At 35.5% G+C, this 72,089-nt stretch overlaps 1 long non-coding RNA gene across 2 annotated transcripts; it reads right to left on the bottom strand.

The window, feature by feature from the left end:
- Positions 1–20,895: 20,895 nt before the first annotated feature.
- On the bottom strand, positions 20,896–45,387 carry LOC105035189 (uncharacterized). 2 transcript variants are annotated; one of them, XR_012137076.1, is made up of 5 exons: positions 45,163–45,387; positions 44,092–44,190; positions 21,925–22,011; positions 21,224–21,366; positions 20,896–21,116 (listed from the first exon to the last, which is right to left on the bottom strand). It is a non-coding gene; the product is annotated as an uncharacterized lncRNA (long non-coding RNA). The 2 variants fall into 2 exon arrangements; XR_012137075.1 differs by lacking the exon at positions 21,925–22,011 and having other exon boundaries at positions 45,163–45,379.
- Positions 45,388–72,089: the final 26,702 nt, after the last annotated feature.

Genomic DNA, 72,089 nt, shown 5'->3' with positions numbered 1-72,089 from the left:
AATTAATTTATACTTTTAATTTAATTCTTATGATTCTATTTCTTTTTAATCCTTCTACAATCAATTCTCTTTTATTTCTTCTTTAAAAAAAATGATCTCTACTCACCCTATCTATATAGTTTGAGTTGATTTTTATTCTTGATCACCTACGACAGCGATCAAATTTTGATGCCGTTGTCAGAGATCTAGGCATGATTATTTAAAAAAAAAAAGTCTTAGTTTTTTTCTAACTTGCTTAGTTCCTTAGTCAAACTTACTTTCTTAAAAAAAAATCTCTACATTGACACCTCTTAATCTACTTAAAAAATTAGATACTTAATCACAAAATCTAAAAAATAAAATAAATCAATTTACTCTTAACGAACTATCAAATCTGGTCACCTTTTCTTTTTGCATTGCATAATTTCATAAAACATCTTAAGGGAACAAACCTTAAACAAGATAACGTAGGAATTTCATCACCCTTCCATAGCCCAAAAATGATCATTCTGCATATTGCATTGATCTAAATCTTAACTTAAAATCAATTAGATATTTGCCCCTAAGGACTTTCAAGCTCAATAAGATAAGAGATCCTAAGAGTAAGACCGGGTTAGGGTTAGTCAGTTTGACTGGTGTCTAGGAAAGTGGTTCAGGGACTACGTCTTGAAGGAAGGTGGTTATGTAATTAGTTTCGTTCACTTACCTGACCAACTTAGTTGGTGTCTAAAGAAAGCAATGGGCGGACCCTGACCAACCTTACACTTATCTAACCAGTTGAGTGGCTAGTTTTTTATCTGGAGTGCTCAAAAGCAATCTTGGTAGTTAGGAGCTGTCTAGATTTAGGGTTATCCTTAGCTAGGATTAATTGCATAATGTGATTACTAACCTACAAACTTTAACCCTAATTAAAACACTCTTCTCTAACGTCTCTAGATTTAGGACTCCTTAGGACTCTCATCTCTAAAACTCTTCTTCTTCTCCTCTTATTCTCTCATATATTAAAATTAAAAAAATTAAAAAATTAAAAAATTAAAAAAAAAATTACTGGGACAAAATGAAAATTGCCAGACACAATCTAAAACCTACAAGCCTATAAGGTTACTGAGGAAGAAATGGATTCCAATAGACAACCTAGAACTCTGCTGGACCTGTGTTATTCGATTAGCTTTATCCAACCGTCTAGAATTAGATCCTCGACTAATAATTTTATAATTGATTCTCAAATGATTAACATGCATCCTACATTCACTGAAATTGAAAATGCATACATTTATTCAAAGGAGTTTAAAGATACTAGAGTTGTAACTTTGACCAATAGAATTGAAGTCTTAGAATTCAAAAGATATATCTAATTTAATCAAGTGCTAGCACCCATGTGCATTGGATGTGATGCAGTAGATCACATTATGGAGGAGTGTCCTTATTTGATGAACCCAACCCAAACTGAGCTCATACAGGAGAGTGCATTCAATGAAAGTTACATAAATGAACCTTATGCACCAATCTTTAACTCAGGGTCCGAAAGTCATCCCAATTTCATATGGTCACAAGATACCACATTAGGAGCCCATAATTTTTATCAACTCTATCTATGGCCCAACCAAATACTGAATGATCAACCAGGTTTAGATCTTAAGAAAGGAGTCAACACATTAGAGAAGAGTCTAGATATCTTAGTGCAATCAACCTCAAACATTAAAAATACCCTCAATAATTTCATGCAAACTACTGACTAATTAATTAAACAATTGGGCTAATCAACTATAGCGGTTAGTAAACTAGAAGAGGATAAATTATCAAGCCAACTAGAGGATGACCCTAGAGCTCAGAATGGTCTAGAACTTAAAGACCAGTTCAATCAGTTGAGAACATTCAGGTCTGAGGAAGTAGAGGAGATACCCAAAGTTGATAATAATGAGAAATCCACACCTAGTGACCATTACACTCAGCTAAACCCAAAATTAATTATTGAACCCCTTATGACATTGATTGAACCTCTGCTTAAAAAAAAAGATGCAACAATAGGAGATCTAGAAATACTTCTTCAGCACATCGAGTATATAGATCTAGATCTCTTAAATTTCCAACTAGTACTTAAGTTATATCTAGATCTAAATATAAAGAAAGAATTGTTAGTTATCAGGAGAATGAGTCATATAATAGTCTCAAGTAGAAAATATCTTGAGGAAGAGCCTGAATCACATAGAGAATTACAGACTCATGTTAAGATTCAGACAGGAATAGGATAGACACTCTTTTAGCATCTGACTGAAGACGTTAAACTTAGCACTTTTTGGGAGGCAACCCAAATTTTTTTTTCTAAATGATCTTCATTTTTTTTAGGAATAAAGGATCGCTCTGAATGGAAGAACCTGTCAATAATTTGGTCTAGCTGAAGATAATAAACTTAGTACTTTTTGAGAGGCAACCCAGTTCCAGCTTTTGCTTTTACTTTCTTTTGTATTTTGTTTAGGTTAATCGATTCTTGCTTTGTGGAGATTTGAAGATAATATTGGCTAAGTTGGAAGGAGAACTAATTTTGAAAAGACTTCTGGATCAGGTGACATCTCTCCTTTTCTTTCTCTTTTTATGTCCCCTTTATTTTTTTTACTTCATTGAGGACAATGTTGATTAAGTTGGAGGGAAAAAATAATAAAATTTTTTGAATTTCTTAAGTCCTCAAGTAAGTTAGTATTTAGTATTTAAACACCTGATTACACTTAAGAATCGAGTTAAACTAAGCATTTTAAAAGAAAATTGATGTATAAATTAGAGAGTTTGTGAGATATTGAGGGATCAAGTATTAAAAAAACTCAATAAAGAGTTAAGAACTTAAATAATTTTCTTTGAGTATTTCTAAAATTTCCTACCAACATCGAAGAAGAGTTTACTTCTTATAAGCTTGTGTACAATAACTATATATTTTTTCATATATTTAATATTAAAAAAAAAAGAGTTTTCAAGTACTTCATGCTGAGTAATCGGGCCTCTTTGTCTAAGCAAGCATTGAGTTTTACGTCAAAAGGTATAAAGGGTAAAGAAGCTTTATTGTAAAGCTAGTTTTAACTCGTAGTCTGTTTGATTCGAGCAAGTAGGTTCGAGGGGTATTCTATATCTAGTACCCTAAAGTCATCTGGTTTGGGAGTCATTGGCTGAAAACTCGCTACATGGGTCAAACAGAAAGCTTAAGGGGTTAAGACACTCAATAACAGTACAATGTTAAAAAAAAAAATCAATAAATGAAGGATGGAAGTAACAATATACTTATCCATATGATGTTAATGATTTAGAGATAAAAGTAGAAATAATTTAGAAAAAGTTCAGAGAATATTTAGTGATCTTAGCTTAACTCCTACATTGATTAGTATTAATACTTCAATGACATATCTCATTCACGCTCTACTGAACATCAGTGGCTATTTTGAAAATTATTTGATGAAATTCAAAATTTTAAGTTAAAAAATATTTAATTCTAAATTCTTTCTTTTCTCAAAGACGAGCAAAGTTTAAGTTGGGAGGTGTGATAAATGGTATATTTTTATACTTATTAAAAGTATTTTTGATAATTTATGTTGGAACCAGATCTAGGGTTTCAGGGTTAGATCTTGAAACTTTTTCAAGATCATACAGCGGAAGACTAAAATAAATTAAAATTTATTTTTTAAAACCAGAGAATCCCTAGATCTAAGATCCTATTACATGATTATTACATAGCATTAAATCAAAAATTAAAATATATAAATATAGCATAAACTACATGTTGATCATATCAACATGTTTCTATACTCATCTAATGTATGTATTAAACAATAGATCAGATCTATTACCTTGCAAGTTAGATGCTCTAACCTCGCTGATCCGGGCTTAAAGATGATGTTGCAAGCCGCACACGCGTCCGGCCTCTAGGAGTCGTCCACACGAGCCCACGAATCTCGATCAGAAGTCCTACTTTAGGAAATCAGCACAGTATGCTAGTACTGCGCTGATCCTTCTTTGATGGTTGATCAGGTGCCTCCTTCTTCTTGATTTAGACTCTTCCAAAGATAGAAAGTAAAAGGAGGAGTTTCAGATCTGAGATGCTCTCAGAAAACTTAAGATGGAGGGAGGAAAGATATGAAAACAAAAAACCCTAGAAGAAGACCCTCTTCTTCTTCACATTTTTCTCTCTAGACACCCTAACTTGCATCTTTTATATCTCCACGACCCAAAGGTATTTATCTCTAATTTTTGGATGATACAAAGGTCTCTCAAATCTCTATCTTCTCCTAAAATTTCATAAAGAAACTCATTTTATACAGAGAGATATGATAGAGTCCTTGTCTAGGTCAAATACCTAGTCAAGGCTTATCCAAACATAGCAAGTTAAGGGGCGCCCAACTCTTGAGCACCTCCTCCATATTTTCATGCATGGATCATCAGAAAAGGGTACACAATGTGTACCCTAAAAGCCATAAAAATTCCAAAAAAGATTTGGATAAATTTGGTGCAAAGTTGAAAGAGTTTTGGATTTCTAAAACTCTATCTCATAGAATTCGAAATCCAAACTTATTCCTTTTTATTTGATCCAAATCACCTTTCATGTAAGAAAGAAGAGAGGAGACCTTTTGTGAATGTGGGAGAGACCTGGGAGAGGGCTTTTGTCGCACAAAATAAGTGGAGATTGGCATTGAATAAGAGAGAGGGCGTGGGGAAGGCTTATGTGGCGCAAGGTGGAATCCTAGTCTTATTAGGATTCTATCTTATGACTTGTTTTAATTTGGTTTTTCAAACCAAATCAAACCAAAATTAGATCAACCTAATTAAAATAGATCTTAACCTAATTAAGAACCTAATTTAATCAGATTAAATTAGATTTAAATCTGATTTAATTTTCTAATCAAATTAGAAATTAGATTGATCCAAGTCCTAGTTGAACTAGGACTAGTTTTTTCTTGCACTTGGCTTATCCAATAAACCATTTAGACTTGATCCAATCAAGTTCAAAATAAATCTAATTAAATTATATTTAATTAAACTTAATCTCAGTCCATTGGCTTAATCAAATTAAGCCAATTAGCAATCGAATTGCTAATCGATCCTCCTGCAATACTTGCACTGGGTTAAATGTCAATCGTATTGATCATTTAACCCTAGAACGATTCTTAATCGTTGATCAACCATCCGATCGGATCATGAACTCTAATGTGTGTGACCTCATAGGTCCGAACCTAAGTCTGTATCACAGGAACAAATTTTTGTACCAATCGAAGTGACCATCTAGCAATGGTACCCGACGACCGGATAGGTCGAATGTGTAGAACAACATCCTTAGAACCCATGCGGATATAGTTTTCATATAATTCATCTCCTTGACCAAAATGATCATAGGACACCCCAGAGTTCAACTGTCAACTATGATCAGGTTGTCCACATTGTATTTCAAAATATCAAATCCATCTGATGGATTACCCTAGCCAAGATTTTGCTAAATTAAAATACAGCGACTCATTCTTCTCCAACTCTTGGAGTGGTCAATCCCATCTCGATCACACTCTGACTTTGCAAGTACTTGACTGTGCCCAGAAGCCTTCTGTCCCTGAATTAGAAATTCAGTTAGTCCAGTACCAAAGCACAGTGAGTTGCTTGCAAGTCACTGAGGCGATCTCAGGTCTAAGGGACACTTATACCTATATCCCATCAGAGACATTCTCGACAGCAGAATACTCTGGAGTTGGTCATGTTCAATGATGATGTACCCTTATATCTCACCTGTATACCATACCAGTGCTCCACACTCCTTGGTTAAGAGGACAACCAACCCATATGGCCTACAGCGACCTATGCTTGATAGAAGCTGTCGTCCTTATTAACAGCCTATCATTTGATCGTGAATAGTTTTAAGGACTAATCGATAAATCCTCTCTTTATCGAATCTAAATAGTCCTAAGGACTTCATCATAACAATGGAGTTCATTAGAAGATGAAAGCTTATGATGAAAATGTCAAATATATTTTATTTATTAACAAATCAATTACAATACTTGGTTGCTCAACCGTCAACAGCTTGACGATTGGCTTTTTGGGACACATTTCCCAATAACTCCCACTTGTCCTAAAGCCACTCGGCATAGTATCTAATACCCATCTTTAACTTGTGGTTGTCGAACTCCTTTATCGCCAGGGCTTTAGTGAAGGGGTCGGCTAGGTTCTCCTTTTCGTCGATCTTCTGAAGGTCGACGTCACCTCGATCCACGATCTGTCGGATCAGGTGGAAGCGATGCAAGATGTGCTTCATTCGCTGATGTGCTTTGGGTTCCTTCGCCTGAGCTATGGCACCAGTGCTGTCGTAGTAGAGCAGGATTGGACCATCGAGGGAGGGTGCTACTCCGAGCTCGTTGATGAATTTTCTCAGCCACACAGCTTCCTTCGCGGCATTCGATGCTGCGATGTACTCTACTTCACAAATAGAGTCTGTCACAGTATGCTGCTTGGAACTCTTCCAGCAGATGGCTCCACATTCAGAGTAAAGATATAACCCGACACGCTCCTGCTGTCATCATGGTCAGATTGGAAGCTGGAGTCTGTGAACCCCACAAGTTTCAGATCTGACTCTCCATAAACCAACCATTGATCCTTAGTATTTCTCAAATACTTAAGGATGGCTTTAACCACTTTCCAGTGATTTTCTCCAGGATCAGATTGGTATCTACTCACTACTCCTAGTGAGTATGCCACATCTGGTCTTGTACATGTCATGACGTACATGATAGATCCCACGGCTGAAGCATATGGGACTCTACTCATACGCTCTCTCTCTTCAAGAGTTGTCGGACAATCCTTCTTAGAGAGAGAAATTCCATGGCCTATCAGTAGATAGCCCTTCTTGAAATTCTCCATGCTGAAACTCTTCAGCACAGTGTCTATGTACATGGACTGGGATAACCCAAGCATCCTTTTAGATCTATCCCTATAGATCTTCATCCCTAGAATGTAGGATGCTTCACCCAAGTCCTTCATGGAGAACTGTGTTGACAACCAAACTTTTATTCCCTGTAGTGCGGGGATGTCATTCCCAATTAAGAGAATGTCATCCACGTACAAGACTAGGAATACCACAACTGGACCATTTGCCCATTTATAAATGCAGGGCTCATCTCCATTCTTAATGAAGCCATACGTTTTGATCACCTTATCAAAATGCATGTTCCAACTTCGAGAAGCTTGCTTCAATCCATAAATGGATCTCTGAAGCTTGCACACCTTGGACTCATCTGTGGATGTAAACCCCTCATGTTGTATCATATACACCTCTTTGGTCAGCTCTCCATTCAGGAAAGCTGTCTTTACATCCATCTGCCAGATCTCATAATCCAGATGGGCAGCTATTGCAAGCATTATCCGAATAGATTTGAGCATTGCCACAGGAGAAAAATCTCATCATAGTCAATACCATAACGTTGACGATACCCCTTGGCGACCAGATGGGCTTTATAGGTCTCCACCTTTCCGTCTGCGCCCCTCTTCCTTTTGAAGACCCATTTACACCCAATGGGTTTAACCCCTTCAGGTGGGTCAACCAATGTCCATACATCGTTGACCTTCATGGACTCCATTTTGAATTTCATGGCTTCAAGCCATTTCTCGGAATCAGGTCTCTGCATTGCATCCATATAGGTGATCGGATCTTCATTATTCTCATCAAGTTCGATGGGATCACCATTCCGAACCAAGAAATTATAGTATCTGTCCGACTGACGCGGTACTCTACCAGATCGCCTTAATGGTGCAGTTACATTGGACTCCGGATATGATCTAATCATATCCGACTCAGGTTCAGCTATTGGTGTCGGTCCTTCTACCTGTTGAACTTCATCAAGTTCAACCTTAGAGGCAACGGTTCCTTCACCAAGGAACTCCTTTTCTAAAAAGATTGCCTTAAGGCTGACGAACACCTTTTGTTCATCAGCATGGTAGAAAAAATATCCTTTTGTCTCTTTGGGGTACCCTATGAATGAGCATTTGTCAGACCTAGGTCCAAGTTTATCTGTGACTAATCGTTTGACATAGGTCGGGCACCTCCAGACCCTAAGGTGTGAAAGTGCTGGCTTACGTCCCGTCCATATCTCATATGGAGTCTTAATTACGGACTTACTTGAAACCCTATTTAATAGATAACTGGCCGATTCGAGTGCATATCCCCAGAAGGATATCGGCAAGCTAGCAAAACCCATCATGGATCGGACCATGTCTAACAAAGTCCGATTCCTCCTTTCAGACACACCATTATGCTGTGGTGTTCCTGGAAGAGTCCATTAGAAGAGAATCCCATTCTCTCCTAGATATGTGAGAAACTCACTAGAAAGGTATTCTCCTCGATCAGATCGAAGAGTTTTAATACTCTTTCCAGTTTGTTTTTCTACTTCACTTCGGAATCATTTGAACATTTCAAATGAATCCGACTTATGTTTCATCAGATAGACATATCCATATCAGGATAGGTCATCCGTGAAAGTTATGAAGTAGAAATATCCACCTCTAGCACTGGTGCTCATGGGCCCGCATACATCAGTATGTACTAGGCCCAAGAGCTCAGTAGCTCTCTCACCTTTTCCAGTAAAAGGTGACTTGGTCATTTTACCAAGAAGACAGGGCTCACAGGTTAGAAGTGATTCACAATCACTGACTTCGAGGATTCCCTCTTGAGTCAACCTGTTTATTCTGTTCTTGTTTATATGACCTAGCCTATAGCGCCAAAAGTAGATATCTGACACACTATCTAATCTAGGGTGCTTGCCAGTAGAATAGACTCTTATCAGGTTTGATCTTTTTGGTCTGGCTCTGCACAGATGTCTCAGCCTGAACTTGCACCTTCTTGACTTTCTTCTTCTTGTTCTTCTTCCCTTTCTCAAAGGGTCGAGAACCAGAAGACGATCCTCCCACTAAGTTCACCGACTCCTTGAGGAGTTGGTGATCCTTCTCAAAGTTCTGAAGCAACCTCAGTAACCTATGGTAGTTTACTTCAGGCTTTATCATTCTATAATGAGTGAGGAATGGGAGATAAGATTTGGGCAGCGAGTTCAGTATTGCATCTTTCCCAAGCTGCTCATGCAAGGAAAAGCCGAGCTTGCTCAATCGTTCCATCAGCTCGATCATGTACAATACATGATCAGTGAAGAGGCACCATCCCGCATTTTGGCGTTGAAGATGGCACAACTAGTCTTGTGCCTCTTCACGTCATCGGGTGTGCCAAAGGCATCCTTCAACACTTGAAGCATGTCTTTTGGCTGAACCGTTTCGAATCTGCGACTGAACTCGTCGCTCATAATAGCCAGCATGATACAGCGCACCGTGGTCCGATCACTGAGCCACTTCTGGTAAGTGTCTCTGACTGTTTCACGTGCATTGGCAGTTGGCTCCTCAAGTGCAGGATCCATTATCACATATAGGATCCGTTTATGCTCCAGGACTATCTTCAACTTTCGGTATCAGCTACCGAAGTTGGATCCCACCAACTTATCATTGTCCAACAATGATCGGAGCGATAGGGAAGTGGCCATATTTGTACAAAGGAGAACCATAACCTAATTAGTAATTGATTCATTAAACCTAAAGATTTGGACTTTAATCAAAAGATTTCTCCCATTATTTTATTCGAATTGGTAGCCTCTACCTCCAACTCGAGGAATTACCCTAATTTCTTAGCGGGTACTAGAATCCACTTAGACTGCACACAAGCCCAACTTTGGTTGGTCAACCCATGTACATCTAAGGATAGGTTCATAACCAATTGTTTCTCTAAATAATTTCTAGTAATTTTAATTTTACTCCAGAAACCTAATCAGTAGGCTTTGGCCTCCACTGTAAGGATCCGGTTAGGTCCAACCATTAACATGATCATACTTGGTGTATCTAACCAACGAATGATTAAGCCCAACTTTGGTTGGCTCACCTAACCACCATTAGAGAGATACTTCCAAGTCGTCATATGATGAGTGATAATTCCATTAGTCAACAAGCACCAGGCCTTTGGGTCTGCAATGATTATTGAGTTAATGGACTCATTATCAAACACCTTAATGGGAGGCTATGACTCAGTTATCTCCATAACTTTATCATTTTAAGGACCTAATAATTTTAGAGGATTTAAATAATTTAGAGGATGAGGTCAGATGAACCAGCTTATCATGATCCTCCCACTGGCTTCACCAAGTCAGCTTAAGAGAGACCATTAAAAAGGCTGGTCTAGGAGCACCTAAATCAGTCACACTGATTTACCTAGCTGACATGGGTCAGCTCGAATAGTCAAGTGATCCGATCAAAACATAATTTCACCAAGAGGCCAGGTAAGTTCGATCAGTGGGAGGGTCTGCCAAAGCTTGCCTTAGACACCATCAGAAATGGCCAAATAAGCGGGCTCCCAATTAAAAACCACCGGTCTGGTTTACCTAAGACACCAACTGGTTTAATTAGTTTCGATTAGATCAACCTAACAGTTCGTGCTAGACCGCTTAGCCAAGAATCAAGTCCATTTGGTTCTCGTTAAAGACATGGACTTGACCAACTACAACTATTGTAATTGATCTAGAGAATCCTTGACCTAATCTAAGACAATAATTGATTAGATTTAGTCAATTCTCTAATTAAGTCCATCTTTAATCTAACCATAGGTCTAACCCAATTAATGGACCTAATTTCCACTAACCCATTAACCCAATGTGTTATGATTTGTGTCTTAGGTTCTTCAATTCATAATCTTAGAACCTAATCAAACAACTTCTTAATTCTTAATTAAGTTTTGGGCTGAGAGTTGGGTTCGGCTTTTCAAAAAATAATTTTTATATTTATAAAATAATTTTATAATATGATTCTACCAACCATATTGCATGTTTGATTCATAATCAAGATACAAGTGAATTAAACATGAAACTACTTTAGATCTAATCTAAACAGGTTCATGTAATTGAAACAATTTCAACTTTAAACAATTTCTTTGCACAAAAATTATTAACAAAGAGATTTTATTTCAGATTTAAATATCTTTTAAATCTAGTAAATCATAAATTTAATCTAGATCATATCTAATAAATTTATGATTAAAGATAGATCTACACAAACTAGGACAACCTTTGCACTGTAAGGGGTAAACCTTACAGCAGGACAACCTTGCAGTTTGTGATTGATCTAAAATTTTAATTTTAGATTTAATAATCAGATTATAAAATAGATCTAATCTAAGAAATAATCTAAGAATGTATAAATAATCATATAATAAAGAATCTAGGCTCTGATACCAATTGTTGGAACCAGATCTAGGGTTTCAGGGTTAGATCTTGAAATTTTTTCAAGATCATACAGCGGAAGACTAAAATAAATCAAAATTTATTTTCTAAAACTAGAGAATTTCTAGATCTAAGATCCTATTACATGATTATTACATAGCATTAAATCAAAAATTAAAATATATAAATATAGCATAAACTACATGTTGATCATATCAACAGGTTTCTATACACATCTAATGTATGTATTAAACAATAGATCAGATCTATTACCTTGCAAGTTAGATGCTCTAACCTCGCTGATCTGGGATTAAGGATGATGTTGCAAGCCGCACATGCGTCCGGCCTCTAGGAGTCATCCACACGAGCCCACGAATCTCGATCAGAAGTCCTGCTTCAGGAAATCAGCACAGTATGCTAGTATTGTGCTGATCCTTCTTTGATGGTTGATCAGGTGCCTCCTTCTTGATTTAGACTCTTCTAAAGATGGAAAGTAAAAGGAGGAGTTTCAGATCTGAGACGCTCTCAGAAAACTCAAGATGGAGGGAGGAAAGATATAAAAACAAAAAACCTTAGAAGAAGACCCTCTTCTTCTTTACGTTTTTCTCTCTAGACACCCTAACTTGCATCTTTTATATCTCCATGACCCAAAGGTCTTTCTCTCTGATTTTTGGATGATACAAAGGTCTCTCAAATCTCTATCTTCTCCTAAAATTTTACAAAGAAACTCATTTTATACAGAGAGATATGATAGAGTCCTTATCTAGGTCAAATACCTAGTCAAGGCTTATCCAAACATGGCAAGTTAAGGGGCGCCCAACTCTTGAGCACCTCCTCCATATTTTTATGCATGGATCACCAGCAAAGGGTGCACAATGTATACCCTAAAAGCCATAAAAATTTTAAAAAAGATTTGGATAAATTCGGTGCAAAATTGAAAGAGTTTTGAATTTCTAAAACTCTATCTCATAGAATTCGAAATCCAAACTTATTCCTTTTTGATTTGATCCAAATCACCTTCCATGTAAGAAAGAAGAGAAGAGACCTTTTGTGAACATGGGAGAGACCTGGGAGAGGGCTTTTATCGCATAAAATAAGTGGAGATTGGCATTGAATAAGAGAGAGGGCATGGGGAAGGCTTATGTGGCGCAAGGTGGAATCCTAGTCTTACTAGGATTCTATCTTTTGACTTGTTTTAATTTGGTTTTCCAAAACAAATCAAACTAAAATTAGATCAACCTAATTAAAATAGGTCTTAACCCAATTAAAAACCTAATTTAATCAGATTAAATTAGATTTAAATCTAATTTAATTTTCTATTCAAATTAGAAATTAGATTGATCCAAGTCCTAGTTGAACTAGGACTAGTTTTTTCTTGCACTTGGCTTATCCAATAAACCATTTGGACTTGATCCAATCAAGTTTAAAATAAATTTAATTAAATTATATTTAATTAAACTTAATCTCAGCCCATTGATTTAATCAAATTAAGCCAATTAGCAATCGAATTGCTAATCGATCCTCCTGCAATACTTGCACTGGGTTAAATATCAATCGTATTGATCATTTAACCCTAGAACGATTCTTAATCGTTGATCAACCATCCGATCGGATCATGAACTCTAATGTGTGTGACCTCATAGGTCCAAACCTAAGTCGGTAGCACAGGAATAAATTTCTGTACTAATCGAAGTGACCATCTAGCAATGGTACCCGACGATCGGATAGGTCGAATGTGTAGAACAACATCCTTAGAACCCATGCGGATATAGTTTTCATATAATTCATCCCCTTGACCAAAATGATCATAGGATACCCCAGAGTTCAACTGTCAACTCTGATCAGGTTGTCCATATTGTGTTTCAAAATATCAAATCCATCTGATGGATTACCCTGGCCAAGATTTTGCTAAATTGAAATACAGCGACTCATTCTTCTCCAACTCTTGGAGTGGTCAATCCCATCTCGATCACACTCTGACTTTGCAAGTACTTGGCTGTGCCCAGAAGCCTTCCGTCCCTGAATTAGAAATTCAGTTAGTCCAGTACCAAAGCACAGTGAGTTGCTTGCAAGTCACTGAGGCGATCTCAGGTCTAAGGGACACTTATACCTATATCCCATCAAAGACATTCTCGACGGCAGAATATTCTAGAGTTGGTCACGTTCAATGATGATGTACCCTTACATCTCACCTGTATGCCATACCAGTGTCTCCACACTCCTTGGTTAAGAGGACAACCAACCCATATGGCCTACAGCGACCTATGCTTGATAGAAGCTGTCGTCCTTATTAACAGCCTATCATTTGGTCGTGAACAGTTTTAAGGACTAATCAATAAATCTTCTCTTTATCGAATCTAAATAGTCCTAAGGACTTCATCATAACAATGGAGTTCATTAGAAGATGAAAGCTTATGATGAAAATGCCAAATATATTTTATTTATTAACAAATCAATTACAATACTTGGTAGCTCAACCGTCAACAGCTTGACGATTGGCTTTTTGGGATACATTTTCCAACAATTTATAGTGCTAACATCTTCTTAAAAATCTAATTTCATGAATAAATTAATTTTTCTTACAAAAATAAATAATTTTTAAAAAATATAAAATTAGATCATATTTATGAAAAATAGATATTGATTTAATTGAGTAATTTAAGCACTAAAATGATGAAAAATTTTTAAAAAATTTAATGCATATTTTTTTTTAATTTTTCAGATAAAAATCGAGCCAAAATATCCTTAAAAATAATTTTTATTACCTCTGGTGCATGGTGGACCGGCTAGTCGGTCCACAAAATCAGGGTGCAGTCCATAGGAACAGTTACGCGATCTATAGGCATGGTTCACAGCGGCGAAGGATTCTGGGTGCGATCCAACGGCTGACATTCATCCCATCCCAGATCCGACAGTCCACGTTTGCTATCGATTTATAGGAGGAGGTTTTGTGTGATCCGATGGCCGAAAACCCATCCATCATCAGATCCAACAGTCCAAACGTATTGCCAACTTTGAATAGGACTCTTCTGCACAATCCGACGGCCCATAAGCGGTTTATCACATGATCGGATGGCTGAGGATGCTCCCGACTGTGTTAAGGAAACCTTTTGCGTGATCGAATGGCTATTATTGAATCTGACTTTGATGAGGATTAAAATAGTAGATTTTGAGCAGATCTAGGCAGTCCAAGCTCCATCCGACAGTCAAAAAAATTCTTAAGTATTTAATACATTTTCTAAGGGTTTTAGAACTCCTTTTTCTATAAAAAAATATAAAAAAATCATCTATAAATAAGAGATTCAGGAATAAGTGTAGGAAGAAGAAAAAATCAGAGAAAAAGCAAAAAAAAAATAGAGAAAAAAAATCAAAAAGCTTTAGGGATCAAATATTGAGAGATTATGGAGCAAGAGAGCTTGATGCATGGCTAAATCTCTTCAAATCTAGGAATACGATGAAGCCTGTAAATAGATTTCTATTTTTTTATATTTAATTTTTATGTAATAAAATTATATTTTTATTTTATATCTTTTTATTTTTTTTTTGAGATATTAATCCAGCCTACACGATCTATACCCTCTATTGACGTACCGTGATCTCTAGATACGGTACGTGCTTTGAAGAGATAGATCGTAGTATGTGAGATTAAACCTTAGATCTTGTAATTAAATTTAGATAGTTTATATCCCAACAGGATGAGCTGTGATCTACTGATACAGTCCGTATTCCTTAGAGATAAGCTATGCTAATATCTTAATCATAAGAATTAATATTATAATATAAAAAAAAATAAATCTAATTTGCATGATGGATTCAAAATTTTTGGATTATTTTTTTGAATTATTTTTTTTATAAATTAATTTATATTTTTAATTTAATTCTTGCTATTCTATTTCTTTTTAATCCTTCTACAATCAATTCTCTTTTATTTCTTCTTAAAAAAAAATAATCATCCTAAATCTCCGTGAAAATGATCTCTACTCATCCTATCTATATAGTTTGAGTTGATTTTTATTCTTGACTGCCTGCAATAGCGATCATCAGGTCTATGAGAACTCACCTGCAAGAGTTGTATGGTGAGTAAAGCTGTACTACATGCTTCAAAGGGTTTAAAAGATTCTTCAATTTGAAGATATGCAAAGGGCAGTCTGTTCATGAGCACTGTATAACAGTGATCAAGGATATTGAGGAGCTTGAAAAGCTCAGACTGAATATGCAAAAGAAATTGCAAATAGATCTGATCCTTCAATCCCTTACGAGTTCATATAGTCAATTTATTATAAATTTTTATATGAACAAACTCGATTGCACTATATCCGAACTGGTCTACATGTTGGTCACTACAAAAAGAACCTTGAAAAGTTCAAGAGGTACTGTTCTCACTGTGGAGCAGACTTCTTCTAAGAGAAAGTCTACTAGAAAAAAGAAGGCAAAATCCACTAAGAAATAGAAATAGGAGAACAAACCAAAGAAGAAAGTTTCTAAGAAGGCTGAGGCAAAGAAAAAATATTTTCATTGTGATGCTGAAGGCCACTAGAGGAGGAACTGTCCACTATACCTGGAGAGCCTAAAGACCAAAAAGATAATAAATCTTTCGAAGGTATGCTCGTACTTAAATCTAACCTCACAGTTTCTTCTACTTCTAGTTAGGTATTAGATTCTAGCTTGAGTGCTCATATATGTACCTTAATATAGGGTCTAATAGAAAGTAGGAGGTTGAGAAAAGGTGATATGATCTTTCAAATCGACAATGGAGCAAAAATTACTGTAGAGGCCCTTGGCACTTATCCTCTTCGATTACCGTCTGATTTTAAATTAGATTTAAAAGACTGTTATTATGTTCCTATAGCTATCGAAATTTGATTTTCATGTCTATGCTAGCACAAGAAGGTTTTAAAATTAATTTCAATAAAGATTTTTATTCCATTTATTTACGAAATAAATTGGTTGCATGAGGTCTTTTAATTAACAGTCTATATCACTTGCATGTTGATGCGAATGTGAATTTAAACGAGCAAATAGTGAGTACCGTAGGATAAAAGAGATCCAGAGATGATATTAACCAGAAGTACTTGTGGCATCATAGACTAGGCCATATTGGAGAGGACAGGATAAACAAACTAGAGAAGGATGGGATCCCTAGCTCTCTTAACCCAAAGTCATATCCAACTGGTGAATCTTGTCTTCAAAAAAAATGGCCAAGTTACCTTTTGCAGAACATGAAAAAAGGGCCACTAAGTTACTTGTCTTGATACACACCGATGTGTGTGGGCTATTTGATGTGCAGATCAAGGGTGGTTATGCCTACTTCGTTACCTTTATCGATGATTTGTTTAAGTATGGGTATGTGTATCTGATGAAACATAAGTCCGAAGTCTTTAAAAAATTTAAATAATTCAGACATGAAGTAGAAAAAGAAACAAACAAACTCATTAAGGTTCTTCAATCTGATCGAGAAAAATATCTTAGTGAAGAATTTTTTAGGTATCTCAAAGACAACGGCATAGTCTCTTAATGGACTCCTTCTAGAATACCTCATCTCAACGGGGTATCTGAAAGGAGGAATAGGATCCTATTGGATATGGTCAGGTCCATGATGAGCTTCACTGATCTACCCTTATATCTTTGGAGACATGCCTTATTAACTGTCATTCATCTGTTGAATAGGGTTTCATCAAAGTTCGTTCCTACCACGCCGTATGAGATATGGTTCAGGAATATATCGAGTCTAGATTATCATAAGACCTGGGGATGTCTGACCTATGTCAGGAGATAGATGGCGGATAAATTAGAATATAGATCTATTATAGCTCATTTTATAGGGTGTCCTAAAAAATCCATGGGATACTACTTTTACTTTTCATAAGACCACAATGTTATTGTCAGTGAAAACATCATATTCCTAAAAAAATAGTTTATCCAGGATGGTGGCAGTAGGAGGTTAGTTGAGCTCGAAGAGAAGGCCTCTGAAGAGCAAAGAGCTATAGATCCTCAAGAACTCGTTATTCATGAGCCAATAGTTGACATTTCTCTACCACCTCATAGATCTAGTAGGATCTCTCGACCTCCTGAAAGGGACATGGATATGCTTACAGAGAAAGCAAAGAAATGTTCCTTATGAGAGATAAAGTCATAGTGATGATCCTAATACCTTTGACAAGGCAATATCTAACATCGATTCTGAGAAATGGTTAGATGCAATGAAGTCAAAAATTGACTCGATGCACTAAAATCAAGTATGGACCTTAGTGGATCCACCTGAGGGTATTGTACCCATTGGGGATAAATAGATCTACAAAAAGAAAATAGATACCAAGAGTAAGGTAGAGACCGATAAAGCTAGGCTTTTGGCTAAAGGTTATAGTCAACATGAGAGCATTGACTATCAGAAAATTTTCTCATCGTAGCCATACTAAAATCCATCCGCACTCTACTTACTGTTGCAGCTTACTATGATTATGAAATCCGACAGATGGATGTGAAAACTACTTTTCTGAATGAATATCTTGAGGAAGATATCTATATGGAGTAGCCTATGGGTTTCATGTATGGTGATAGTGATTATAGAGTCTATAAGCTGCAAAGGTCCATATACGGATTAAAGCAAGCTTCTCAGAGTTGGAATCATTATTTTGATGAAGCGATCAAATCGTTTGTTTCATCAAAAATGAAGTGGAGCCATGTGTATATAAAAAGATCAGTGAGAGCATAATAACATTCTTTGTACTATACGTAGATGATATTCTCCTTATTGAGAATGATATTCTCATGCTGACTACAGTCAAAAGATGATTGTCCAAGAAATTCTTCATAAAAAATCTAGGGAAAGCATCCTATATTCTTGGAATAAAAGTCTATAGGGATAGACCTAAACGGATGCTAGGTCTGTCACAAAAGCTGTACATAGAGAAGGTGCTGAAGAGGTTCAGCATAAAAAACTCTAAAAGAGGACTTTTACCTCTTAGATATGATATTAATCTTTTCAAGATGATGTGTCCGACCACATCTGAGGAAGTTCAGCACATGAGTAGGATTCCTTATGTCTCGACTATAAGGAGCCTCATGTATGCCATGCTGTATACTCAACCTGATATTGCCCTTACTGTGAGTGTCACAAGCAGGTATCAGTCGAATCCAGACGAGGAGCACTAAATAGCTATGAAGAACATCCTTAAGTACCTAAAAATGACTAAGGATCTGTTCTTGATCTTTGGAGGAGATTCTAAGTTGCTAGTCGAGGGCTATACTGACTCAAACTTCATGTCTGATCCTGATAATAGAAAGTCTACGTCAGGATATGTATTCATTTGCAATGGTGGCATAGTTAGCTGAAAGAGTTTCAAGCAACCCATTATAGCGGATTCGACCACAGATATTGAGTATGTCACTGCTTTGGATGCTGCAAAGGAAGGCTTCTGGTTTAAGAAGTTTGTCGCGAAACTTGAGATTATGACATCAGATGCCATACTACTTTACTGCGAAAATAGTGGAGCCATAGCATTTGCTAAGGAGTTGAGGTCTCATCAAAAATCAAAGCACATCGAGTGACAGTATCATATCATACACGATGAATATATAAATTTGGGTCTCAATGAGCCCTTATAGTAGATGTTGGCGATAGTTGGTCCACTGTAGGAGTAAGATGCACATCAAGATGGGATCTATCGATCTTGATAGAGAGAAGTAGTCCTATGAAATTTGAGAGGCTAAGTCCGAGAGTCTGTGGCCATAGCAATGTGATTGATAGAAAAGAGTTTTCATAAAAGTCACAATTGGACTTGAGCTAATCGAATCTATCATATGTCTGATGTTGAGGTTTGACGATTTATCCATGATCTGCAATCTAATCGAAACTCACGATAGAGGGACTGAATCACACATTAACTATACCTAGAGGTTCATTTCAATTCTACTGGGTTACCACTACATACTGCTAGGTATCACTGGTGGATTGTGAGAGCTCACTAAGGTTGTTCTAGATCGACAATCCTTGATGAGTTAGAATGAAATTGTTCTGATCTATTGAAAAGAATTTCAATGATACTTTGATAGAGATCATTGCATATCTTACTACCAGATAGAATTGAATCTATTGGATCACACAACAAAGAGATTAGGCCTGGAATAAGCAATTGAGCTTATGAAGTATCAATTGGGCTTAGAGAAATCTAATTGGGTTCAAGGTAATGTTGCTAGCACATAGTTGGATCTAATTTTCTCTTTACGTTTGAATTTTTTATTTGATAAGATAATTTAAACTTAATTATCTACTAATAATCTAAATGAATTAGATTCATTGAACTCCAATTGTTGGATGTCTAAGGTTTTGGATCATATGAATTAAGGGTACAAGATCCTAATTAATTTTTTTGATAATTATTCTTAGGTGCCATCTTGATGTGATCAAGTTGGATGTGTCCCATGATTAGAGGACTTTTTGATCTTATATGGGGCATCCCTTGGGTGTATTTTAGGGTATGTTTATATGGATGCAAGGGCTCCAAGAGTTGACACCTAAAAGGATTCCTAATGGAAGTTGAATAACTTAAGTTATTAGGAAACCTAATGCAAGTAGGACTTGTATTATGTGATTGAATAGGATTCAATCTTTATATCTATTTAAAGGAACCTCCCCTAAAGTACCTAGAGCAATCAAAACCAGCACCCCACGCCTCTCTTAGAAACCCCTACGCCCTCTCTTCCTCTCTCCCTCTCTTCTCCTTGGGACGTCCCACACGTCCTCCCTTGTTGGGTGTCCCACTTCTCCTCCATGCCAAGGCTGTTGGGCATCCTCTTTGCTGCTGGTTCCTGGTGTTTGATAGCCACACAATAAGGAAGAAAGAAAAGAGAAGAAGAGAAGAAGAAGATCAAGGAAAGAGATCAAGAGTTGATCGCGATCCAGACTTCGTTCAGATTCAGTAGGTTGAATTTTCTTAGAAAAAAATATTTAACTTGAAGAGGACTATTCCAGACTGATCCCAAGTGGATACCTATAGAGGCTGGATACTTATGTGGCTAGAAAAAAAATTTTCTCTTGTAGATCTAGATTTGAAGAAAAGAATTGCGAAACAGGTATGCGATTTGATCACAATCTGAATTTCAGCATATGTACAATTTCAGCATGTGAACAGATCCTTGTGGTTTTATGTTTTTATGTATGCATGATTCAGATTAAAAATATTTTAATCTAGTATTCTATTGCGGTATTTGAAAAATAAAATTTTAAAATATACATGCATAGCCCAAACCTTAAATTCTAACATTTGTATGGATCTTTTCCGACATTTGCAAAGTCTTGTAGTTTTTGCTAGTACTTACAAATGTTTGAAAAAACTATCTACAATGGCTATTTTTTAAAATATTATTTTTTTCAGCATTTCTTAATGTAAAAGATTTGTTGCTTTTGGGGATATTTTATCATGATTTTTGTCAGCATTTAGAAATGTTAAGAAAGACACATATAATAGAATTTTTATTGATATTTTGCCACATTTAAAAATATGGGCTTTTAGTATTTATTGTGGTCTTTCATAAGATATTTTCATGGCAACTTTAATGATATTTAAATCTATGAAAAATGTTCTATAAAAAATTCATATTGTTTTTTTGAGAATACATTTTTTGATCTATCATTGATATCTACAAGAATAAAATATATAACAAAAGCTGAATTTATTAACTGAAACAAAGGAGGTTTGTTTACATGCTAAATAACATACATGAACAAACGTAGTCATAACAACCATACTGAAGGTTCACCAAAAAAAAACCATACAGAAGAAGTTCCTTATTGAAACAAACAAAATTTATTTATGCTCAATGTCCATGCTTGGTAATTGCAAATGATTTCTTCTACTAATCTTTAGCAACTGCCACCTGCAAAAATAAAAGAATGCATAATTAGCTTATGATACATAGGTATTTTATTTGTCACAAAAAATAAATTCATATAAATATATAAATAGTTCTTGTTAGTATTATACCTAAGTTGAAGACTAGGCAATCAAGTATCCGACTGCATTCATAATTCTTTTTAGTCGATCTCATGGTCCTGTTAAAGGCTTTCAAGGTACACATGCCATATGAACTTGTACTTCTCAAAATTAACATCCAAGTACATCCTTTCCTACCATGGTGAATGGATCTTTACTTAGTAAAATTCCTCGTGCAACAGGTTTGTGAGGAAACTTATAGCCTTTCAAGACAACATCACTTCTAATCTATAATATTTGTCAAGAAATAAAATAAATCAAATGCTAAAAAAGCTTAATTGATTGCAAATATATCTATATGAACTAAAAAAAAATTAAAGATTAACAAGTATTTAGCTTACCTCAATAGGAATAGAACATTATAACTTTATCTTTTTTGAAATATGCTACACCTAATAGACAAATCATTTCAATTTTGAAAAAAAAAGAAAGACATAAATGGACTTGGGTTACATCTGAGTATATATAGAATATGGCTTTAAAGTTAAAAATGAAGTTGTTGAGTAGTTAGAGGAATTAACATTATAGATATGTATGTGTATTAAGTAATTGTCTAATCCACTTGTTCATTTTGTCATAACTGACATGCATATAGCATATTTGTATGAGCATAAAAATCAAATTAAAGAAGCTTATAGGATTTTAGAAAATAAGACTAATAAGAATACAAAAAATAAAGTGTAACTAAATACCAGGCGGGATGTAGCAACATGGTGATTTGAAGAAGATGAGTAATTTTGTGTCGGTGTCTTGTCATTATCACTAGAGGCATCAATATCCTATATGAAATAAGGAGTTAAGATTCATCTATACATTCAAATTAGAAAATATTTGCTAAAAGTAAATATATTTGTCTAATATGAGAAGTTGTGGCATGTTTGTCAGTCTCAGTCTATCTGCCTTTCATACATTCAACCCATGCTTTTAAATCTTCTAACTAGACCTTCACATCAGTATTTTCTTATCGAACAAATTATAACTTTTCTTTAAGTTCACGAACCTCATTTGCAGTATCTATTTACATCTTTGCACTTTCTATAGAACTAAAATTTTTGTCCTAAAGACCAGCAAGACAAACATCCAATTTGTATGTCCTAACATGACCATGTTTCTCCTTACAAAAGACTTGAGAGAATATATCATTTGGAGTGATATAATCCTGGAAGTTTGATTGCAGATTGGTAGGCCTTTCAACCTCAGCCCATATTGATGGTCATATAAATTTTAATTAGTAAATTAATAAATTAAATAAGATAATTTCTTTATTATCGCACTATATACAAACAATTTTCTCTACTGATTCCAAATCTGCAGGGATCCCATCTGTGTCTATGTGTTTCAGTGAAAACTTCAGGTCTTGTTACTTCCAATCAGCCATTTTTTTTTCACAACATACAATTAACAAAGAAAATAATATTAATAAAATAATTATGGGTATGAAAATAATAATTATGAAAAGATAATTTGCATGATGGGATTCATTTTCAAGGAGGTCTTATATGAAAGGATAATTTTTTGTTATAATTTTTCTTTAATCTACTTTTGATAAAAAATTCTTTATTCACTGCACATATTAGCAAACTTGAAAAAAAGTAGATGCCTTCTCAGTCCTTGTACAGTGAGTAACTGATGGATCATGAAATGTTGCTATTTTTCATGCTGAAGAGGTGATAGAGTAAATCTAATATTTTTTTTTTACATATAAAACTAATGTTTAAGTGTTTTAGGAAACTTCTTCCATAAAGATGAAACTCTCAGTATGAGCAAAAGATACTCTATTTTTTTTTTTATGAAGCAGAGGGTTATACCATCCCATTTTATTAATGAAAGAATATTTACAGAAGGAGGGTAATGGATCAAGCTAAGAAAGCTTGTTTCCATGCCTAAAGTTGCAAAGAGAATTGAAAGAATAGTGCCCTATAAGCCAATCGTATGGAAATGCGATGGCATTTTTCTTTATTATGTTCCTACTCATTTGCATGACATTAGTTATTTTATTTATATGAGGTATTATATTTTATCATTTACTGCATCATTTTTATATGATTATGATAAACCCCATAAATTAGGACAATGATTTTAGGACCATGATGAGATCATGCCAGTGAGATCTAAAATCTTGATAGTCTCAATCTAAAATATTTTCAGTCATTGGATCATCGAGTCGAAGATCAATGATTCCGATAAGGCTAGTACATCCTTTGTATGCTTAATAGAGAGGGTAGTTGATCTCACAACCACTTGTGTGATGACACTAATACAAGGATGTAGGTGCTTATTGAAGAAAAAATCGACTTTTTCCTTGTAGGATCGTCCAGATCTAATGAGATCTGGGGCGAAATATTTCAAAAAATTATCCTTCGATATTTTAGATCTAAGATCTATTAGATCTAATTCCTATTATCTGATATTAAATCTAAAATTAAATCTGAAAATATGAGGAATAGAGAAATACCTCTAGGGTAACTAGATTACCCTGTAGATGATCGCAGCAATGCCCGAGGTTCTAAAATAGCCATGCAGTCGTCTGGCCTCTACCGGTATCCACTCAAGCAGGATCTGGATCATCTTCTTCTCGCAAATCTTTGCTCTAAAAATCAGATCTGGATCTGATCTGGAAGATCTTTAAAAGATCTTCTGAAGCTGGAGCAGCAGCTTATCGATAAATCTCTGCAGCCTTCTAATCAAAGAGCCACCACACCTTGGACAAGTATCAGATGGATGCCCAACCTCTTGGACGTGAAGAGGGGAGGGAGAGGAGCAGAGGGGGCATAGAGAAGTGGAGGGGATTCAGGCTTTTGCTAGTTATTAAGCAGAGTCTCTAAACCCTAGGCGCAGACAGGATTTAAATAGACCCTGCTGTGCCATGCAGTGCCACATCATTCGATCAATCAGAAAATTTCAATTAATTCTGAAAAAATTTTGATTGGTGGAGTGATGTCATCTGATCATATCAGATAAGAATCTCCATAATCCCTCCTACTGTTGGCGCCAACACTGGATAAGCACAGTGAGATTGGCGCCCCACAGTCCAAGTTGATCAAGGGATCAGAGTCCTCATCTCATGGAACTCTATCCTTATCCACTTGGGGCGCACGCCCAATCTGAATATGGCATCCACTTTGAGGCACAATTTAACAGGAGGACACTTCACAAAAAATCTCCAATGACCTCTTGCCAAGTGACCTTCAGTCCAAGGTCCATGGGTCAACGTTTGACCAATGTCCTAAAACAGAAATGGCAGGTGACAAGAATTAACAGGTGTTGTCTTAAATTTATCTCATGAATTAAAACAAGTCCTTTCTGAGATAGACTGGCTCCAGTCAGACTGTGAGAAACCTTCTCAAGATTCTCTGGGTGAGTCAAATCACATTTGACTCAGTCAAGATAGAAAAGATTACACGAGGAGAAAGTTAGGCTCAATCGTGTGCTAGCATAATTTTTTTGAACCTAATTGGATCTAAACCAAATCAATCGAACTGGACTAGCTCAATTGATGACATCTAGACCCTAACACTTATTTGTGTGATCCAGTTAGGTTCATTTCCGTATGGTAATGAAACATGTCGTGATCTCATCATCGACATCATCGAAACTCCTTTCGATGGATCAGAACTCTTCTGATTCAGACAATTAGAATGATCGATCATCAAGATCATTTTAATTGCTTCCAAAATCCATCAGTGACACCTAGCAGTATATGGTGATAACCCATCAGAAATTAAGACGAACCTCTCGGTGTAGCTACCTATGTGATTGAGTTCTTCTATCATGAGTCTCGATTGAATTAGGGTTAAGGTGAACTCGTCAAACCCAACATCAGTTATATGAATCAATCAATCGATTTGAGTCTGATGTGAAACCCCAATAAAAATTTTTTTTTCATTATTTCACTCTGCCATGGCCATAGGCTTAAGGACTCGATCTTTCGATCATCATAGGACTACTCTTATCTATCGAGGTTGATAGATCCCATCTTGGTGCAATCTGGTTCTTACAATGAATATGCTACAGCCAACATATACCTCAGGGTTCCGAATGGCTAGAAGATTGAGTTGTGGTATAGTCAAACTATAACACACTCAAAGTGAACTGTCGATGTACCTCAGGTCAAAAAACTAGACACACAGCTGCAGCATCTAGCTGGTCATCGATGAGAAGGTAGATTTTTTTATGACTGCTCGAGGTGATCACGCTCAGTACTCTCATTCTCAATGAATACCTGTACTCTCGTTCTGGTGTCTCTACACCGTAGACTCAAGACACATCTATCCTAAAGAAGCGATCGTACACCAATCTTCCAGATCGATCACCATCCTCATGATGATCCTATGGTCAAGCGCTATTTATGAGTTAGTTATGTAAATTCATGCCTTAAATTTTTAACTCTTGAAAATATGAATTAATATTCCTACTAACTCAAAGGATGTATCACAGACATAATGTATACAATGTGATAGTAGAATAATCCTTTTATTTATTTATAGTTAAAATTATAAATTTGCCCTTAGATTTGTACAGGAATGTGTCAGCCAATCTAGCATCTAGGGCATACATCTAACAAACTCCCACTTGATCTAATGCCAATTGGCTATATATCTAAGTCCCATCTTCTCAAGGTGGGCTTCGATCTTCTGCTGGCCTAATGGCTTTGTCAGTGGGTCTGCCACATTGTCTGTGGAGTCGACTCTCTTAATCTTGACATAACCTTTTTCGAGGTAATCACGGATCAGATGGAATCGCCGCTCGATACGCTTGGACTTCTGGTGAGATCTTGGCTCCTTAGCTAGAGCTATGGTGCCATTATTGTCACAGTAAAGAGGGATGGCATCCGATGACATCACTCCAAGCTCTGCGGCAAACTTCTTGTACCAGAATGCCTCCTTCGTAGCTTCCGATGCAGCAATATACTCTGCCTCCATAGTGGAATCAGCAATCACCGTCTGCTTGGAACTCTTCTAGCTAACTGCACCACCATTGCAAATGAACAGACTTTCAGATGTTGACTTTCGATCATCTATATCAGACATAAAGTCTGAGTCTGTAAATCCCTGAACCTGGAGTTCTCCATTCCCAAAGACTAGAAACATATCCTTAGTCCTTCTCAAGAACTTAAGGATACATTTCACAAAAGTCCAGTGCTCTTCGCCTGAATTCGACTGATATCTGCTTGTGATACTCACAGCATGGGCTATATCAGGTCGTGTACATAGCATGGCATACATGAGGCTTCCTACTGTCAAAGCATAAGGAATCTTGCTCATGCATTCAATCTCTTCAGGTGTGCTAGGGCACATCTTCTTGGAGAGATGAATGCCATGTCTAAAAGGTACTAAACCTCTTTTGGAGTTTTCCATGCTAAACCTTTTTAGCACATCCTCTATGTACATCTTCTGTGAGACTTCCGGCATCCTATTTGGTCTATCTCTATAGATCTTAATATCCAGTATAAAAGATGCCTCTCCTAGATCTTTCATAGAGAACTCCTTAGACAACCATATTTTGACTGAAGTCAACATGAAAATATCATTCCCAATCAGGAGGATGTCATCTACGTACAGTACGAGGAAGACAACTGCACTCCCACTGACCTTCTTGAACACACATGGTTCCTCCTCGTTCTTGATGAAACCAAACATTTTGATCACATCATTGAAACAAGTATTCCAGCTCCGAGATGCTTACTTAAGTCCATAAATGGACCTTTGCAGCTTGCAGATCTTGTGATCATCATCACTGGATGTGAAACCAAGCGGCTGTTCCATATAGATATCTTCCTCAAGATATCCATTTAAGAACACCGTTTTCACGTCCATCTGCCATATTTCAAAATCGAAATAGGTTGCAACAGCAAACAATGTGCGGATGGATTTTAACATGGCTACGGATGAAAAGGTATCTTGATAGTCAATGTCTTCGCGCTGACTATAATCTTTTGCTACGAGCCTAGCCTTGAATATCTCCACATTCCCATCTGCACCTATCTTTCTCATGAAGATCTATTTACACCTAATAGGTACAATACCTTCAGGTGGATCTACCAAGGTCCAGACTTGGTTTGAGTGCATCGAGTCAATTTCTGATCTCATTGCCTCTAATTATTTCTCGGAGTCGATATCTGATATCGTCTCATCATAGGTCTTGGGGTTATCACCATGAGTCTCATTTTTCATGAGAAACATTTTCTGTACTTCCTCTTGTATAGTACCTAAGTACCTTTCAGGAGGATGAAAAACTCTAATCGATCTACGAGGTGGAAGAGATTGTATTAGGACTGGTTCTAATTGATTGGGTTCCTCAGGTTCTTTAGCTCGTTGCTCTTAAGAGACATTCTCCTTGAGCTTAATTATTCTTCCGATGCCACCATCTTGAATAAACTGTTTTTCAATAAAAATAGCATGTCGATTCACAATCACATTGTGATCTTTCGGAATATAGAAATAGTATCCTAATGACTCTTTAGGATATCCTATGGACCGAGCTCTAAAAGACCTAAACTCTAACTTGTCCGCTTGCTGTCTCTTGACAAGAGCCGAACAACCCCAAATTCTGAGATGACTTAGACTTGGCTTCTTACCATGCCATATCTCATATGGTGTGGTAGGAATGGTTTTAGAGGGAACCCTATTCAATACATATATTGCTGTCATGAGACAATGTCCCCAAAAAAATTCAGGGAGGTCTGTGAAGCTCATCATGGAACAGATCATATCTAATAGGGTCTGGTTCCTCCGTTCTGAAACCCCGTTGAGTTGTGGCGTTCCAAGTAGAGTCTATTGAGAGACTATGCCATTGTCCTTAAGATAGTCTAGAAACTTCCGACTAAGGTATTCACCTCCTCGATCTGATCGAAGAACCTTAATGAACTTTCATGTTTGTTTTTCTACCTCATATCTGAATTCTTTGAACTTTTCAAAGGCTTCAGACTTGTGTTTCATTAGAAACAGATACCCGTACCTAGACATATCATCGGTGAAGGTAATGAAGTAGACATAGTTGCCTCTAGCAGGCATATCAAATGGGCCGCACACATCTGTATGTACTAGGGTAAATAGGTCTGGGGCCCTTTCCCTATGTCCTGTAAAAGGGAGCTTGGTCATTTTGCCTTGAAGACATGATTCACAAACTGGATATGACTTGAAAGTCAACAGACTCAATAGCCCAAATTTCTCCAATTTGTTAACCCTGTCTTCCGCTATATGACCTACCCTTAAGTGCCACAGATACCTATCATTTAGACTATCTCTAGGCTTTTTTAATTCTCATGGCATTCACATTTTGCTCGATATGAAATACAGATACATCAATATGTAGCTGATAGAGACCATTAATAAGAAAATCATTTGTAACTTTATTATTTTCATAAAATATGTTACAATGGTTCTTATGAAAGCTAATCACATAGCCTTCTTGTGTTAAACATGAAACAAAAATCAAATTCCTGCTTGCTGCAGGCACATAATAACAATCTCTAAGAACTAAATCTAATCCTAACGGTAATCGCAGAGGGTAGGTTCCCACGACCATAGCAGCAACTCTTGCTCCATTTTCGATGCGTAGGATCATATCCCCATCTCTCAGCTTCCTGCTCTCCTCAAGATCCTGCATAGAAGTGTACAAATGAGCACTAGAACCAGAGTCAAGTACCCAACTGGATGCAGAGGAAACCGTAAGATTAGATTCTATAACGAGCATTCCTCCAGAAGGACCATTCTTCTTGTTCTTCAGGATAGCCAAGTACTAAGGACAGTTACGCTTCCAATGGCCGTTTGAATTGCAATAGACATATTTTTCCTTTTCAGCAGCCTTCTTCTTCGATTTCATCTTCTTCTTCTTCCCATCCACCTTCTGCTTCTTCGCGGACTTCTTCTTCTTTCCAAAAGATTTTCTCTTAGAAAAAGTCCACTCCACAGTAAGGACTGAGACTTTTGAACCCTTCAAAGAAAGCTCAGCCGTAACCAATATGTTCATTAACTCAGCCAAGGTATACTGCATCTATGCATATGGAAGTTCATGATGAACTGACCATATGCATCAGATAAGAACTGAAGGATCACATTAATCTGAAAATTCCTATCTAAGATGATATCGAGCTTCTCAAGCTCCTCAAGGTCCTTGATCATTGACAAACAATGATCTTGGACTGACTGCCCATCATGTATTTTAGCCTTAAAAAGCCTTTGGCAGACTTGATACTTGGCTGTGCGACTTTCTTCACCAAACAACTCTTATAGGTGAGCCAACATTTGGTAGGTAGTGATAATGTTCTCATGCTGGTGCTGCAAGTCATCAGACATAGCACCCAATATATAGTACTTGGCTTTATTATCGTCATCCATCCACTTTTTCAGAGACGCTCTCTGTTCAGCAGTCGGACGTGCTGATTGTGGCAGGTGGGTCCTGGTCCAAGACATGAATCAGTTTCTCGAAATCTAGAATAATTCTGTAGTTCCTCAACCAGTCCTTGAAATTAGGTCCAGTCAATCTATGGGTGTCTAGTATTTTGGTCAGGGGGTTGGACGCAAACATATTTCCTATAGAGAGTCAAAAGTTTATAGTTAGATTTTGTAATCAGACTTAACCAATTTGTTTAGGAATTTTATTTTTAAACAAATTAGGCTCCCACTATTTTCTCAGATCTCTACACTCCCTAGGTAGAGATGTAAAAATTTTCGTGATTAGTGATTTCTAGTGGGTGGTGCGATCTCACCGACTGGCTCACCATCTCACCTAACAGTTATTGATAATGGGTCAATCGATGAGTGGACAACTCTTGTCCAATGATTCTCTAATTATGGTGCACCCAAAACTTGATCTCTAATTTATGAAGCTCACCGTGCTTGGAATATTGCTCCAATTTTTAGTTAAGTCAGACCCACCATTTGCATGAATTAGATTCCTGATTGGATCCCTCACCGTATCCGAAATATTGAGCACAACCCATCTTCTAATCCGTAGCATCTAATGCCTAATGGATATGGTTGCGTCTTTCTGGTGCAACTGAGCCACTGTAACCAGCCGAGAACAATCAACCCCAGAAAGGACCCACACATCCACAATGGTGGAAGACCTTAGACTTAATGTTTTCTTAGGAAGATTTGATTTAGGTCTCATTAAACTTGACTTGACATAGTCATAACAATTATGACTAACCTAGTGACATGGGTTAGCTCGAATTGTTAGCCACCTCAAATCAGAACTGGATCGACACATATGACCAGATAAGTGAGACCGATGGGAAGGATATGCCATTAACTTGACAAGAACGCATTCGAGTCGAGTAGCTCCTAATTAAAAATCAGTCGATCGCATCTGCCCAACTTACCTTAAACACCAAATTGTCGAACCAGAATCAATTGGGTTAGTCTACAATCCAGGCTCTAACCACTGAGCCAAATTAGGTCTTAATTTGATCGAGTCACATCTAAATGTGATTCGACCTTGACCTAGACTTAATCTATTAGGCTGGTCAATTATTAGCTTTTATGATCCCACCTAACTAACTTTTGATTCGGTTTGATCAACCACTAGACTTAATTGAGCTACCCAAGTCCGAACCCAATTTTATGAAAATGGCTTAGATCTGAAATTCTCAATTTTAGACCTAATTTGATTTCATAAGCTTTATTCATTAATTAAATCTTGGGTTCATAAATAAAACATGTAAATAAATCCTAGGATTTCAAGATCTAGGATTTTGCAGAAAAGTAAATTTTGATTTCTGATTAAGCATGAACGCGCAGCACCCCTACACGCCATAAGAACACCCCATTGAATGAGAGAAGAGGGTCTTAAACCCTACTTTATTCTTATGACCGGATGGCTATGAGGAACACCTTAATCAGAAATATTAATTTAACTACAAAACTAATTAGATCTAAGTTACATATCACATATATAATTTCAGATCTAACTTATACATACTTTGCATACATCTCATGTATTAAAATCTGATCTAATTAGCATGCTTTCAGATCTGATACATCACATATAACATCTGAAAAATAAAATTTAAATTGAACTATTCAATATAAAATCTATTCTAGACAGTTACTAGAACAATTCTACAACTAGTCTAGACATGCAACAGATCAATCTTATGTATTAATTAAAATTTTATTTTTTATTTTCTGATCTGAATATAATATTTATAACATCAAAAAAATAGAGAATAAATTAGATCTAATTTATATTTTAATTACATTAAAATATAAAACTATAAGACTATTCATAGATCAAATTACTCCTAGTCTAGTCATACATCTCATACATATTAGATCTACTTAGATTTAATTTTATTTTTTTTTAATTTTAGATCCTATCATATCTGATTGACATCTGAAATCCATTAATATCAGATAAATAAAAATAAAAATCAGATCTAAATTAGATCTGAAATAGAGCCATCAACTTGGCTCTGATACCAATTGAAAGAAAAACTGACTTTTTTCTTGTAGGATCTTCCAGATCTAATGAGATCTGGGATGAAATATTTTAAAAAATTATCCTACGATATTTTAGATCTAAGATCTATTAGATCTAATTCCTATTATCTGATATTAAATCTAAAATTAAATCTGAAAATATAAGGAATAGAGAAATACCTCTAGAGTAACTAGATTACCCTGTAGATGATCGCAGCAATGTCCAAAGTTCGAAAATAGCCATGCAGTCGCTTGGCCTCTACCGGTATCTACTTGAGTAAGATCTGGATCATCTTCTCCTCGCGAATCTTTGCTCCAAAAATTAGATCTGGATCTGATCTAGAAGATCTTCAAAAGATCTTCTGAAGCTGGAGTAGTAGCTTATCGACAAATCTCTGCAGCCTTCTAATCAAAAAGCCACCATGCCTTAGACAAGCACCAGATAGATGCCCAACCTCTTGGATGTAAAGAGGGGAGGGAGAGGAGCAGATGGGGCATGGAGAAGTGGAGGGAATTCAAGCTTTTACTGGTTATTGAGCAGAGTCTCTAAACCCTAGGCGCAGATAGGGTTTAAATAGATCCTGTTGCACCATACAATGCCACATCATTCAACCAATCAAAAAATTCTAATTAATTCTGAAAAAAATTTGATTGGTGGAGTGATATCATCTGATCATATCAAATAAGAATCCCTACAATCTCTCTTACTGTTGGCGCCAACACTAGATAAGCACAGTGAGATTGGTGCCCCACAGTCCAAGTTGATCAAGGGATCAGAGTCCTCATCTCATGGGACTCTATCTTTATCCACTTGGGGCGCACGCCCAATCTGAATATGGCACCACTTTAAGTCCCAATTTAGTAAGTGGACACTCTACAAAAAATCTCCAATGACCTCTTGCCAAGTGACCTTCAGTCCAAGGTCCATGAGTTAACGTTTGACCAATGTCCTAAAATGAAAATGACAGGTGACAGAAATTAGCAGGTGTTATCTTAAATTTATCTCATGAATTAAGACAAATCTTTTCTGAGCTGGACTGGCTCCAGTCAGACTGTGAGAAACCTTCTCAAAGTTCTCTGGGTGAGTCAAATCACATTTGGCTCAGTCGAGATAGAAAAGATTACACGAGAAGAAAGTTAAGCTCAATCGTGTGCTAGCACGATTTTCTTAAACTTAATTGGATCTAATCCAAATCAATCGAACTAGACTAGCTCAATTAATGACATCTAGACCCTAACTCTTATTTGTGTGATCCAGTTAGGTTCATTTTCGTATGGTAATGAGATGTGTCGTGATCTCATCATCGACATCATCGAAACTCCTTTCGATGGACCAGAACTCTTCTGATTCAGACAATTAGAATGATCGATCATCAAGATCATTCTAATTGCTTCCAAAATCCATCAGTGATACCTAACAGTATATGGTGGCAATCCATCAGAAATAAAGACGAACCTCTCGGTGCAGCTACCTGTGTGATTGAGTTCTTCTATCATGAGTCTCGACTGAATTAGGGTTAAGGTGAACTCGTCAAACCCAACATCAGTCATATGAATCAATCGATCGATCCGAGTCCGATATGAAACCCTAATGAAAAACTCTTTTCTATTATTTCACTCTACCATGGTCATGGGCTTAAGGACTCGATCTTTCGATCATCATAGGACTACTCCTCTTATCTACCGAGGTTGATAGATCCCATCTTGGTGTAATCTAGTTCCTACAATGAATATGTTACAGCCAACATACACCTCAGGATTCTGAATAGCTAGAAGATCGAGTTATGATGTAGTCAAACTATAACACACTCAAGGTGAACTGTCGATGTACCTCAGATCAAAGAACTAGACACACAGCTGCAGCATCGAGCTAGTCATCGATGAGAAGGTAGATTTCCTTATGATTGCTCAAGGTGGTCACGCTCAGTACTCTCATTCTCAATGAATACCTGTACTCTCGCTCTGGTGTCTCTACACTATAGACTCACGACACATCTACTCTAAGAAAGCGATCGTACACCAACCTTCCGGATCGATCACCATCCTCGTGATGATCCTATGGTCAGGAACTGTTTATGAGTTAGTTATGTAAATTCATGCTTTAAATTTTTAACTCTTGAAAATATGAATTAACATTCCTACTAACTCAAAGGATATATCACAGACATAATGTACACAATGTGATAGTAGAGTAACCCTTTTATTTATTTATAGTCAAAATTATAAATTTGTCCCTAGATTTGTACAGGAATGTGTCAGCCAATTTGGCATCTAGGGCACACATCTAACATTTATTAGAGAATAAGTTTACTGAACAGACCCGCAAAAGAACATCTGATGAAGCCTTACAGCATGTCAGCAGATGGTCTTTAGTGGGAGTGGTGCATGTGATCCTTTGACCTGAGATCACCATGGTACCTTGTGTGCATAGACCTTTACTTTGGTTTATTTTCTAGCACACCACTTTGAGATATGTGTGAGATATTCTGGATATGGCAAAGTATGCATGAAGGTTGTGAGTGATCAACAAGGAATCGGTCACTTTTTATAAGAGGAGAGAACATCCTATGTGATCTCATGGGATAGTGACTCTAGAAGTCTCTAGCCAAAGCAGAGATGAATGGTAGAAATAGTTTTTACTGGTTCATCAACTAAGTCATCATCATTGGATCGACATACATATGGTTAGGTATTTGGATTTGACATATTTTTATATCCATGGCCTTTCTGGGATGTTGTGTGATCGAAAGATTGAATTCTATGGTAACTCACCATGGAAGGATTGAATTTTATCAAATTCTAAATCTTCTAAGTAGTCATGATACATTGCTAGATGTCAATCTTGATTTGTGAATTCGATAGAATTAAAAGAGTTTAATTCTAAAATCAATTAGGAAGAATCCTAATTGATTGGGATTCTTGAGTTGACCTAATCTAATCGAATTAGGATTTCGTCGAGAGTTTGGGTCCACTGTTGGCTAGATTTAGAACCCAATGGATCATACACAATAAAAATTTGATTTTAGTCCAATCAATTTGAATTTATTATAAATTTAATGGGTTAATTAAATTACTAGCACATGAATTAACCCAAGTTCCCAATTGGGTTCAGTGCAAAGGTGTTTGTGCTAATCTAATCTTGTTGCCTTGACCTAATGTGATTAAGTTTGAATTATTTAATTAATTTTATCTGATTTTGTGGAAGTGTTTCACGTGGAACCAACCTCCTTCATGCCAAAAAGCCATGCTCATATTAAGTGTCATGCCCAACATAAATTATAATGAGAAGGAAGAGTCCTTCTCATCTACTCCTCTTAATTTTATTACTATATTCCACATGTTCCAGATTTTTTGTGCGCCATCTAATGGAGCTACGGGATGTGTGGACGTGGAAGAGGAGGAGTCCTTCTCTTAGAAGGAACTCCACACCAATTTATTTTGGATGCCTTCTTTATTTTGGGCGTTGAAGTGGAAGAGTCCACTTCACTTAGGACTCTTAATTTCCTTAATATTCCATGCATTTTCTTCACCCCACACGCCATCTAATGGCTTCTAGGATAATATTGGCACAGAAGTAGAGTCCTACTTGAAGGCTCTTCCACACCCAAAAACTTCTATATAAAAATTAAACCTTTATGGGAAGTAATGGGACATCACTTGGAATGTTGCTGTGCCAAACATTGATTCCTCTCTTAAAACCTCTTACTTCTTACACGCCTATTTTTTTGGGACCCGAGAAGGCAGAGTCCTTCTCCTCCTAGTCTTCCTCACACGTCATTTTAATATGGTGATTTAATTTCAACATGTGGAAGAGTTGGGATGCCAAAAGTTGGCATCCCTTGGAGATTACATGGTGCCCCTTTATTTCTTATTTAAAGGGGGCGCTAAACCTTGTTTAATCATCCCATTTTTGTTGAGATGAAGCATGAGAATGAGGAGGAAAATGGTGGGAAAAAGTTTGAAAAAGATAAAGAAAAAGAGGAAGAAAAATAAAAAGGAAGAGAGGAAGAAAAAAAGAAAGTATGAGATACTTGTCCTAAAATCAGATTGTTCATGTGTTGAACATTAAATCTGATTAGAGTGTGGTTTGATACTTTGGAAAAGGATTTCTAAAGTAATCCTAGTAAAGGTCATGAAGGCATACAAGTAATAGTGTATTAAGTTCTTGCGAAGAACTATCGATAGCGCACTTAGGAAGAAGGCTGCAGCACCATGACGAGTTGAGAAGGGCCCTGATCAATCCTGTGTGGATTATCGTTGGAGGGCTTCTGCTTTGGAGTCTCATGGAGATCTCAAAATCACTAGTTCGTGATCTTCATAGTGGTATATGACTTTTGATCTTCTCTTCATATACATATTTTTGTTATTTGATTGTAATCGTCAAGGGGTTCCTAGGATTTTTGAGTTTTGATGGATGAATTTAACTGTTAAACTTAGTTTTCATTATTGTATGCATGTTAAAAATTTTTGAAATCTATATTCTGCCACGTCACCAGAACCCAACAATGGTATAAGAGCCACCATTGATTTATTCAATCAAATTTTATGTTATTCATGTGATATAGATTAGATCTAGTTCGAACTATGTCAAAATCAGTTTTTCTGATTAATATTTCGTTGATGATTTTGATACATTTTTATTTTTGATAAAGTGTTATTAATTTATGATCGAACCTTGGATATAAAATTTCATAGTTTATAGACTTGTGTGACAAGTTTAATTTAAATCCTATTATCTATTTTTTGATGAAATTGAAATTCAGTGCATGTGATGTGCGAAGGTCTTAAAATGCTGCATATGGATGTACATTGCCAAGAATTAAGATTTTTTGCATTTGATGTACTTACTTAAGATTCAAGGCCAGACCACCATGTTATCAGAGACTCACCATTGTGGGTCAACCATCTTGGTTGTTGCTCGAGGCATGCATGGGGTCGAAAAATTTTTGTTCATGAAAAGGATGCATCAGATATCAATTAGGATTTTTGCCGATGGATTGATTTAACTATAATTTATTGTTCTAATGTGATTAGAATTTAATGATTATAAATTAAATCAAAATCATTATTCTAATTTGATTAGAAGCTAAGTTTAATTTTAGTTAATCAAATTTATCATTTATCTAATTTGATTAAAGTTTGAGTTATGGGTGACCAAATCTGAGTTAACCTAATTAAATTAGGTTTAACCTAAGAATTGATCAAATCAACTTAAATATATAATAAATAGTTAACTTAAAAGTTAAAAATTGGATCAAGTATTGAACCCAAATCGAAAACCCTAGATGGGTCCTATGTCTATATTTTTGAACATCATAATTGACATGTATTTGAATGATATCACAATTGAAATAACATGAGTTATTTGTTATAATATTTTATAATTATTATGAAATATTATGTTGATTTGTTATGGACTATGAAATATCTATGTGATGGATATATATATGAATGCTTACCTATTAGTTGATTATATAATGCATTTGCAAGAGTTGTAATAAGGGCTGGGCGTTCCTGATGCATTATATTATCAGCTATCCCTCTCTTTTCTATATTCTCAACTGTTGATTGAAATTTTTACATAATGATATAAAATTATAGAAAAAAATTATTTAAGAATAGATTGAAATTATTTTATTTTTTTTTAAATAAAAGATCGAGCACTCATGGTTGTCTTCATGGTGATGAAGACTAGACTACCAGGCTTTTAGAGAGCAGAGGCACATTAAGATTGACCATTAGATGGTTCAATCTATAATGCACCTAAGGTTAGACCCAAAGATCCTCCTGTGGCTCGGATGATTTTTTCAAAAGTCCATAACTATTTATTTTCCTTAATATGCTCTTACATGCTGGTAGTTAATATTTGAATTAACATTACATATGATGTATGATTAAATATTTAGGATGTGCATGAGACCTAAGTCTCTCAGTTAAATTATATTAAGTCTTAATGGCGAAGTGTTAAGAACACTTCCCATGCCTTTCTTCATACTAAGTCACTATTATGTCAAGAACCATAGTAGGTTTGTTGTGCTATCCATAAGGCTTGCTGTGAGGACTGGCTTAATACTGTCTTGATGCATAATGAAGCTAATTGCATTTGGCTCATACTAAGTTAATAGAGTATATCAAGAACTGTAATGAGTTTGTTGTGCTATCCACAAGGCTTGCTATAGTGATTGGTATGATGTTGATCTAGTGATGCTTATGGCATATTCTGGTAGTACTGTCTTGTTATGCTATCCATAAGGGTAGTATTATTCATGTATGACCATATAGAATTGAAGGATATGACTTAACTAGAATGCTATAGTTTGTTGTGCTATCCACAAAACTATAAGTATTTTAAAGGCAAAAATTATGTTGAGAATTGCATGAGATGCAATTAATAAAGAGTTACTTACCTTTGAACTCATAGGAGCTTGTTATGCTATCTACAAGATTTTTTATAAGGAATTGAGATCTCAATCCCACTAAAAAACTTTATGATAAGATTCTTCGATTTCATACTTGAAGGCTATGAAATTTGTTAAAATAGTGGGAGACACAATTAGATAAAAATCCTCGTCTAACTTGTGCATATCATCATGAGTAGTCCTATTTATGTTTATATATATACATTTGCATCTTTACATTCACTGCTTAGGATATTTTTAAATTGATCGAATGTCATGAAATAGTTGAGGAATAGAAAGTAAAGAATGTCTTTACTATAGGTATCTAATATCATTACAACATTTATGAGCAATAAATTGTAAGAATTATCTTGCAAGTATGAAACAATAGTAAGATGCAAAAGTTGCATCTGCTAATAATTTGTATATGATATAAATTAATTATCGTTGAGTATTTTAGCTTTAAAATTTTTAGGTATATGATACCTAATATAAGTTTCTCTTATACAAAGTATTTGTTGGACTTATAAAACTGAGGTGAGGTGACTACTTGCCTTTTAGCACTGATGGATAGTCTATTCACGCTAAAGCTATAGAAATCTATTTATTTAGAAACTAGTAGATCATTATTTATCAGAAATAATATTTCAATTCTTATGTTATTATAACATAGATTGAAATTAATGTTAAGAGTGAAAATTTACTCTCCTTTTGATAAATTTTATAGTTATGATCTTATGTTTCTGTCACTCAATGATATTCTTCATGTTGATGAGGATAAGAAATAAATATGTGATGGTCACATATCTTAGGACAAGCAAGGTATTAGGTCTTGAACATATGGATGTTCAAAAGGCTAATAATATCTCGACCCATAAATGGACACTTCATATATGATATGATGTGTTCTCTAAAATGCTTCACAAATATTTTGATTCTCTTTCTGGAGATATGTCCTAGAAATTGCTATATGAATTAGATACTGTAAAAATCTATTACGAGCACTCCATATGAGATATGAAAAGGACAAAAGGTAGGTTGCCCACTTATGTAAAAAATATTAATGTACATAAGTTTGTGCTAGAACAGATTTTTATAAGTTTATAGGTTATCTTAATATGATAGTATGTGATACTATTTCTACCACCTTACTTGACAAAAGGTGTTTTGTCAATAGGTATGCCATTTTTTAGAAAAAAAAAATTTCTAAAAGGGGACAGTGAGAGGATAATTGAACTTGAGAAGTTCAAGACCTATAAACTATCCTATCTTAACCAATGGAGTGTTCACAAGTTAATCCTCAATCAGATGTGCCCAATGATAAGGCACGACCATGATACACACCTTCTCACCGAAAGATCAATCTGAGTATATAATATACCACTCAAAATATGGGTTTGTCATTGTGAATGGCAGTACACCATACATCATTGTAAATGATGTTTTTACTTGATCCATTCGGAGATTGTTATGAGTAGAGACTCTGACAATTGGCCTGAAACCATGACATCCCAAATGGACTCCCTGTACATCAATCAAGTGTGGACTATGGTTGAAGCACCTATAGGTATAACCCAATAGGTTGCTATTAGGGATGCCTATTCAAAATTTTACTATTGCCATACACCATCTAGAGAAGTTGTCTCTAGTGGGAGGGCAAATACTTTTATGAATTCAGGTAGTTTATGAGGAGTGGGTACTTTTATTTTGATGGGATAATCAAAATGTTTGACTTTATCAGATATAGATGAACCATGTGTGTGTACAAGAAGATAAGAGGAAGTTTTACTAACTTCTTGATTATGTATGTGTGGTGATATACAGCTTATTGGAAAGGAAGTCCCGATATTGCACTCAATCAATGGCTTGCTTATCATAGAAGTTTTTCATGGAGTAGACTTGAGATTAGCATCCAATTTTTGGCATCTATAGGGATAGATGTTAGTGAATGCAGGGCATGTCCCAGTCTAGGTACATAAAATTTATGCTGAAAGAATTCACAATGAATGAGTGTAAAGGTGTTTACTTACCCATACATTCAATGTACCAAGCCTAATGAGATTTATGCCTTGTGCATAATCATTAATTTCAGACAGATCCATGATAGGATCTTTTGAAAACTATGAAAAATATTTTCAAAGTACTTAAGAAGTATTAGAGGAGCAATGAATTGGAAAGGTTCGAAACAGCATACTGTATTTGTTTTCAATTAAATGTTGTTAGTAAAGATTGCTTAGGAAAGGTGCCTGATGAAGGGTTCAACATTAAGTTGGATGTCATCTCACTGAGTACCCACGCACATCCTAGGCACTTTCACCTCATTCATGATATGATTATAAATAAGTTAATATTAAAGAACAGTATAATAGGACCAGTTCACTAAGCCTTACACAGCAGCAGAATAATCGCCACCCTGATTGTATAGACATCAGGTATTGAGGCGATTGGCTTTAGTGCAAGTGAAAGATTGAAAGAATAGTATCCTACAAGCCAACCGTATGGAGATGCAATGGGATTCTTTTTTATTATCTTCCTACTCATTTGTATGACATTAGTTATTTTATTTATATAAGGTATTATGTTTTATCATTTGCTACATCATTTTTATATGATTATGATAAACCCCATAGATTATGATGACAATGATTTTAGGGCCACGATGAGATTATGCCAGTGAGACCTAAAATCTTGATAATTTCAATCTAAAATATTTCCAGTCGTTAGATCATCAAGTCGAAGATCGATAATTCTGATAAGATTTGTACATCCTTTATATGCTCGATAGAGAGGATGGTTGATCTCACAACCACTTGTATGGTGACACTAATACAAAGATGTAGGTGCTCATTAGAGAATGAGTTCACTGAACAGATTCGTAAAAGAACATCTGATGGAGCCTTACAGCATGTCAGCAAATGGTTCTTCAATCAGAATGGTGCATGTGATCCTTTGATCTAAGATCACCATGGTACCTTACGTACATGGATCCTTACTTTGGTTTATTCCCTAGCAGACCACTTTGAGATGTGTGTGAGATATTCTGGGTATGGCAAAGTGTGCATGAAGGTTGTGAGTGATCAACGAAAAATCAGTCACTCCTTGTAAGAGGAGAGAATATCCTATGTGATCTCATGGGATGGTGACTCTAGAGTCTCTGACCAGAGTATGGATGAATGGTAGAAATAGTTTCTATTGGTTCATCAATCGAGTCATCATCATTGGATCGAGATACATATGGTTAGATATTTGAGTTTGACATATTTTCACATCCATAGTCTTTCCGAGATGTTATGTGATCGAAGGATTAAATTGCACGGTAACTTACCACGGAAGAATAATTTTGATATTTTTATCAAATTTTAAATCTTTTGGATAGTCATAACATATTGTTAGACGTCAATCTTAACTTATAGATTTGACAAAATTAAAAGAGTTTAATTTTAAAATCAATTAGAAAGAGTCATAGTTGATTGAGACTCTTGAGCTAATCTAATCCAATCAGATTAGGATTTCATCAAGATTTTGGGTCCACTGCTTGCTAGATTTGAAACTTAATGGGTTACACACAATAGAAATTTGATCTTGATCCAATCAATTTGAATTTATTAAAAATTCAATGGGTTAATTAAATTGCTAGCATATGAATTAATCCAAATTCCCAATTGGGTTCAATATAAAGATGTTTGTGCTAACTTAGTCTTGTTGCCTTAACTTAATGTGATTAGGTTTGAACTATTTAATTAATTAATTGATTTTATCTGATTTTGTAGAAGTATTCCATTGGAACCAACCTCCTCTACGCCAAAAAGCCATGCTCATATTAAGTGTCATGCCCAAAATAAATTATGATGAGAAGGAAGAGTCCTTTTCACCTACTCTTAATTTTATTATTATATTCCACATGTTTCAATTTTTTTGTACACCATCTGATGGAGCTATGGGATGTGTGGGTGTGGAAGAGGAAAAAGAGTCCTTCTCTTGGAAGGAACTCCATGCCAATTTATTTTGGATGCCTCCTTTATTTTGGGCAATGAAGTGGAAGAGTCCACTTCACTTGGGACTCTCAATTTCCTTAATATTCCATGCATTTTCTTCACCCCACATGCCATCTGATGGCTTTTGGGATAATGTTGGCATAGAAGTGGAGGAGTCCTTCTACTTGAAAGCTCTTCTACATCCAAAAACTTCTATATAAAAATTAAACCTTTATGGGAAGTAATGGGACGTCGCTTGGGATTTTGCTGTGCCAAACATTGATTCCTCTCTTAAAACCTCTTAATTCTTACACGCCTATTTTTTTGGGACCTGAGAAGGAAAAGTCCTTCTACTCCTAGTCTTCCTCAGACACTATTTTAATATGGTGATTTTATTTCAACATGTGGAGGAGTTGGGATGCCAAAAGTTGGCATCCCTTGGAGATTACATGGCACCCCTTTATTTCCTGTTTAAAGGGGGTGCTAAACCTTGTTTAATCATCCCATTTTTGCTGAGATGAGGTGTGAGAATGAGGAGGAAAATGGTGGAAAAAAGTCTAAAAAAGATAAAGAAAAAGAGAAAGAAAAATAGAAAGGAAGAGAGGAAGAAAAAAGGAAAGTATGAGATACTTGTCCTAAAATCAGATTGTTCATATGTGAAACATAAAATCTGATTAGAGTGTGGTTTGATACTTTGGGAAAGAATTTTTAGAGTGGTCCTAGTGGAGGTCATGAAGGCATACAAACAATGATGTATCAAGTTCTTGCGAAGGACTATCGACAATGCACTTAGGAAGAAGGCTGCAGCACCATGACGAGTTGGAAAAGACCCTGATTAATCCTGTGTGAATCACCGTTGGAGGACTTTTGCTTTGAAGTTTCATGGAGATCTCAAAATTACCAGTTCGTGGTCTTCATGGTGGTATATGACTTCTGATCTTCTCCTCATATGCATGTTTTTGTTATTTGATTGTAATCGTCAAGGGGTTCTTAGGATTTTTGAGTTCTAGTGGATAAGTTTAATTGTTAAACTTAGTTTTCATTATTGTATGCATGTTAAAAATTTTTGAAATCTATTTTCTGCGGCATCACCAGAACCCAATAGGGAATGTAGTTACGTTTTATTGTTTTCAGGTTCCGTGAATACCGATTTTCAAATATAGGTTTTCAGATTTTTAGATACAGGTTTTCAAAATTTCAAATTTTCATATGCAGTTACAGATTTTCAGAATCTCAGATATAGACTTCACAGATTTTTAGATTTTCAAACACAGATTTTCAGAATTTCAAACTTTTAGATACAGTTACAGGTTTTCAAATTTTCAGATATAGGCTGAATAGATTTTCAGATTTTCTTAGTATGCCTTTAATTTCTGCTATGTTCTTCATCCAAAATGAACCAAGGCTTTGCAAAAGATACCTTTTACTTTGACTAGCATTCATTTGAGATTGAATGGATAGCTATGTGATTAGATGTTATGTGTTGGAGTGCTCGATGGTTCTATGGTCTACAGACTACAATCAGTAGATTTTTAAGCCACCCACTTAGGAAAAAGAAAATTCTAGCTAAATTTGGAGATTGCTGGTTATTTAACAAGCTATTATCTCCAGGGCATTTCGTTCATGGCTAGAAACTAGAAAGAACTCTCAAGGAGATAAGAGGTTTCTTATGTTAATTGGTGCCTCACAACGAAAGCAAAATGAAATGGGATGTATGAACCAATGTTGCTGCAAGGGAATGAGTCAAAGGCAGAAAGGATGGTTCCAGCTTTGTATGAACCAATGACATGACATGACAATATTGTTTTCGATGCTTTCTAATGTATTCTTCAAGATTCATGAGTTCTAAATGCAAGACCTTGAAAACCTACATATTATTCATCCATAATCAGCAAAATAAATATTCTCAAAATAGTGATTATAATCAACAAAATAAATATTCTCAAAATTCATAAGTTCTAGAAGCAAGATCTTGAAAACCTACATCCTATTCATTTATAATCAGCAAATCAAATGTTCTCAAAATAGTGATTATAGTATCGTAATATAGGGCAAAAACTTACCATTCTTGCTTTGATCTGTGCAAAGCTTCTCGATCCTGCAGAGTGTCCCATCTTTTGTATATTACGACTAGTCTTGTTTCGTTCACTTTGTATCTGCATCTGTTTGTGAAATCAAAATGATTCACACACATGTATAATACACCATATAGAATAGAACATTACATTTATAATTTATCTTTGATGCCTCACTATTCCAAATGTCAATAAGTTGGTGCCATTGATCTAGAATTTAATAGTTAATTTCTAATTCTAAAAGAGTACAAACAGTATGTAATAAATTTTGGACTATCAAAGATTCATATTCAATAAGTCATATTAAGCCTATTGAACAATAAAATGTATCATGCGTGTACATCAAACACAAACAGATTTTGATGTCCATAGCTACTGCCAACTATTAAAAACACAGAATTTAGAGAAATATTTCTTTATTTTCTTTGATTCTTAAATATAATGACTGATCAAAAGTGAAGAAATTATTTTTTAGCTAATTACAAGTTCAAAGTACACCAACCACCTTAACAAAAAAAAAATGGTTTCTATGGCTTCGAGCACAACTCCTAACCAACATTTCAAAACACCTACTCCTATGTCACAAAGCTAATGTTCAGAAAGTAAGGAAAAGGATATATTATACTGTAGCCTTGAGTCTCCTTCTCTCTCATCCTGTGGTAGCTGGCGCCGTTTGGCCCTTGGAGTTGAATAGCATGAGAAAGGCTTTGTTCATGCATCATGGATTTGGTATCATTTTCATATTATCATGAGAACAGAACTCTCAGAAATTGAAAATTTAGCAGCCCAAAGATGAATCCTTCTGATCAAAAATCCCCAAACCCCACAAAATATCATGCTTCTACCCAAATTAATCCCTCAAAACTTGAAGAGAATAACTCACACCACCACAACTTGCACAAAATCTCGAGAAAAAACCCCAATCAGAACCTAAGAAAACCCTCCGATCTCCCTCATGTACTCTCCTTCCCCACGGATCTCCAAGAAAGAGAATGAAATGAAAAGAAAAAGAAGTGGAAAGAAAAAAGAATGATCAATCTATATGGGAAAAGCTCTTACCTTTCAATTTTTTTGTGTCTTTCTTTTGTTTTCATTGAATTTTCCAATGATTTCCCTCGACTTTTCCTCTATTTTTGCCTTCCTCAGAGTCTCAATCTGGAGGGAGGCTTCCCCGACTTTTCCTTTGTTTCTCCCATCGGGTGGGAGGCATGGAGTGGCCGAACAGGGAAGTTTGGACGATGGCCAGGGCTTTGCATAAGAGTTTAAATCACAATATTATCAATCAATTTAGAAATGGATGCAATTTTTTCCTTAATGGTTAAGACAGAAGTTATGTCATTTAAAGTCTTGGTTCAAAACTTCATATATTTTTTTATGCATATATTTTTACTAAAATTTATAAAATATATATTATATTTTATTTATAAAATATATATAATCTATCTAATAGGCCAATCTCAAACTTATGCCAAATCTGAATGAATATTAATTTTAAATTCCATACCTATTCCAAACCCAATATGCTATATGGGTTTTATTATAATTTGGAATAGATCGGATATCTGAAACAAATCTATCTAACTGATTTTATTAATTTTTTGTTAGATTAAATGACATACTAATTAATGGTAGGAATAGAGATATAAAATTTTTTTTGTCGCCTATGTTTTTAAGATTAGCTAATATTAATATGTACTTATAGCTGCCACTTTAATTTTATATTGATTAAATATAGAATTTCTCATTTATTACCTTATTAATCAATAATATCTATGAACTTATATTTGGTATTTCATTATAAATGTGAGAAGATATAATTGCCCAGCATTTACCAAAATATGGCTAAATTAATACCACGAAAAGATTTATACTTAGCATTTTATCATAAATATGGGGTAAGATCTATTTTCTCAGTATTTTCAAAAATATGGCTAAATTAATATCGTGAAAAAATTTATACCTAGTATTTTATCACAAATATGGCATAAGATTTAATTTCCCAACAAACATGACTAAGCATCGTGAAAAAAATTTATACCTAGCATTTTATCATAAATGCAGGGCAAAATCTAGTGTTTACTATTTTTTTTCAAAAATATAGCTAAATTAGTGTCACAAAAAATAAAATTTTTTGTAGTGACTTAATTAAAATTATGATGAATCCCATAGATTAGGATAATGATTTTAGGACCATGATGAAATCATACCAGTGAGATCTAAAATCTTGATAGCCCATTCTAAAATTTTTACAATCGTAGGATTATTGAGTCAGAGATCAATGATATTGGTAAGACTGACATATCCTATGTATGCTCAATGAAGAAGATGATTAATCTGATAGTCACTTATGTGGAGATACTAATATAAGGATGTAGATGCTTACTAGAGAATGAGTTCACTAAACTGATCCATAAAGAGAACATCTGATAGAGTCTTACAAGTATATCAAAAGATAGTTCTTTGGTGAGAGTGGTGCAAGTGATCTTTAGATCTGAGGTCACCATGGTACCTTATGTATATAGATCTATACTTTGGTTCATACCCCAACATGATGAAGAAAATTTATGGTAGTGCTGAAGGAACCAGATCTAGGATTTCAGGATTAGATCTTGAAATTTTTTCAAGATCAGACAGCGGAAGATCAAAATAAATCAAAAATTTATCTTATAATATCAGAGAATTTCTAGATCTAAGATCTTATTACATGATTATTACATGGCATTAAATCAAAAATTAAAATATAAAAAATAAGAACAACATGTTGATCATATCAATATGTTTCTATACTACATCTAATGTATGTAAAATATAATAGATCAGATCTATTACCTTGCAAGTTAGATATTCTAACTTTGCTGATCTTGGCTTGAGGATGATGTTGCGAGCTGCACATACGTTCGGCCTCTAGAAGTCGTCCACACGAGTCCACGAATCACGATCAGAAGTTTTGATCTAGAAAATCAGTACAGTATGCTAGTATTGCGTTGATCCTTCTTCGATGGTCGATCAGATGCCTCCTTCTTCTTGATTTGAACTCTTCTAAAGATGAAAAGTAGGAGAAAAGTTTTAGATGAAATACTCTCAGAAAACTTACAGATGGAGGAAGGGAAGAGATGAACCCAGCAACTCTAGAAGAAGATCCTCTTCTTCTTCTCTTTGCTCTAACCCAAACACCTAGTTTTGTGTCTATTAGATCTCTATGCCCCAAGACTCTTTCTCTTTGATTTTTAGACATCCCAAAGGTCTCTCAATGCTCTATGTTTTATAAAAATTTTATGAAAAAAATTATTTTAAATAGAGAGATATGAAGAATCTTTGTCTAGGTCAAATACCAAGTCAAGGATTATCCAAATAAGGCAAGATAAGGGCACCCAACTCTTGGACGTCCCCTCCTTTTTCTACCGTGGACTACCAGCAAAGGGTGCATATTATGTACCATAAAAGCCACAAAAATTTCAAAAAAATCTAGATAAAATCAGTGCTATAAGGAAAAAGTTTTGGTTTCTTAAAACTCTATCTCATAGAATTTGAAATCTAAACTAATTCTTACTTTGACTTAATCCACAACCACATTCCATGTAAGAGAGAAAGAGAAAAAAATTTTGGGCATGTGTGAAGACCTGGGAGAGAGGGTTTTGTTGCATAAAATAAGAGAGAGTGGGCGTGGGATAAGAGAGAGTGGGCGTGGGGGGCTAAGGTGGCACAAGATGGAATCCTAGTCTTACTAGGATTCAATCTATGACATGTTCAAATTTGGTTTCTCAAACCAAATCAAACCAAAACCAAATCAATCCAATTAAAATAGGTCTTAACTCAATTAAGAATCTAATTTAATCAGATTATATTAGATTTAAATCTAATTTAATTTTTTAATCAAATTAAAAATTAGGTTGATCCAAGTCCTAATTGAACTAGGATTAGTTTTTTCTTGCACTTGGCTTATCCAATAAACCAATAGACTTGATCCAATCAAGCCCAAACCAAATTTAACTAAATCATATTTAATTAGACATAATCTCAATCCTTTGGCTTCATCAAATTAAATTATTTAGTAATTGAATTGCTAATCGATCCTCTTGTAATACTTGCACTAGGTTAAATATCAATCGTATTGATCGTTTAACCCTAGAATGATTCTTAATCGTTGATCAACCATCTAATCGGATCGTAAACTCTAATGTGTGTGACCTCATAGGTCTGAACCTAAGTCAGTAGCATAAAAATAAATTTTTATACCAATCGAAGTGACCATCTAGCAATGGTACCCGATGGTCGAATAGGTCGAATGTGTAGAACAACATCCTTAGAACCCATGCGGATATAGTTTCCATATAATTCATCTCCTTGATCAAAATGCTCATAGGACACCTCAGAGTTTAACTGTCAACTCTGATCAGGTTGTCCACATTGTATTTCAAAATATCAAATCCATCTGATGGATTATCCTGACCAAGATTTTGCTAAATTAAAATACAGTGATTCATTCTTCTCCAACTCTTGGAGTGGTCAATCTTATCTTGATCACACTCCGACTTCGTAAGTACTTGACTGTGCCCAGAAGCCTTCCATCACTGAATTAAAAATTCAGTTAGTCCAATACCAAAGCACAGTGAGTTGCTTGCAAATCACTGAGGCAATCTCAGATCTAAGGGATACTTATACCTATATCTCATCAGAGACATTCTTGACAGCAGAATGCTTTGGAGTTGGTCACGTTCTATGACGATGTACTCTTACATCTCATCTGTATGCCATATCAGTGTCTCCACACTCCTTAGTTAAGAGGACAACCAACCCATATGGCTTACAGCGACCTATGCTCAATAGAAGCTGTCGTCCTTATTAACAGTCCATCATTTAGTCGTGAATAATTTTAAGGACTAATCGATAAATTCTCTCTTTATCGAATCTAAATAGTCCTAAGGACTTCATCACAACAATGGAGTTTATTAGAAGATGAAAACTTGTGATGAAAATATCAAAACTATATTTTATTTATTAACAAATCAATAACAATACAACGTTGCTCAACCGTCAATAGGTTGATGATTAGCTTTTGAGACATATTTCTCAACAACTCCCACTTATCCTAAAGCCACTCGGCACAGTATCTAATACCCATCTTCGATTTGTGGTTATCGAACTCCTTTATCGTCAGGGCTTTAGTGAAGGGATCGGCCAGGTTCTCCTTTCCATCGATCTTCTGAAAGTCAACGTCACCTCGATCCACGATCTCTTAGATTAGGTGGAAGTGACGCAAAATATGCTTCGTCCATTGGTGTACTTTGGGTTCCTTCGCCTGAGCTATGGCACCAGTGCTATCGCAGTAGAGCAGGATCGAACCATCGAGGGAGGGTGCTACTTTGAGCTCGATGATGAATTTTCTTAGCCACACAGCTTCCTTCGCAGCATCTGATGCTGCGATGTACTCCACCTCACAAACAAAGTCTGCCACAATATGCTGCTTGAAACTTTTCCAGCAGATGGCTCCACCATTCAGAGTAAAGATATAACCCGACACGCTTCTGCTGTCATCATGGTCAGATTGAAAGCTGAAGTCTGTGAACCCTACAAGTTTTAAATCTGATTCGCCATAAACCAACCATTGGTCCTTAGTATTTCTCAAATACTTAAGGATGGCTTTAACCACTTTCAAGTGATTTTTTCTAGGATCAGATTGGTATCTACTCACTATTCCTAATGAGTATGCCACATCTGGTCTTGTACATATCATGGCGTACATGATAGAACCCACGATCAAAGCATATGGGACTCTACTCATATGCTTTCTCTCTTCAGGAGTTGTCGGATAATCTTTTTTAGAGAGAAAATTTTCATGGCTTATTGGTAGATAGCCCTTCTTGGAATCCTCCATGCTGAACCTCTTTAGCATAGTGTCTATGTACGTGGACTGAGATAATTCAAGCATCCTTTTAGATCTATCCCTATAGATCTTCATTCCTAAGATGTAGGATGCTTCACCCAAGTCCTTCATGGAGAACTGCGATGACAACCAAACTTTTATTCCCTGTAGTGTGGGGATGTCATTCCCGATTAAGAGAATGTCATCCATGTACAAAATAAGGAATACTACAACTGGACTATTTGCCCATTTATAGATGCAGGGCTCTTCTCCATTCTTAACAAAGCCATATGTTTTGATCACCTTATCAAAATGCATGTTCCAACTCTAAGAAGCTTGCTTCAATCCATAAATAGATCTCTGAAGCTTGCATATCTTGGACTCATCTGTGGATGTAAATCCCTCAGATTGTATCATATACACCTCTACGGTCAGCTCTCTATTCAGGAAAGCTGTCTTTACATCCATTTGCCAGATCTCATAATTCAGATGGGCAGCTATTGTAAGCATTATCCGAATGGATTTGAGCATTGCCACAGGGAAGAACGTCTCAACATAGTCAATACCATAATGTTAACGATACCCCTTGGCAACCAGATGGACTTTATAGGTCTTCACCTTTCCGTCTACGTCCCTCTTTTTTTTGAAGATCCATTTACACCCAATGGGTTTAACCCCTTCAGGTGGGTCAACCAATGTCCATACATCGTTGACCTTCATGGACTCCATTTCGGATTTCATGGCTTCAAGCCATTTCTCAGAATCAGGTCTCTACATTGCATCCATATAGGTGATTGGATCCTCATCGTTCTCATCGAGTTCAATGGGATCACCGTTCCAGATCAAGAAACTGTAGTATCTGTCTGACTGATGCGGTACTCTATCGGATCGTCTTAATGATGTAGGTACATTGGGCTTCAGATCTGATCTAATCAAATCTGACTCAAGTTCAGCTATTTGTGTCGGTCCTTCTACCTGTTGAACTTCATCAAGTTCAACCTTAGAGGCAACGGTTCCTTCACTAAGGAACTCCTTTTCTAAAAAGATTGCCTTAAGGTTGACGAATACCTTTTGTTCATCAGCATGGTAGAAAAAATATCCTTTGGTCTCTTTAGGGTACCGTATGAATGTGCATTTGTCAGACCTAGATCCAGGTTTATCTGTAACAAGCCGTTTGATATAGGTCGGGTACTCCCAGACCTTAAGGTGTGAAAGTGCTGGCTTACGCCCTGTCCATATCTCATATGGAGTCTTAATTACAGACTTACTTGGAATCCTATTTAACAGATAATAGGTCGATTCAAGTGCATATCCTCAGAAGGATATCGGCAAGCTGGCAAAACCCATCATGGATCGGACCATGTCTAACAGAGTCTGATTTCTCTTTTCAGACACATCATTATGCTGTGGTGTTCCTGGAGGAGTAAATTGGGAGAGAATCCTATTCTTTTCTAGATATATGAAAAACTCACCAGAAAGGTATTCCCCTCCTCGGTCAGACCGAAGAGTTTTAATACTCTTCCCAGTTTATTTTTCTGCTTCATTTTGGAATCATTTGAACATTTCAAATGAATCCGACTTATATTTCATCAGATAGACATATCCATATCTGAATAGATCATCCATGAAAGTGATGAAGTAAAAATATCAACCTCTAGCACTTGTGCTCATGGGCCCGCATACATCAGTATGTACTAGGCCCAAGAGCTCAGTAGCTCTCTCACCTTTTTCAGTAAAAGGTGATTTGGTCATTTTATCAAGAAGACATGATTCACATGTTAGAAGTGATTCACAATCTCTGACTTCGAGGATTTTCTCTTGAGTCAATCTGTTTATCCTGTTTTTGTTTATATGACCTACCCTATAGTTCCATAAGTAGATATCTGATATACTATCTAATCTAGGATGCTTGCCAATAGAATAGACTATGTTAACAGATTATGATAACATATATACACCATTGTTCAAATGTCCACAAAAAATAATGACACCATTCATAATGATATTACAAACTTATTTCTTTATTGAAATTTCATAATCATTTTTGGCCAGAAGGCTTATAGAAATGACATTTAAAAAGAAACTGAGACAGAAATGACAATCATTAAGAATAATGGTATGGAACTCAAATATAAGTTTCAAGATTCCTAATGCTAGAACTAGAATTGGTCTTCCATCTCCAACATTCAGGAACCTCTCACCTTGCTCGAATCTCCTACTGACCTGCAACCCCTGCAATGAATTGTAAATATGGTAAGGGCTATTGGTATCCAATACCCAGTTAATTATATCACAAATAGAGAAATTACAAGGAGTTATCATATAAATACCTTGTCCAGCAACAGCTTGCTTCTTTCTCTGGCTGTTCGGATCCAGGGAGGCAATATACTGAAGATAGTTTCTTTTCCAGTGCCCCCACTTCTTGCAAAAGAAGCATTCAGCTTGACTCTTATTGGGCTTGATCTTTTTGGTTTGGCCCTACACTGATGTTCCAACCTGAACTTGCACCTTCTTCACTTTCTTCTTCTTGTTCTTCTTTCCTTTCTTAAAGGGTCAAAAATAAGAAGACGAACCTCCCACTAAGTTTATCGACTCTTTATGGAGTTGGTGATTCTTCTTAAAGTTCTGAAGCAACCCCAGTAACCCGTAATAGTTTACTTCAGGCTTTGTTATTTTGTAATGAGTGAGGAATGGGAGATAAGGCTTGGGCAGCGAGTTCAGTATTGCATCTTTTCCAAGCTACTCATGCAAGAGAAAGTCGAGCTTGCTCAAACGCTCTATCAGCTCGATCATGTACAATACATGATCAGTGGCAGAGGCACCATCTCGCATTTTGGCATTGAAGATGGCACAACTAGTCTTGTGCCTCTCCACATCATCGGGTGTGCCAAAGGCATCCTCCAATACTTGAAGCATGTCCTTTGGCTGAGTCGTCTCAAATCTGTGACTGAACTCATTGCTCATGACAGCCAGCATGATGCAGTGCACTGTGGTCCGGTCATTGAGCCATCTTTGGTAAGTGTCTTTGACTGTTCCACATGCATTGGCAGCTAGCTCCTCAGGTGCAGGATCCGTTATCACATATAGGATCCATTCATGCTCTAGGACTATCTTCAACTTTTGATACCAGCTACCGAAGTTGGGTCCCATCAACTTATCATTATCCAACAATGATCGAAGTGATAGAGAAGTGGCCATATCTGCATAAAAAAAAATCAAAATCTAATTAGTAATTGATTCATTAAACCTAAAGATTTAGACTTTAATCAAAATATTTCTCCCACTATTTTATTCGAATTGATAGCCTCTACCTTCAATTCAAGGAATTACCCTAATTTCTTAGTGGGTACTGGAATCTACTTAGACTGCACACAAGCCCAATTTTGGTTGGCCAACCCATTTACATCTAAGGGTAGGTTCATAACCAATTATTTCTCTAAATAATTTTTAGTAATTTTATTTTTGCCCCAGTCCCTATTCAGTAGGCTTTGGCTTCCACTGAAAAAGTCTGATTAGGTCCAACCATTAACATGATCATACTTGGTCCATCTAGCCAATGAATGATTAGGCCCAACTTTGGTTGGCTAATCTAACCACCATTTACAAAGATACAGTCAAGAAATCATATTATGAATGACAATTTCATCAGTCGATAAGCACCAGGTCTCTGGGCCTCCAATGATTATCCAACTGAAGGACCCATGATCATCCACTTAATGGGAGGCTATGAACTAGTTATCATCATAACTATTTTATTTTAAGGATCTAATAATTTTAGAGGATTTAATTGATTTAGAAGATGAGGTCAGATGAACTAGCTTATCATGATCCTCCCACTGGCTTCACCAAGTCAGCTTAAGGGAGACCATTAAAAGGGCTGGTCTAGGAGCACCTAAATCAGTCACACTGATTTACCTAACTGACACGGATCAGCTCGAATAGTCAAGTGATCCGATCAAAATATAATTTCACTAAGAGGTCAGATAAGTTCGATCGGTGGAAAGATTTGCTAAAGCTTGCCTTAGACACCATCAGAAATGGCCAGGTAAGCAGGCTGCCAATTAAAAACCACCAGTCTGGTTTATCTTAGACACCAATTGGTTTAATTAGTTTTGATTAGATCAACCTAACAGTTCATGCTAGATCGCTTAGCGAAGAATCAAGTCCATTTGGTTCTCGTTAAAGATATGGACTTGACCAACTACAACTATTGTAATTGATCTAGAGAATCCTTGGTCTAATCTAAGACAATAATTGATTAGATTTAATCAATTCTCTAATTAAGTCTATCTTTAATCTAACCTCAGGTCTAACCCAATTAACGGACCTAATTTTCACTAACCTATTAACCCAATGTGTTATGGTTTGTGTCTTAGGTTCTTTAATTCACAATCCTAGAACCTAATCAAACAACTTCTTAATTCTCAATTAAGTTTTGGGCTGAGGGTTGGGGTTCGGCTTTTCGAAAATAATTTTCATATTCGTAAAATATTTTTATAACATGGTTCTACCAACCAAGTTGTATGTTTGATTCATAATCAAAATGTAAGTGAAATAAGCATGAAACTACTTTAGATCTAATCTAAACAGATTCATGTAATTGAAATAATTTTAACTTTAAACTGCGCAAATTTTTTAGATAAATATATGATGATTTTTTACGTAAAAATTATTAACAAAGAGATTTTATTTTAGATTTAAATATTTTTTAAATTTAATAAATCATAAATTTAATCTAGATCACATCTAACAAATTTATGATTAAAGATAGATCTACATGAACTAGGACAACCTTTACACTGTAAGGGGTAAACCTTACAGCAGGACAACCTACAGTTCGTGATTGATCTGAAAATTTTAATTTTAGATTTAACAATCAGATTATAAATTAAATCTAATCTAAAAAATAATCTAAGTATGTATAAATAATCATGTAATAAATAACCTAGGCTCTAGTCCCAATTGAAGGAACCAGATCTAGGGTTTCAGGGTTAGATCTTGAAACTTTTTCAAGATTAGGCAGTGGAAGACTAAAATAAATAAAAAATTTATCTTATAAAATCAAAAAATTCTTAGATCTAAGATCCTATTATATGATTATTATATGGTATTAAATCAAAAATTAAAATATAAAAAGCAAGAACTACATTTTGATCATATCAACATGTTTCCATACTACATCTAATGTATATAAAATATAATAGATCAGATCTATTACCTAGCAAGTTAGATGTTGTAACTTTACTGATCCGGATTTAAGGATGATGTTGTGAGCCACACATGCATCCAACCTCTAAGAATCATCCACATAAGCCCACGAATCCGGATCAGAAGTCCTGGTCTAGAAAATCAGCCAGTATGCTAGTACTGCACTGATCCTTCTTTGATGGTCGATCAGATGCCTCCTTCTTCTTGATTTGGACTCTTCCAAAGATGAGAAGTAGGAGAAAGAGTTTTAGATGAGACACTCTCAGAAAACTCATAGATGGAGGAAGGAAAGAGATGAACCCAGCAACTATAGAAGAAGACCCTCTTCTTCTTCTCTTTGCTCTAACCCAGACACCTAGTTTTGTGTCTATTAGATCTCTATGCTCCAAGACTCTTTCTCTTTGATTTTTGGATGCCCCAAAGATCTCTCAATGATCTATGTTTCATAAAAATTTTATTAAGAAATTTATTTTAAATAGAGAGATATGAAGAGTCCTTTTCTAGGTCAAATACCTAGTCAAAGATTATCCAAACAAGGCAAGACAAGGGGCGCCCAACTCTTGGGCATACCCTCCTTCTTTTTCTACCATAGAACACCAAAAAAGGGTGTATATTATGTGCCATAAAAGTCACAAAATTTTTAATAAAAATCTAGATAAAATCAGTGCCATAAGAAAAGAGTTTTGATTTTCTAAAACTCTATCTCATAGAATTTGAAATCTAAACTAATTCCTACTTTGACTTGATCCACAACTACATTCCATGTAAGAGAAAAAGAGAGAAAAGTTTTGGGTGTGAATAAAGACCTGAGAAAGAGGGTTTTATTGCACAAAATAAGAGAGAGTGGGCATGGGATAAGAGAAAGTGGGTGTGGGGGCCTAAGGTGGAGCAAGGTGGAATCCTGGTCTTACTAGGATTCAATCTATGACTTGTTCAAATTTTATTTCTCAAACCAAATCAAGCCAAAATCAAATTAATCTAATTAAAATAGATCTTAATCTAATTAAGAACCTAATTTAATCAGATTAAATTAAATTTAAATCTAATTTAATTTTTTAATCGAATTAAAAATTAGGTTGACCCAAGTCCTAATTGAACTAGGACTAGTTTTTTCTTGCACTTGGCTTATCCAATAAACCAATTGAATTTGATCCAATCAAGTCCAAACTAAATCTAATTAGATTATATTTAATTAGACTTAATCTCAGCCCTTTGTCTTAATCAAATTAAGTCAATTAGCAATCGAATTGCTAGTCGATCCTCCTACAACACTTGCACTAGGTTAAATGTCAATTGTATTGATCGTTTAACCCTAGAACGATTCTTAATCATTGATCAACCATCCGATCAGATCATGAACTCTAATATGTGTGATCTCATAGGTCCGAACCTAAGTCGGTAGCACAGAAATAAATTTTTATACCAATCGAAGTGACCATCTAGCAATGATACCCGACGGTCGGATAGGTCGAATGTGTAGAACAACATCCTTAGAACCCATGCGGATATAGTTTCTATATAATTCATCCCCTTGACCAAAATGCTCATAGGATACCTCAGAGTTCAACTATCAACTTTGATCAGGTTGTCCATATTGTATTTCAAAATATCAAATCCATCTGATGGATTACCTTGGCCAAGATTTTGCTAAATTGAAATACAGCGACTCATTCTTCTCCAACTCTTAGAGTGGTCAATCCTATCTTGATCACACTCCAACTTCACAAATACTTGACTATGCCTAGAAGCTTTCTATCACTGAATTAAAAATTCAGTTAGTCCAGTACCAAAGCACAGTGAGTTGCTTGCAAGTCACTGAGGTGATCTCAGGTCTAAGCGACACTTATACCTATATCCTATCAGAGACATTCTCGACAGCAGAATGCTCTGGAGTTGGTCACGGTCAATGATGATGTATCCTTATATCTTATCTGTATGTCATACCAGTGTCTCCATACTCCTTAGTTAAGAGGACAACCAATCCATATGGCCTACAGCAATCTATGCTCGATAGAAGCTGTCGTCCTTATTAACAGCCCATCATTTGATCGTGAACAGTTTTAAGGACTAATCGATAAACCCTCTCTTTATCGAACCTAAATAATCCTAAGGACTTCATCACAACAATGAAGTTCATTAGAAGATGAAAACTTATGATGAAAATATCAAAAATATATTTTATTTATTAACAAATCAATTACAATACAAAGTTGCTCAACCATCAACAGGTTGACGATTGGCTTTTGGGACATATTTTTCAACAGTCTAAAATTTTTTCAATCGTAGGATTATTGAGTCGGAGATCAATGATATTGGTAAGACTGGCACATCCTATGTATGCTTGATGGAGAAGGTGATTAATCTTTCAGTCACTTATGTGGAGATACTAATATAAGGATGTAGGTGCTTACTAGAGAAGGAGTTCACTAAACTGATCCATAGAGAGAATATCTGATAGAGTCTTACAAGTATGTCAAAAGATAGTTTTTTGGTAAGAGTGGTGCAAGTGATCTTTAGATCTGAGGTCACCATGGTACCTTATGTATATAGATCTATACTTTGGTTCATACCCCGACATGATGAAGGAAATTTATGGTAGTGCAGTACGTGTAATTAAAAATTTTATGCAGCAAAAATAATAAATTAAATAATTTAATTTTAATCACATGTATAAGATCTAATCTTAAACTATCATATCAGGATCTTTGATATGAAAAATATATACTTTAGATTTAAAAATAAAAATCACATCAATCTCATCGATGCTGAAATCTTAGATCTAACTTTTAGATCAACTATATGATCAAAATAAATTAGTAACAATTATCAAATCAATTTTAACTTAGTCTCCTCTAATCTAACACTTGGAGTTGACATTCTTTAGGTCACTCATAGCTACATGAAGTCATCTAGTCTCTATAAAAAAATCCACACACAGTCTGGCGCAGATCAGGGGCTCGGAGATGCTAGTCTGCAAACAGCTTCGACAGCTGATCTCTTCCTTCTTCTACAAGCATCATGGATACTCCAAAGTGATAGGAGATTTGGATGAAGAAGAGAGGAGGAGGAGAAGAGGCTCTGAAAATAAAAAATCTATAAGAGAATTGATCATGGGATGTCCAAAAGAGGGGTCCCCTTTTTATAGACTAGGAATTAGGACTTTCCAAGAAAGGATGCCATGAATCAATGCCAAAATCTCTTTTTGGCATCTCCAAAAATTCCAAAAAAATCATTAGGAGCCAAAGAATTCTTCAAGAAAATTAAGAAAAAAAATAATATGACTCTAATAATATACCATATATAAAATTTTTTTTTCTTAATCAACATTTTATCTCTAATTCAGATTGCATTTGAATTAGGCAAGAGATAATATTATGACTCATCAGCTATAGTCGACCACCCTTATTGGATCCTCTCTCATGATGCCAAAAATCACAACCCAAATCCAATTAGGCATGGAGAAATTGGCATGGATCCAGATGTGGCGCAAAAGATAAGGATAGAGTCCTAGTCTGACTTGGACTCTTCATTTCTAATTCAATTCTGATCCAAATCAAATTTGACTTAAAACCACTGATAGAAATAAACTTAATCTAATTAAAAATCTAAATATCTCATCAAATTTCTAACTCAATTAAAAATTAATCGAGTCCAAATTCTAATCGAATCAAGATCAAATTTTCATTGTAATCGGGTTTGATCATATCAATCTCAATCTGAGTCGAACTTAATCTAATTCAATTAGACTTATTCCAAAGCTCTTTACTCAATCAAATTGAGTCAATCAGTAATCTAATTACTAATTAATTCTCCATAAATAGTAGAGTCTCAGTCCCAATGGGATTCTCTCACAGAGTCCTAGTCTAAGTAGGACTCTTCACCAGAGTCACAATCCAATTGGACTCTTCAGCCATCAAATCTGACCAAATCTTCTAATGCATGTGACCCCATAGGTTCAAACCTAAGCCAATAGTATAAGAATAACTTTCTATACCAATCGATGTAACTATCTAGTAATGATGACCCGACGGCTGGATAGATCGAAGTGTTGCAAAGCAACCTTCTAGAACCTACTGGCATATGATTATTGTATAATTCATCCCTTTGACCCAAATGCTCAAGATGATGAGGGTTTAACTGTCAACTCTAATTAAATCAACTATATTATATTTCAACCTTTCAAATTCATCTCATGGATTATCCTGATCAAGATTTTGCTAAATTGAAATACACTGATGCATATCTCCTACCAATTCAGAGGGGTCAATTCTACCTGACTCATACACTGACTTGATAAGTACTTGACTGTACCTAATATCATTCCATCACTAAGTTAGAAACTCTAATAGTCTGATACTAAAGTACAGTGACATGCTTACAAGTCACTATGATGTCTCAGATCGGAAGAACACTTATACCCATACCCTTCACAAGCTAGTCTTGACAGTAGAGTGCTCGGCACATGGTCATGTTCAATGTGAATGTACTCCTACATTCTATCTGCATGCCATAACAGTGTCTCCATACTCTTTGGTTAAGAGGACAACCAACTCATATAGCACACAATAATCTACACTTGATATTGTTATCGTCTTAGTAATAGTGTATCATTTAGTCGCGAATAATTTTAAGGACTTAACAACAAATCCTCCTTTATCGATTAATATATATAGTCCTAAAGACTTCATGACAATACAGGAGTTCAAAGATGGTCAATTTGTAATGAAAATATCAAATAATTTTTATTAATAAAAATTCATATACAGTTTACAAGATGAGCACAATCGTCTAACGATTAGCTTTGGGACATATTTTCCAACAACTCCCACTTGGACTAAAGCCAATCGGTACAGCATTGTATACCCATCTTCGATTTGTGGTAATCAAACTCTTTGATTCTGAGAGCTTTAGTAAATGGGTCGGCCAAGTTCTTCCTTCCATCGATCTTCGAAAGGTCGACGTCACTTCAATCCACGATCTCCTAGATAAGATGATAACAGCGCAGAATATGTTTGGTGCGCTGATGGGATCTCGACTTCTTGGCTTGAACAATAGCTCCAGTATTATCACAGTATAACAAGACAGGGCCATCAATGGAGGGTGTCACTCCGAACTCGTCGATGAACTTCCACAACCATATAGCTTTCTTCGCAGCATCGGATGCCATGATATACTCTGCTTCGCAAACAAAATCTACCATAGTATTCTACTTGAAACTTTTTCAATAGATTGCTCCACCATTTAAGGTAAAAATATAATCCAACATACTCTTACTATCGTCATGGTCTGACTGAAAGCTGGAGTCGGTGAACCCCACAAGTTTTAAGTCAGTTTCATTATACATAAGCCACTGGTCCTTTGTATTTCTTAAATACTTAAGAATGATCTTTACGACCTTCCAGTGGTTTTCTCCTAGATCAGATTGGTATCTACTCACTATCCCTAATGAGTATGCCACATCTGGTTTTGTATATATTATGACATATATAATAGAATCCACTGTCGAAGCATATGGAACTCTACTCATATGCTCTCTCTTTTGAGAAGTTGTCAGACAATCTCCTTTCGAAAGAAAAATTTCTTGATCTATCGGAAGATAGCCATTCTTAAAATTCTTCATACTGAACTATTTCAGCATAGTATCTATGTACATGGATTGAGAGAGCCCGAGCAGCCTCTTAGATCTATTCCTATAGATCTTCATCCCTAGGATATAGGCTGCTTCTCCCAGATTCTTCATGGAGAATTGTGACGACAGCCATACTTTTATTTTCTATAATCCAGAGATATCATTTTCGATTAAGAGAATATCATTCACATACAACACAAGAAATATAATTATCGAACTATTTGTCTACTTATATATGTAGGGTTCCTCTCCATTCCTAATGAAGCCATACATTCTGATCACATTATCAAAACGTATGTTTCAACTCTGAGATACTTGCTTCAATCCATAAATGGATCTCTAAAGCTTGCACATCTTAGACTCATCTGTGGATATGAACCTTTCAGATTGTATCATATACACCTCTTCGTTCAGCTTTTCATTTAGAAAAGCTATCTTCACATCTATTTGTCAGACTTCATAGTCTAGATATGCTACTATCGCAAGTATGATCTAAATGAATTTGAGCATTACCACAAGAAAAAATATCTCATCATAGTCAATACCATAATGCTGACGATAACCCTTAGCAACCAAATGGGCTTTATAGGTCTTTACCTTCCCGTCTGCACCCTTGTTCCTCATGAAGACCCACTTACACTCTATGGGCTTTATCTTTTCAGGTGGGTCAACTAATGTTCATACATTGTTGACCTTCATGGACTTCATTTCGGATCTCATGGCTTCAAGCTATTTATCAGAGTTGGATCTCTGTATTGCATCCATGTAGGTGATCGGATCCTCATCATTCTCATCGAGTTCGACAGGATCCCCATCTCTGACCAAGAAACTTAAGTATCTGTCCGACTGATGCAGTACTCTACCGGATCACCTTAAGAATGTTTGTTCATTGGGCTTTAGGTTTGATCTCATCAAATCTAGGTTTGATCTCATCAAATCTAGTTTAGATTCAATCAATAGTGTCGGTTCTTCTACCTGTTGAATTTTGTCAAGCCTGATTTTAGAGGCATTTATTCCTTCACTAAGAAATTTTTTTTCCAAAAAAATATGCCTTCCTACTGACAAACACCTTTTGTTCAGCAGGCAGGTAAAAGTAATATCCTCTTATTTCCTTGGGATACCCTGTAAAATTATACTTATCAGACTTAGGACTGAGCTTGTCAGTTTGTAATCGTTTAACATAAGCTGGACACCCCCAGATCCTAAAGTAAGAGAGGTTCGACCTACGTCTTGACCATATCTCATATGATATCTTACTAACTGACTTGCTCGAAACATTATTGAGCATAAGACAAACTGTTTCAAGTGCATATCCCCAAAAGAAGATCGATAAAGTTACAAACCCCATCATGGACCGAACCATATCCAACAAGGTTTGATTCCTCTTTTCTGAGATGCCATTATGCTGTGGTGTCTCTAGAGGGATCCATTGAGAGAGAATCTCATTCTCTCCTAGATATGTCAGAAATTTACTGAAAAGATATTCACCTCCTTGATCAGACTGAAGAATTTTAATACTTTTTTTAGTTTATTTCTTTACTTTATTATGGAATTATTTGAATATTTCAAATAATTCAGACTTCTGTTTCATCAAGTAGATGTACCCATACCTAGATAGGTCGTTTGTGAATGTGATGAAGTAGCTATACCCTCCTCTGGCACATATGCTCATGGGTCCACATACATTGGTATGTATCAAACCCAGCACATCACGAGCTCATTCACCATTTTCAATAAAAGGTGACTTGGTCATCTTTCCAAGCAAACAAGACTCACAGGTAGTTAACGATTCATAATCATGTTTATCAAGAATTTCTTCTTGAGCCAACCTGTTCATCCCGTTCTTGTTGATATGATCTAGCCTACAATGCCAAAGGTAGGCATCTGTGACATCATCTATTCTAAGATGTTTATTTGAAATATACATTACATTAGGCCCAGATACAATATAGATACCATTGTTCAACTATCCACATAAAATTGTAACACCATACAAAATGATATCACAAATTTTTTTTTTTATTGATATTTCATAATTTGAATTGGCCAAAAGGTCTATAAAAATAACATTTAAAAAAAAATAAGACAGTAATGACACTCATTAAGAACAATATACTGAAACTCGAATACAAGCTTGATGATTCCTAAAGCTAGAACTGAAACTAATCTTTCATCTCCAACATTCAGGAATCTCTCACCTTCTCCAAATCTTCTAGTGACCTGAAGACCCTGCAACGAATTACAAATATGAATAGGGCTTCCAGTATCCAATATGCAGGTCATTGTATCTATAAGAGAGAAGTTACAAGGTATTATCACATAAGTATCTTGTCTAGCAACTGATTGCTTCTTCTTCTTTGGCCTGTTCGGGTTAAGAAAAGCGATATACTGAGGACAATTCTTCTTCTAGTGACCTTGCTTCTTATAAAAGAAGCACTTTGCCTAACTTTGATCAGCCTTGAACTTGAGTTTCTGAAACTGACTCCCAGCACCAAGCACCTTCTTATTCTTTTTTTTTTCTTTCTTAAAGGAATGATGACTATCCGAAGAAGATCCTCCCACTACATTCACTGTCTCCTTATGGAGCTGGTGATCTTTTTCAAAAGTCTGTAGCAACCTCAACAAACCATGGTAGTTGACTACAGACTTCGTCATTCTGAAATGACTGAGGAACGATAGTTAGGACTTGGGAAGAGAGTTCAGGATTGCATCTTTCCCTAGCTGTTCATGCAAAGAAAAGCTGAGTTTGCTCAATTTTTTAATCTGCTCCAACATGTATAATATATGATCGGTAATAGATGCACCCTCCCTCATTCGGACATTAAAAATGATGCAACTAGTCTTGTACCGCTAAACATCGTCAGGAGTACCAAAGGAATCTCTCAACACTTGAAGTATTTTCTCTAACTGAGCTTCTTCAAACTTTTGGCTGAACTCGTCATTCATGGAGGCCCGCATGATGTAATGAACCATGGTGTGGTCATTGAGCCACTTCAAATAAGTATCTCAGACCACTCCTCAGGTGTTAGGAGTAGGCTCCTCAGGTGCCGGATCCATTATCACATAAAGGATCCACTCGTGCTCCAGGATAATCTTTAATTTTTGATATCAATTATCAAAATTTGGTCTGGTAAGCTTCTCACTATCCAATAGTGATTGGAGTGACAAGTTTGAGGCCATATTTGTACATACAAAAATAGAACAAAGCCTAATAAGTATATAAATTTATTAATTCTAAAGATTTGAACTTTAGTCTAAAGATTCTCTCACTATTTTATATGAATTGGTAGCTTCTACTTCTAATTCGAGGAATTATCTTAATTTCTTAGCAGGTACTAGAATTCACACAAACTACATATAGGCTTGAGGATGGCTTGATCAACCCTTATGCACCTATGGGTAGGTTCTCAACCAATTATTTCTCTAAACAACTTCTAGTATTTAATTTAGTCCCAAATTCTATTTCAGTAGGTGATGGGCCTCCATTGAAAGTTTCGGTTAGGTCAAACCATTAACATGAACCTACTCAGTGATTTTACCTAATGAGTGATCAGGTCTGAGGATGGCTCGATCAACCTAACCATCATCAGATAGTTCATCAGAGTCATCATATGATAAATGATAATTCTATCATTCAGAGAGAACATCAAACGGATGGCTCCTGCAATGTCAATCAAAAATAATGGATCCTTTATCACTCATCTTAATGGGAGGCTGTGATCTAGTTATCACCATAACCAGTTCATTTTAAGGATCTAATAATTTAGAAGATTAATCGATTTAGAGAAGAGAGAAGAGAAGAAAAGATCAATTCAGTAGACCATAATCCTCCCATTGACTTCACCAAGTCACTGAATCGAATTAGGTCATGCTGATTGAACTGGCACCTAGATCACTCACATTGATCAACCTTAATGGCATGGGCTAATTCAAATCACTTAGTGATCTAATCAAAATCTAATTCACCAAATTAACCAAGTAAGTGAGATCGATGGGAGGGTCTGCCAAGCTTGCTTTAGACATCAAAATGACCAGGTAAGCCACTCCCAATTAAAAACCATCAGTTAAAATGCCAAACTTACCTTCGATACCAATTGGTTAACTAGTTTCGATTTGACCAACCTAGTAGTTCAGGTTCAACCACTGAGCCACAATTAAGATTCATTTGGTCTAATCAAAGACATGGACTTGACCATCTACAACTATTGTACTAAAAAAATCTTGATTAATCTAATTCAATATTTGGTTAGACTTAATCAATTTCTCTATATGGTCAATCAATTTTTTGATTCTAACCTTAAGTCTAATTTAATTAAAGAGGACCTGATTTGAGTTAACCCATGTCCCATGTTTTATGCAATGTCATTAAATCTAAATCACAATTCTAGATCCAATCAACTTGATACTTAATTCTCAATTAAGTTTTGCATCAACATGGTTAAGGTTTCAAAAATAATTTTTTATATAAACCTTTTACATCAAGTCATGAAATCTTTTAGGTCAAATCTAAATTTTTTTATAATTTTAGATCAAAATAATTTTGACTAAATAAGATTAGATGTAACTAACTATCTTCGCAACTTGCATTACATACAACAACACCAAAGATTTCAAGATCTAGGATTTTGCAAGAAAGTAAATTTTCTCTTTTTATTTTTTTCTTCATGGGACCTCACAGTAGCACTCCTACATGCCATGAAGAGCACCCCATTGAATGAGAGAAGAGGGTCATAAAATCTTACTTGCTCCTATGATTGGACGGCCTGGTGATTACCCAATCCGAGTACTTTGCTACTCAAAATATCTAATCTAAATAATAATAATTAGATCTAAAAATAAACTAATTTAAATCTAATCTAAATCATAAATAATCAGATTTAATAATAAAAAATTATATTTAAAGTCATATTAATTCATATCAAAACAACTTGGCTCTAATACTAGTTGAAGAAAATTTATGGTAGTGCAATACATGCAATTAAAAATTTTATGCAGTCAAAATAAAAGATTAAATAATTTAATTTTAATTATATGTATAAGATCTAATCTTAGACTATCATATCAAGATCTTTGATATGAAAAATATATGCTTTAGAGCTAAACATAAAAATCACATCGATCTCATTGATGCAAAAATTCTAGATCTAACTATATGATCAAAATAAATTAATAACAATTACCAAATCAATTTTATCTTATTCTTCACTAGTCCAACACTTAGAGATGATATTTTTCAGATCACTCACAGCCACACAAAGTCATCTGGCCTCTATAAGAAAATTCATGCGAAGACTGACGCAGATCAGGAGCTCGGAGATGCTAGTCTGCGAACAGCTTCGATAGCTGATCTCTTTCTTCTTCTACAAGCACCTTGGATACTCTAAAATGATAAAAGATCTAGAAGGAGAAGAGAGGAGGAGGATAAGTGGCTCTAAAAATAAAAAATCTACAAGAAAATTGATCATGGGACGTCCAAGAGAGGGGTCCCCTTTTTAAAGACTAGGAATTAGGACTTTCCAAGAAATGATGCCATAAATCAATGCCAAAACCCCTTTCTGGCATCCTCAAAAATTCTAAAAAAATTATTAAGATATGGAAAAAAAATTTAGAGTCTCACACACTAAAGGATTCCTCATGAAAATTTTAAAAAATATATAGCTCCAATAATATACCATATATGAAAAATCTCTTTCTTAGTCTGCATCTTATCTCTAATTTGGATCGCATTCAAATTAGGCAAGAGATAATATTATGACTCATCAGCTATAGCTGACCACCCTTATTGGATCCTCTCTCATAATGCCAAAAATCATAATCCAAATCTAATTAGGTGTGGAGAAATTGACATAGATCCAGATGTGGCACAAAAGATAAGGATAGAGTCCTAGTCTGATTTGGACTCTTCATTTCTAATTTAATTCTAATCCAAATCAAATTTAGATTAAAATCATTGATAGAAATGAATCTAATCTAATTCAAAATATAAATATCTCATCAAATTTCTATCCTAATTAGGAATTTGCCAAGTTCAAATCCTGATCGAATCAAGATCAAATTTCTCTTGTAATCGAGTTTGATCATATCAATCTTAATCTGAGTCGAACTGAATCTAATTCAATTAGACTTATTCTAAAATTCTTTACTTAATCAAATTAAGTCAATTAGTTATCTAATTACTAATTAATTCTTCATAAATGGTAGAGTCTCAGTCTCAATGGGATTCTTCCATAGAGTCCTAGTCCAAGTAAGACTGTTCACCAAAGTCACAATCCAATTAGACTCTTCAACCATCAGATCTGACCAAATCTTCTAATGTGTGTGACCCCATAGGATCAAACCTAAGTTGATAGCATAGAAATAACTTTTTATATCAATCAATATAACCATCTAGCAATGATGACCCGACAATTGGATAGGTCAAAGTGTTGCAAAGCAATCTTTTAGAACCTACTGGCGTATGGTTACTGTATAATTCATCTCTTTGACCCAAATGCTCAAGATGATGTAGAGTTTAACTATCAATCCTAATTAAGTCAACCACATTATATTTCAACCTTTCAAATCCATCTCATGAATTACCTGGTCAAGATTTTGCTAAATTAAAATACACTGATGTATATCTCCTACCAATTCAGAGAAGTCAATTCCATCTTGACTCACACACCGACTTGATAAGTACTTGACTGCATCTAGTATCCTTTCGTCACTAAGTTAGAAACTCAGATAGTCGATTACTAAAGTATAGTGAGTTGCTTACAAGTCACCGTGGTGGTCTCAGGTTGGAGGGACACTTATACCCATATCCTTCACAAGCCACTCTTGACAGTAGAGTGCTCGATACATGATCACGTTCGATACGAATATACTCTTACATTTCATCTATATGCAATAACAATATCTCTACACTCTCTGGTTAAGAGGATAATCAACTCATATAGCATATAACGACCTATACTTGATATTGCTATCGTCCTAATAATAGCATATCATTTAGTCGTGAATAATTTTAAGGACTTAATGATAAATCCTCTTTTGTCGATTAATATATATAGTTCTAAGGACTTCATTACAACACAAGAGTTCAAAGATGGTCTATTTGTAATGAAAATACCAAATAATTTTTATTAATAAAAATTCATATACAGTTTACAAGATGAGCACAATCATCTAACGATTAGCTTTGAGACATATTTTTCAACACATGACTCTTTGAGATATGTATGGGATGTTCTGGGTATGATGAAATATGTATGAAGGTTGTAAGTGATCAACAAAAAATTGGCTACTCTTTATAAGAGGAGAGAACATCCTCGTAGGATAATAACTTAGAAAATTTTTGGCCAAAGCAAGATGAAAATTAGAAAGAGTTTCTAATGTTTCATCAATCAAGTCATCATCATTAGATCAAGATACATATGGATAGATATTTGGATTTGATATAGTTTCATGCCTATAATTTATCTAAAATATTGTATGATCAAAAGATTAAATTGCATGATAACTCAGCATAGAAGGATGCTTTGGTTATTCCATCAAAATTGTATATCTTCTAGATAGTCATAACATATTACTAGATATCAATCTTGACTTGTAAGTTCTTATAAATTAAAAAAATTAATTCAATAATTATTAAAAAAATGATAATTAATTATAACACATCGGCTTAATATGTTTTGGACCTGATTAATTAGAAGAGTTCTGATTAAGTTAGGTATGCAAGAGCTTGGGCCTATTACAGGCTAGATGCAGAACCTAATGGATGACACACGAAAGAAAATTGATCGCAGACCTATAATTAGGCCTTGAAAGACCTAATTCTACTTGGATTTAAGTCAAATCCTAGAGGGTTTTAAGTAGACATGCTAGCACATGTATTAAAGTCCCTTGAATCCCCAAACCACCTAGACTCCTAATGACATAAGGCTTTGATGCATCAAAGGTAGACGTCGGGAAGAGTTGTATGCCCAAAAGAAGATTGGGCACCCCCTTTCTCTCTTCCTATAAAAGAGGAGTTAACTTCCCTCTTGTGATGGCTATCCAAAGCCTTGCACCCCTTGAGAAGTCACACGACCCTTGCCCCTTGACACCAAAAAAGAGTTTGGGCATCTCATCATACTCCATGCTAAAAGGAGGGTGACATTCTAAGGGGTTAACACCTAAGAGGTCTCTCATGCATCTCCTCATGCCTCTCTTGTGAAGAGAGATATTGATGCCCAACAGTTGGGATGTCCCAAGAAGAAAAGAGCCTTGGGAAGGCTCACACCCAAGAAGAGTTCTTGGGAGAGGGAAAGAGTAAAAGGAGAGAGAGAGGTGCTGATTTCTTTGAGAAGGAATTCAACAATAGAAAGTTGGGGAGAGTTCTTGATTTGTTCCTGTGTGGAGAGGGAAAGAGTAAAAGGAAAGAGAGTGGCATCGATTTCTTTGAGAAGAAATTCAGCAATAGGGATTTGGGGAGAATCTTTGATTCATTCCTGTGTAGATCATCGTTGGAAGGTGCACACTTGGGTGTGTCATGGAAACTAATCCATTAGCAAGAAATCAAGATCTTCTTGAAGGTATCCCTATTTTTTTTATATTTTATTAGATATCTCTCTATGTATGATTGTAATCATCAAGGTGATCTTTGTTTTGAGTTTGGATCAAAGGTTTTAACCATTGGATTCATGTGAAAATTTTAAAACTCTATATTCTATTGTGCATTTGAATCCCAATAGTGGTATCAGAACCATCTTTAATTAATTCAATCAAACTTTATGTTATTGTTGTGATATAGATTAGATCTAGTTCATAATATGTCATGATCACAAATTTTTGTATAATGCTTAATTGCTAATTTGTTATGTCAATCTTAAGAACAAAATTATTTTGTCCATGATCAAATCAAGGGATGATATTCCATGGCTCCAAGGCTTGTATGATAAGTTTGGGCAACATCTTCCTATCTGAATTAGCCATGGAAATGTTGTCTTGCGCATGTGATGTTAGATGTATGTCCTAGAAGTCAGTTAGACTGACACATATATTTATTTTAGGATATAGTTTTATATTTGATATTTTCATAATTAGATTATTTATTCTATTCATATTGTGTATGTGTCCATAAATCGTCTAAAAAATTAATAAGACGATGATACATATTCTCAAGAGTTGAAAATTTGAGGCACGTGTTATTGGTGATTAATTTTTAAATACTCTCGATCGATGGATCATCACATGGATAATAATTGATCTGGATAGATTGGTATATGAATTATTTTCTTTTAGGATAGACAAGTCTCGAGTCTATAGTATGGGGACACTAAAGCAAGAGTTCATATGATTATTAGAGAACAAGAATATTGAGGATCAATATGAGAAGTCACTTAGATGTCTACTTACTTGTCAGTAGCTTTTTCAATATTATAGTAGTGTGACTAGTCTTTTGATTTATGGTGCCTCGGCTATTCATAATGGGGTTACTATATTTTCACTACATATACACTTGGTCTCCTACCCATATAGGTCCTTGTGGTGCATGTTGGCTGTAATAGATTCATTGTAGGAATAGAGTGTGCACTTATATGAAATCTATCACCCTTGATAGATAAGAAAGTTAGTCATATGTGATTTATGAGACTGAATTAAGAAGATCTTGGCTAGAGTAGTATGAATAGTGGAAAAGAATTTTTATAGTTTTTACATCAAAAATTTAAGTTGAATAAATTTGACATATGATAGATAATGGGATTTGATAAGAAATTTCATAACCTCCATCTTGTCAAGACTTGCGATGGAAGGATGGAATCATATAGTAACTACATCTAAAGGTTCATCTATTCCATTCTACTAGAATGTAACTACATACTACCATCATCTCTAGTGGATTGTGAGATTCATGAGAATTATTTTGCTGATCAATAATTCTCATTGAGTGAGTTGAAATTGTTCTAATCCATTAAAAAAGATTTCAATGTTGTTGTTAATAGAAATCATAATATTTCTCACTAGTAGACAGAATAGAACGTATAAGATCACACACAAAGAGGTTGTGTTTGATCAGATGGTTGGATTTAATTTGACATATCAAAGGTTGATAAGTCAAAGGTTTGACAATATTAAAGAGTTGATATAATCAATTCAGAAGACAATTGGACTCTTTATGAGATAAGAATTTTGATTTGATCAAAGACTATACCCCTTAGGACTGTATCTATAAAGGTGATTAATATACAGAAAGACTCCTCTCCTCATGGTTGACACCTTATTATTTTCTTGCATGACTTTCCCGTGCTACCTTATATTCATCACAGCCTTTGAGAAGAGATGTGAAAATGATTATTGTTGGGTTGTTACGTGAAACAAAATCCACACCTAAAGGTTTTAACACCCAAGGCTTCATGTGGACAAGGGATAAGATCTCTAGCACCTCAAAAAGTCCTAATCCTAGAAGGAGTCTCTTACCCTCTCTCTCTTTAAAAGAGATCATGCCTCATATGGATGAGAGTGAGATCCTATGCACCTTCTTGAATCAAGAAAAAGGGAACACGCCTCTTGGTTCCTATCCCATGCCCGCTCTTTCTAATGCCTTGATGTCTCACATCCAAGGTAGTTGGATGCCACAATATATATATCTCTCTCTTCCTATCTCACGTTCAAGTGTTGGACATCAAAAGGGCGGGCACACGCTAAAGGGAAGGGAAGAAAAAGAGGAGCTGGATTTTCTTGAGAAAAAAATCAAGAAAGGATCAAGAAAGATTTTTGATTCATTTATGTGAGGAGTATGATCTATGAAGAGGAAAGACTGAAATCCTTAAGAAAGATTTTCAGCACAAAGAGGAAAAAGAAATCCATCATCAAAGAGGATCTCTGTAAGGGAGCTAGTACCTAGATAAGATCAAATACTCTAATCAGATGATGACTTTGTGTTGATATCTATAAAGGTCAGATGTTTGTGCAGCTTCAAAAGGATGTTGAGAATTATGTCCTAAAGCCGATCATTTGACGATTGTGCTAATTATAAATGTATATAAATTGATAAATAATAAAAGTTATATGATATTTTTTATCATAAGGTTACATCTTCTAATGAAATTCTATATTGTGATGAAGTTCTGAAGACTACTTTGATCGATAAAAGAGGATTTATCACGTAGTTCTTAAATTGGTTCGCGATCAAATGATACACTATTACTAGGATGATAACGATATCAAGTGTAGGTCATTGTGTGTCATATGTATTGGTTGTCCTCATAATCAAATAGTGTGGAGATACTGATATGGCATGTAGATGAGATGTAGAAGTATATC

This window comes from Elaeis guineensis, chromosome 15 (assembly GCF_000442705.2).
Source record: "Elaeis guineensis isolate ETL-2024a chromosome 15, EG11, whole genome shotgun sequence".
Classification (NCBI taxonomy): Eukaryota; Viridiplantae; Streptophyta; class Magnoliopsida; order Arecales; family Arecaceae; genus Elaeis; species Elaeis guineensis.
Note: the sequence above shows the minus strand (reverse complement) of the source record. Positions and strands in the feature narration are given on the sequence as shown.